Source organism: Myripristis murdjan, chromosome 11 (assembly GCF_902150065.1).
Source record: "Myripristis murdjan chromosome 11, fMyrMur1.1, whole genome shotgun sequence".
In the NCBI taxonomy this organism is placed as follows: domain Eukaryota; kingdom Metazoa; phylum Chordata; class Actinopteri; order Holocentriformes; family Holocentridae; genus Myripristis; species Myripristis murdjan.
In genome coordinates, this window is record NC_043990.1 from 13,206,435 (window position 1) to 13,277,870 (window position 71,436).

Sequence of the window (71,436 nt, forward strand, 5' to 3'; positions counted from 1 at the left end):
TCTACTTTCTAATCAGCCTTAACTAAACCTTGACAGTCTGAGAGGACTCTTTTCAAGTGTTTAACTATGGTTAGAAAACATTGCATATGTACTGTAAATTAACAAAATATTTTAAGCCTCGGAGTCGAAGCAACCAAAACCCAGAGAGACAGTTCATACATTTGACACACAGATTTTGGCATCCACGGTTCAGAGTAAGGTGTGGGAGCAGGCTGGAGGGGTCAGAGGTGTTAGCCTGAGGGTGGGAATGGTGTTGGTTCTACAAGTGCTTGTGAAGGGTGAGTATGCTGAACATGCAGTAAGGCACTAGTCACCCGGCGGAGTGTGAAGGCCTTGTAGGAGTGTCCAGATGTTACAGTGAGAGACTCATGGATGAAGCCAACTCCCATTAGTCTTGACATTTTGTAGAAATGTGCCACCAATGACGCTTCAACTTATTTACAATCAGCAGCCCTTAAAGGCACACACACAGATTTTGAGAGATTGGACTTTTTTGTCAGCTTAGCTTACCGGTAATGAACTGTGTGACAGTAAGTGCAAAGTGATGAAAACGATGCGGTAGGTGGTCAAAAACGTGCTTGGTCATCATTACCTTACTCCCCTGATTGCCATATTCTTTAATTGTCTGTCTAAATTACTGAAAAACTTTTAAAATCATATTAACCATTTACAATTAACACTACTGTGACATGTGCGTAGTTGGAATATAATATGCAAAGTGAAATTTTACATCTTATGGTACATGTTTAATTAAACTGCATTTAGTTTTGAGCCAAAAAATATAAAATGACAGTTGATATAAGAGAAGTAGAAACAAAATTGACCACTATGTACAGATGGTAGAAAAAACCCGAAAAGGGGCTTGTAAAATTACCATCTTCCACAACTGTGGCTAAGCTGTATGAAAGAATTAGTGATTTGCTGTCAAACTTCTGACTCATATAACAAAATGTTGGCAAACTATGTAGCCCTTCAAAAATCCACTTATACTTCCACCATTATACTGGAGTGTTGAGACTATGCCAAAAAAAGACATAACCTGAGAGACACAACTGCTGGCACAATTTGAAAATCGGGTAAATTGAACATAGTTACATGAGTTTACAGCAGCAACTTGGAAAAATGTACTGTAGTTCATTTGGATTAGCATGTGCAAAGTGTATAAAGGATTAGATTTGACAGGCATCAGTGGGCCTTTATTAAAAGAGCTCCACTTGAGGATGCAGGTCACAGAACAAAAGCATCAAAGAGGCCCTTGTCCACCTACAGCCTGCCTGAGACTCCACTGTCACAGACCACAACTCATTTGAATGCAAACAGCCTCTGATTGCACATGTTAAATGTACTGAGAGCCTGCGGACTTTTCCAGGTTACTGTCATGAAGTGGAGGGGGGCGGCGGGGGGGAAGAGAGAGGCAGAGCCATTTGATGAGAGGCTGATGGTCCATTCTCACCGAGGTGCTGCACGCTGAAAACACTCGCTGACCACAAAATGATGTGTGCAAGCGGGGTAAACAACAGGCCTCACATATAATGAGGGAATCATTCAGAGATGGAAAGAATGAGAAAGAAAGAAAGAAAGAAAGAAAGAAGACTCTCTTGGATGTGAGATGAAAAATTACTGCTACGATATTAAATGTCTTGTCCACATCCAGTATACTTGAAATCTGACTGTAAACAAACGTATTTTGCATGTAAAAGTGATTTGTTTTCCTATGAGCCCTTTCCTCAGTCAGCCCAGAAAATGGATTAAAAAACTGACTCAGCAAATCAAAACTCGATAGTTGGCCGCAGTTCAGCTAAGTCCACTCTTATTGTTTTGGACTGGTGCCAGAGCATTTCGAGCATTTTGAAAGATTCACAATGACTCCTCTAATCAAATTTAATCGCCAATGACCCGTTTATTCCCTGGTCCATTCACCAAAACAATAAAATGACTCAAGCCAAAGCACAGTGCTTCCTTTGATGTCCAGGAAAATATTGCTGTGAGGCTTGGGGATTTGGTTGACGCCATTCCCACGCAGGTGCACGGGGGTTGTCATGGTGATAAAGGAATTTCCTGTCCACGGCAGAGTACAGTACGCATCAGCAGCTGATGAGCCCCGAACCTCCACAGGTAGTTCCCGGAAAGTCTCCTCCTACTCGCTCATTTGTATATGCAGAGAGAACCAGCACACAGACAGCCCCGTTAGTTGCCATGGACATGATGTTAACAATTAATTTGTGCATGATTTTTTTTTTTTTTTTTCAACTCACTACCCTCTGTTTTGTGGATCAAATAATTACCTGTAATCATCAATCATTTGTGAAGAAGAATATTTTAGCCACTCACCACTTTTATGCATTTCTGCTTCCTCTTGTGCTTGTAGTCCTGCACAATTATTATACACAAAATAAAAGAAATTTATTCAGCACCACTCCCACCATACTCAAGCCGTGAACCTGTCACATAAATTGTTTCTTACTGCATTTCCATACAGAGAAATCAAAAGTTAGCCGCACAGCAAAATGAGTGGGCCAGAGGGGACCCACCATAAAATATAGCAGAATAAAACAAAAGTTCAGTTAAAACTCTAAATAATTCTTGGTGTTTCTTCTAATGTGCATGGGTGGGGTTCATTGCATCGGGACAATACAGAGTGTTTGTCATCTCAAAAGCTCGACCAAACTGACCTCTGAATGCTTGTAACCCCTTTAACTCAGATTTTCCCTTAAATTTACCCTTAATTAGCTTCCAACTAAAAAGAGCATTTTTCCATTGAATGTCACATATATATTCTGTGTGTATTCATTGCAATGCCTCACTGAAGCTACATCACGTTTACATTGAATGAAATATTCAAATCCAAGATGCCACTCTTTCATGGCTGCAGAATTAAAAAAAATATATATATTTAGATGTCTTGTGATTTTTGTACACATTTCTCTGTAATTGAGCAGGACATATTTGGCATTTTTGGAAACAGGCCTGAAGAGGGTCTAAGTGATTGTCTAAACCTTTGTCACATGGCTATCTCACGCCTAGACTGACAAAACTAAAACACAAAAATTATTTGAAAAAACCTAGTTCCTCTTTCAGAGCCACAATTTTTCCCACTACAAAATCAGAATTTCTTTTCTCAGAAATGTTCATTGACCATTCATTGACCAAACTGCTTCTCCAGACAAGAAAAAAGTGAATTAAGCAGCTGAATGGACCGCTGAACAGCGCTTAAAAGTGCTTCTCTCCTTGTTTGAGTCCAAAATCTTTCCTTAAGGTCATTCTTAATAGTTGCATTGGAAATACAGTGTGATGGTTCACTTCAGGTCCATCTGTTTGCTCCTGTCGCGTCCATAATCACGACTTAGCAATGCCCAGTCCTGACAGTGCACTTCCAGACGTTGTTCCCCTCATTTTGTAACATCCATTAACATTTCACTGCGACGTGAAGGCCTCCTGTGACATTTGGGAGCAATGCATAAGTGTGGCAAAGAGCCTGGGTGATGGTGTTTTGGAGTTCATTAGACAGAGATGTGTGTGTATGCAGCTGACTTTGGGGCTGTCAGGATGTAGGTGGAAGCACAAGACCTTTAGCCAGAAGATCAAAAATACTGGAAAGCAGACTGTGATACTAAGCATTTTTCTTCAGTGGCTCACACAGGCACAGACAATTTATTCTACAAACGGGGGCAACTAATGATCTGGAACAAACAGAGGAGCAGCTAATGATCCGGCATCTGTCTGTTTGTCTGTCTGGTGATCTCTTGAAAGCCTTTCTCTCTCTGCCTCTCCTGATCCGAAACACCTTGATCTCCCCTCCTTTCTCTTTTTTTGTGCTGTCTTTTGTGTTTTGAGTAATGTTATATTCATCTAATTTTCTCAGCAGAACCTTATATAACACATTACAAAGCCATACCCTGGTGTAAATCCAGCAGGCGACATGTTGAGTCAATGCCTGGTTTTTGTCTCTGTGACCACCTCAGTGTGAATCATTCCTTAAGTATAAAGGCACTAAGAAGTCATGAAAACAGCAGAATGGTCTTCATAGTTGTGGACAAAACCACAGATGAAGTGGAGGATAAACTGTTTGTCTCAACTCCCAAACAGTTCAGCCACCTTTAGGCATTTAGACATTAATCTTTCTAACATAAATTCTTAATATATATCATCTATTATCATAGCTAGGGTTAACAGTTTCATCCAAGTTATACAAAAGTAGGGTCTTTGGATGAAAATAATAGTTGGCTGTTTTTAAATTGGTGGTTGTTTTCCATATAATAACCAATGACTGAAGGTTATAGTTTACCCTCCTTTCAATCCGCATCACTGGATGAAAATGCACATTATCACATCCTTGTACAGTAATTACTGCCTCTTCTATGCATACTGATGTTTCTCTGTCATTTTTGCACACTAATGTAAACAGAGTGCTGCAAATGTCAACGTTTTTAGAGTAATGGCACCATTTTAAAAAATTATTTCCATAGATGCAGCATCCATATGACACTCTGTGGTATATGGTGACATGAGTGATTTGACCTTTGAGCAACGCATGAAAAAAAAAAATTGGATGAGCGATTTTACCAACAATATTTTGCCATTCTAGTTTTTTTTTTCTCCCCTTTACAGCAGAGTTAATATGTCTGACCGGAGTCCTAATCACAAATGCCTGATTTATCTCAAGGTAAAATATTCTTAGAGGATTGACTCAGATTTTGTCTGTGTCATGCACTTTAGAGTTGGGCCTGCCCTCTCTGGTCATTTCCACCAGTTATAGCATCCACCTTGTTTTTCTGCATCTGTTTGCGAGCACAATGTAGCAGGAACCATGTGAACCCGTCATACTTTTCAGGACTGAACTTCCTACAGCTGTTCCAGGAAGCTCTCCTGCTGACTAATCTCGTCATCAAGTTTTATTTTTACATTATTTTTTTTCCCCAGAGAGCCTGTTGGCCTAGCAACTGGGTTGTGAATAACATCCTAGCAGTCATTTTTAATGGACTTACCCCGATAACATTATCATGTTGCTTAGCAAGAGGTTTATAAAAAGGCCAGCGAATCATTTTCACTCATCAGATGAGACCTTTCAAGAGATTTTCCCATTGACAAGTCCTTTGTGTCTTCCTCTGCATCCCACCAGCTCTGCGAATTGGAAACTCTTGGTCAAAGCAATTTGATGTGTCTGATATTTCTAGACCAATTATTCTATCTGCGCAAATCCTAAATTTAAATATTATTTTTAATTATGACGGGCAAAAATTTATCCAATGTTGTGACACAAGTGTGCATGGTTCACCAGGAAACGGATGTGATATTTTAGAGCGCCTAGGACTTTCCTTTTTTTTTTTTTTTTTTTTTAGGTTTTTTTTTTAGTTTTTTTTTCCACTGTGAAGAAAAGTAAATGTGTCACTGTGAATCAAAAGAATTCTATTTATTTATTGATTGATTAATTTATTTATTATATTTTCAGCTAATCACCCTCTGAATCCCTCAGCTTAATCCATTTCCACTGCATGACTTGGTTGTTAATATTCAGAGCAAGACTGAGGTATATATTTTGAGATATATATTTTATTTCCTGACCAGATCCAGCATTGTAAAAACAGTGCATTTCTTTACGAGATGATGGACAGTTCAGCTTCTTTATCTTCTTTGGCTTTTTATTTATTTATTTGTTTGTTTATTTATTTATTTATTGAGACAGTAAGGCTAACAGTCTCTCAGGGAGGAGGGAGAGACAGCAGAAATATCACGATTCAGGCCAAAGCAGGCAGGGGTCTGTGTGGCTCCAAAGACGGGTTTCTTAACTACCCTTCCGGCACTGGCAACAACCATGCTGAGCTTTGTTTTGATGAGCATTAGCTATTTGTCCTCAGCATATGTGAAATAACAGTTTACAGCCTTCACTTCCAAAGTGTATTGGAGGTGAAATAATGATAATAAAAAAAAAAAAATGTGAGTGCAAAGAGTTTGAATTCTAAGAAATGTCTTTAGCTCACATTCCAGCAGGCTGGGAATGTCAGTAATAAAGCCGAACGTGGGACGGTACATCCTTGCACCTTTTTAATGAGGCCTTGCCTGATGCAACAGTATTAGTGCTTTTTTTTTTTTTTTTTCTCCAATGCTTTCACTGTGAATGCCAGAAAAGCTACACATTATCACACATTGTCCCCATGTAATAAAAATGGGATTTAAAGACTTCTGCCTCTTGCATGCCTTCTGGCTCTTTAATTCCACCAGCTGCCATACAACAGTCCTATGCATAGCCAGTTGCTCCTTCACCACAGCTCATATTTCTTTCACTGTTCAAAAAAAAAAAAAATGCTGCGATAAATCTGATCTCCCAAAGAATTAGCAGAGCAGAACAGGAATTAAAACTCATTCAAATCAACATTCGTCAGTCCTGATTTGGCTCGCACCTCCAAATGGCCAAGCACATGAACTTGTGATGTTGTCATGGTAATATCAATTCATTCAAAGCCTTAAAAAAAAAAAAAAGAATGCCAAAGTGTCACCATGGCAATTTATTTATTTGATCAAACTGTTCAGATGTTGGAAAATGGTGAAAGTTTTAGAACGCATCGTCATACTTTGAGGACAACAGCGATTCGAGTGCAGCCCCAAAAATCGCGGGGAAGGCCCTTCTCTCTGTTTGTTCTGATTCCTCTCTGAGCTCCTGTGTTTTGCCAGCATGGTGATGTCATTCGAGGAGATTACATCAGAAGGAGATTCCAGAGCAGACTGTGGGAGGTCTTCCTCCCTTCCCACGAGTTTTCTCACCTTTCTCTCTCTTCGTCTCTCTCCCTCTCTCTCCCTCCCTCCCTCCCTACCTCATTATAACTGAACTGAAGGGTTGCTTCACACAGTTTTAACTCCTCCACACCAATTGCTGCATGAGCGTATAATCACTGCACCTCCATGTTACTCTAATTATTACAATATTTTAATTTCTATCACTTCCTCTCTCTCTCATACACACATACATCTCTCTGTACAGAAACATACATACACACTTAAGCCAATACACAACTACACACACACACACACACACACACACACACACACATCCAGGACAGTTTTGTGTCCTAGATACTGCTATCCAGAATGCACCACTATGGTATAGTTAGTACCTGCATGACCCCAACACCTGCCCTCTCTCCACTCCTCTTCCACCTACTTACTCTTCAACCACCAAACAAGCCTTTCCCTTCCCTTCCCTCGCACTACGTTGTGGGCATGGCATGAAGGAAACCCACACAAAGGTGCAGATATAGTTAGCACACATCTATGACAAATCATAAAACAAACCTAAAGGCTCCTCATGACAAAAGCGTTAACGGAGGAGGGTGAGAGAGTGAAAAATAAAAGATGTATCACCCTGAAATTCATAAGATTCATGTGAACCGGATGTCTCTTTGTGTGGCTACCTCTTCTCCTCCACACATTCTGCTTTGGAAAACAGCGTGATTCGTGTGTGTCCGTGTGTGGGGAGGGATTCCTATCAGCCTATTTTGAGATTGTGCATCAGATAAATCACCAGCACTGCTACACGAAGGTTGAAAAATGTAATGGAGATGATTGCTAAGTATCTGGTTCAGTGAGATCCAAGTGACTTTCAGTAAGTGAGAAGACAGACAGTCAAGGTCACGTGGATATGGTAAATGGCTGTTGATGGACACGTTGGCCACATGCGGACAAAATCAGGCACTGTGGCAAAAATGCAAGGAATCTCAGTCGTTCTAAATGGGCGTAGTGTGTTTTGGCTGGGGCAATACATGCCGCAGGGGGTTCCAAAAAAAAAAAAAAAAAAAAAAATCGCAGTGTGTCTGGCAAAAAAGTTGAGCCAGAATCAACTCTTGACACAACGTAACGTCACACTGCAGTGGCCAATCACATAGCCGGTCAAAAGTCCAAGTGGGCAGACAGTGGACAGATGGCCATGTGGTGACGCACCCGCTCCTCTGCACAAACCTGAACCCGGTCTGGTCTGAGTGCGGCCTTTGATCTTGCAGAGCATTGAACCTTGGACTCAGGATCAGTGCATGCCAGACTTTGGGAAACCCAACGATTTACCGCAAGAACATTCAAACAGTCCTCCAGTCTATAGTTCAGCACTGGCTGAGACACTGACTGTGGTCATGACATCAAGTCCATCTCAAACTGTAAAGTGATGTTCTCAGTTGCAATTCTCCACAAGGACAAGTAACAGTGTTTTATTGCTCAATTGAAATTCATCTCAAAACTGGCTTCAGAGGGAGAGCTTTGGCCCGAGTGCCGCCCGAGTCTGACGCCTGACTCTGTCTAATGGATGTTCTGGCTGTGCCCTGACCCTTCACTCAGGGGAGGATCTGCATCCTGCCCCGAGGCCCTTTTCAGCCCGACACCGTCTTCCCACATGAAAGATGGAGTGAAGGTTTGAAAGAAAAAAATATATTTTTTAATTATTATCTTCATTATTATTTATTGATATCATTTTACTACACAATAAATGACCAGGATAATTGAGTTCACCCTGAGAAGTGGTTGAAAAAATTTAATAAGGCAACAGTACTGTATATTAAAACAGCTGTGGCCTGTCAAATCAACGAAAAAACACACGGAAAAATTGGAGGAGATACTGGAGTGGATGGAATATAAATAAGCCACAAACCTGAAAAGTAATAGAGGGCACAGGGAAATGCATCTTCGGTTCCCATGATGAAAATACATAATTTCTCTGCGGTTCACATAATTAAGACAGATCCTGAAAGCTGATTTGAGATCCTATCATCTGAAAAGAAAGATTGCAATCATTACTGAGAGAGGCTCTTAATGATCCTGCATTTTCAGTCTCAAGTCACACCACCAAGTTGAATGCTGCGAATCATTAAAACATGACGAGTGTGAGCAAGGCGGGTGAAATCAGTGACTTACGGCTCGACCAATCTCATCTTTGAAAATAAAACAAAATATAAGTGTCATTTAATTCTAATAATTAATCTCAATGTGTCACACTTAACCTATGATAATGTAAGCGATGAACATGTAAATCACCATAAATTACCATACAAAATAAAATAAACCTTTGCTTGATGAGCTACTGGATTCTTGTATTCTGGCATTAAATTCAGAGTGAGATTTTTATTCAAAACTGAATAAAAATTGAGATTTGTGGTCATCATTCCCACAGCCTTCACTCTAAGACTCCGGTGTGACTCAGCCACTTCACACACGCATTCCAGCTGCTACCTGATGACTATAAAGGCCTGACAGGAAATCAAACATGCACATGTACTTTTACTTTTATTATTTAGTTTCAGCCTCTTTATACAAAAGGAAAGCCACTGCAGGGAGAAAAGCTAATTTGGAAAATGCACATCTATGTATCTATCTATTTTTTTTATTCCTTTTTCTCTCTCTTCTGTGCAGCCCTGGCACTTAACGTTGCTAAGAAATTCTCTGAAAGCAAGATAGGCAGGGAAGCTTTACAGTGATGGCTGCTGTGTTTATGTTTTGGCTTTCTCAGCACATCCGATAAGTGTCGGTTTGTTAGCTGTGGCTGGCAAGTCAGTGTTTACATTAATTACTTACATTTGTTTTTCACGACCGCAGTCATCAACACAATTTATACTCGCATCTTGCCATTTTTGCAGCCTACTTGTGTAATTACTTCATATATCAAACCATAGCATATCAGCTACAGATTCGCTGTATTTCCAGTAGTTTTTAACATCGAGGAAAACAGCATGATAAAAATGACCAAAATCAGGAAGGCAGCCCGGCAATGCTGAGAGAAGCAGTGCAGCACAGCATGAGCTGAGCTGGACTGGACAACATCATTATCATAATACTCATGGGTACAAAAACACCCAATTATTTTGTATTTCATTTCATAAACATCAAACAACGTTTTTCCTCACACAGTGTCCACATACTAGAAGAAGAACCCAGCCTGGCAACCGCAGCTTGATTCTTCCACCCAAATAAATCAGCTTGACTTGAAATCTAACATGGTTTTATTCACTTTATAGATAAATTACATATCAAACCATACATTGCTGATTGTATTTGCCTTAAGCAAATTGAGTTGAATCTGTCTGCCACAGCGCATCAGAACTTAATAGCATGACAGCACGGCAGTAATTGTGATTAACATTAAGCCACATTTCTGTTGATTTTATGGCTTTTTTTTTTTTTTTTTTTAAGGAACAGTTGTCTCTTTGTTCGCTACAATCAGTGCAAAATGCAGCAGCTCGTCTTCTGACTGGAGGAAGAAAGTGTGATCACATAACACCAGTTTTGATCTCCCTCCACTGGCTTCCTGTCAGGTTCAGGATTGATTTTCAGATTTTAGTGTCTTTGTATGGTTTGAAATGGGCTGGAACAAACTTATTTATATGATCTGCTACCAGATTCCTGGCAGAGTAACCAGATTTTTGCTCCATAGCACTAACATTTTGAAGAACTAATGTTGAAGTTATGTTCTGTGTGTTGTTTGGTTTGTTATATAGCGACGTATGCCATGTAATGCGCCTGTGAATCCTGCAAGTAGCGGCGGTACTTGTCAAGATAGAGATTCTTGTGCATTTATTTGATGTATTCTTTGTTTATGTATTCAGACGTGCTCAAACAAAGTTGTCACTTTAAAAAAAAAAAAAAAAAACACAAAAAACAAGATAACATTCATTTCATCTCGGTCTCTATGGAAACCACTTTTCATGTAAATAAAAAAGGGAACCCTCTGCGTATCCACGGCAACCACTGCAGAGACGAAGAGCTGAGCAGAAGTGAAAAAATGTCACCTTTAAGCAGAAGGTCAGGAAATGATGAGCAAAGTTCCACCAGTTGGTCTGAGAGCTGTGGACTCCTCGGCTGCTTGAGGCTTATGCAACGTCTCACTCACGGGGAGGAAACACTTTCCTGCAAGTCACCAGCCGTGTCCATCAACCTCCAGTGGGTGGATGTATCACAAAGCACCCACAAGCCATTGCAGGTGGTTGTGTTAGAAAGTAGAGCGCGGCAAGCAACAGGGAAAGGGAAGACTGAGGGTTTTTGTCACGTTTGAGAGGAATCCGACATCAATCAAACTTCTAAAGAGTCTGTCCATACTTATGATGTGCCTAATATTAAATCACATGACACATCAGGTGTACAAGCTGATATTGACTTGATTTTTGATTTGTAAATATTCATTAATCTAATTAACCATCCATGTTTTTGCTTTAAGAAAAAAAAAAATCCCTGTTGTTAGGGGAGGAGAATGCACCTGATCAGGCCGTAGCTGTTGGTGGAAACTGGATAAATGAGATGTGATGGTTGAAACAGTCTCGTGAAGACTGTGCAGACACCGGCTGGCGAGGGTGTTTAGTCTAAGCCGAGCGACGAGACATGAAAATGAATAAATGCACATTTGGGTCATTTTCCCTCCAGGGGCGCCTTTCCCACTGCCTGTGGCGAAATGTGCCTTTCAGTGAATAATGCTATTCACAGAACATTGTTCAAAAATACGTTCTGTTCATGTTGTATGTCATTTAAACAGTCATTTCCACCCGAAATGTGAGTTTTACCCTACTCTGCTAAGCAATGTTGTTTTGTTGATCTTTTATGGACTTGATTGTACCCCGAGCACCTTAACTGTTCCTGGGTAAACAGTCAACACATCGTTTTATCTAATCTTTCATGAAATTTAACTTCTGCAAAAAGCTCCTCAGTGAAATAGGCTGAATCATCGCGAGAGAATATTCTGTTTATTTGTTTTGCTAATGAAACACGAAAAAATCCTGGTGATATTCTGCACAAAGCCCCAATTCCAGGGGAGTCAGATGAATTCCTCATGAGGGGAATAATACTGACATTTTAAAATTCCCCAACCAGGGCTGATGTCAGATGTTGCTGAGGGTGACTCAGGGTTGTGGCTGATTTGAATGACTCAGGGACAGGCCAGTGGCAAATTAACATGTTGGCTATGAGTGAATTTGGTTCATTCATTAGCTCCTGTTAGGTGTATGAACTTTTTCTTTTTTTTTTACCTCGTTTGGAGATGTCTCATCCTGGTGTGATAGTGTTGTCAGTCCCACGTTTAGCAATTGGTTTGTCAACTGATTTCATGAGGTCTTGTTGTTGGCAAATATAGAAAAATTAGCTGCAGAGACTATAAATACTTGATACCATGTCATAAGGTTGAACTGTACCTCACTATATGCACATTCTTAATTATTTATTGCCTAATGTGGCAGATGACTCAGATAGAGGCGATTTCAAAACTAAAGGTGCTATAACAAATTCTCAGAAAGAGACTAAATCAGTGCCTGAACCATTTCGGAGGCAAATATGAACTCTGGCAGTCAAAGATCGTGGTAAAAAAGTCAACTTCCTATCAAAGATCGGATCGTGATTCCAGTTCAATAATAAACAACTCCATTACAAAATGGGTGTGTGGGCATTACAAAAAGACATAAGTCACGAGTCAGGAAGTGAGTACCAAGGCTTCATGTCATTACAGGTTTTGATATCAGAGCTACGACCGGTAATTCATGCTCACAAAGGCAATATTATTACACATAATCTTGGCATAAAGCTGAGGCAGTCGCCCTCACAGAGTCCTAAATCTACTGACTTTAGAGGTCTCAAAGGCATTGGAAATAAAGGTAATTATCAGCCTTAAGGTTATTTGGTGCATCAATTACTCCATGGAGCTGGGTCTGAAAACACATAGGCCTAATTTCAGGCTCAATTTGGCAGTATGCTGTCACTGAAGAGGTCAGATTTTCAGGCACATTGATTCAGCCCCCTTTATTATTTCATCAGCTGAGAAAAAAAAAAACATTTTTTTTTCAATCTGCCCCTTGTGACTGACAAATGTGATTTGCTCATGTTTAGCAATAACACCTATCCACAAATGAATTAGACAGACAGGCGAGTGCAAGAGAGACACACGAGAGAGAGAAAGACAGCGAGTGAAAACAAACCAGAAACAGAAAGAAGAGCAGCCAGCTGTGGATGAGGCCGAAAGGATTAGAAAGATTATACTGCTAAGCTGTCTCCAACTGGTCCCGCTTCCAGTCAAAACAACTGACTCGAAACTTGCCAGCAAAAGCACTTGAATCTGTGTTTGGTTGTTTGTTTGCATTTAGTTTTGTCGTTGGTGTGTGGATGTGTGGATGTGGGTGGCTCGTCTGTCTTTTTTGCCGCCATAGGCGACTCTGCGGCCGCATCCTGGAAGGATTGTTCATACCCTCACTGTCCAGCCAGGCACAAGTCACTGGCCTCTTCCCAAGCCGAGCAACTTTGTCATGATGCCTGCAGCTGTCAGGGCACCAGCACACCATGGAGTACTACACAGCAGAAACATTCATCGTCACAGAAGAGTGCATATTGCAAGTAGAGGACAGGAGACATTACTATACTGAATTGTTTGTTATCACAATATATCTTATTTTGCATAAAATCAGTTTTTCCTCCAGACAATTACACATCCCCAGTTTTTCCTCCTGCTCATGTCCAGTTATGTCATGTTCGAAGCTCACTGGTTGACCTTTGAAAGGTCAGCAGCAAAGGGGATTCAAATTGTTCAAAATGACTGCACTTTGAGGCTTGAGATGGTGATTTGTCAGCATCTGAGGCTCATACATGCATAATACAATCCAGCTTGTTACGTAGTTGGGCTTTAGCTTTGCATCAAAGCAAGCATACCAAGAAATGATTGATAACAAATAAGACATGTCCAGATATGCTAAAAATTGCAAGCAAAATTTCCTTTGCAGAGGAATTAGACAGGGTGGCTTGCTGCTAATACACAAGTTTGTTTAAGCTCGTGTGGCTAAGCTGACTAGCACAACTGACTAATGAGAATGGACTGCATTTGTATAGCACTTTTCTAGTCTACTGGCCACTCAAAGCGCTTTATAATGTGTGGTTCACATTCACTCATTCACACACACACACACACACACACACACACACACACACATTCATACACTGATGGCGGAGGCTGCCATGCAAGGTGCCGAGGTGCTCAGCAGGAGCAGCTAGGGCTTCAGTGTGTTGCTCAAGGACACTTTGACATGCAACAGGCGGAAGCAGGAATCAAACCAGGACCCCTCCGATTATTGGACGATGGCTATACCTCCCAAGGTGGAGTGAGCCTTCCACAACACAGCGTCACAATCGACCATGGGGGTAAAAAAGACAGCGAAGGGTGTGGATATGGGTGTGTGTCAAGAGATTATTTGCTTAATTTCAGTAGTTATGTAGTTTTGCACAAATTCCCAATATTGCCAAAGGATTTTAAATCCCCTTCAGATCCCTAGAGGACATCAGGTTCACCCCCCATGTTTTTTTAATCTCTCCTCCATGCTTCCATGTGTGATGAACACAAACAGCATCGTGGCACACCAAGGAAAATACAGTAGGTGGCTCCTTGTGACGTCTTATCTGCTCAAATCAGTCCATATTGGAGTCGCACATGGTGACTGTGTGGGTGGGAGACCCAGCCATTGTGTGCCAAGCCCACTGAGGCATACCTATGATTCAATGCTCGAGACACTTTCGAGATGCAGCAGGAGGAAGCTGATGTCTGGTCTCTTGTACTGAGCCCTGCCAGTCATTAACGGCCTGTTCTGGACATTTGGCTGATGATTTGCCAGTCACAAACCACGTGTGCGGAGTGATGGCTTCCATGCCATGCGTCATAGCAGTGGGATGGCAGCTAGGATGGGCAGCAACCATTTGGCCACAGCCCAGGGCAGTGTGGGAAGAGGTGTAAATTAATACATCATTGACTCCCTGCTGTGCTTTTTCATCACCACACACAGTTTCTCCAGGCTCGCTTGTTCGTCACTGGTCGACTGCACAACACCTCCTAGCATGGACATGCTGTTATTTTAGGAACTTGATTGAGGGATATTTCCATGCTGCACAAACAATAACAACAGCAAAGATGAGACATAAATGGGGGACGATGAGTCTAATAGAGTCAGAGAAACTTGGAAAAAAAAAAAAAAGGTCATTCAAATCGTGACTTATTTTATTATTTTCCACACATGGGTAAGTTTTGGTTTGTGGGGTGCACCTTGCAGGGTATGCAAAGTTTCTGGCCTTGTGAATGTTCATCCTACTAATTAGTTGATAAATGCATTATTCGTCTATGCAGTGCTTTGGTCCCAAACTGCCTGCATTTGAATCTGTTTGTCTGTCTACCTTGGTGTTGTCGAGATTTTCCTGTAATATTCAGTGCAATTGCAAACCTTTCCCAGATCTAACCAATCAATAATCAATCACAAAACATAATCAGGCAATGCAGCATGCAACAGCATAAAACAAACCAAGCAGAAGGCACAAAATAGCTTGTTGAAAATATATAAAGGCCCTGGGTATTTGTCTTATGAGCCACACTGGCAGACAGCACCAACCTTAGATCTTCAATGACAACAACAACAGCAAAAAAAATCTCCAAAGAGAAACCTAATAAGAAAAAAAAAAAAAAAAAAACGAAATGGAAGAAACCTTGTATTGATGAATCCCCCACCAGGACAGCTAAATGTGCATTTAGTCTTATTTTTATAATGTACAAAGAAATGTTTCAATAATAGATTTTCTTGTATTTTTGCAACGTGACATGCACCAAGAGAGCAAGTCCCAAAATACTCTGTCCCCCACTGAGCTGCGAGGTATTTCTTGCCTGTCCCACAGAGAGCAGAAAGCAACTTCCACTGATTGGAGATACCAGGGAACCTCTGATTGTGCCAAGGACCTTCAGGAAGTACAATATTAGCTTTTCCATTTGTGAACAATAAAGCGAATAACAAGAAACTCTGACAAAAGGCGAGACCTGGCACATCCAGTGTCTGATGGATACACTCAGTGGTCTAGGTTCACATATGAAAAACATAAACTGGGTGTCACACAGAGGTAATGTGGCCCAGGGGCTTGTAGTGTCTGAATAAGACACAGTGCTAATGTCATTCCATGGTGGAGTATTGATTGCCTGATTGAGTGATTGATTGATTGATTGTCTGTATGACTGCTTGCGTAGTTGATTGATTTCCAATGTGGTGGAAATAAATCTTTTGCTTCTCTTGCCACAATGACTGGCTGATTAATTGTTTGAATAGTTGATAAAATGACATGTTGGTTGATTGATTGATTGATTGATTGATTGATTGATTGATTGATTGATTGAATGATTTCCACTGTAGAGAAAATTTGCCTTGCTTCTCCTGAACAAAAAATAAATATGCCGAATACATGAACTTCTCATGATAAAAGACAATATACAATAGTGCAATCGGGAAGGCACCAGCACAGAGTCAGCAGCTTCCTTCCTTCCTGTCACATTATTCTAAAAATTAATTCGGCTTTAAATAGAGAGCTATTGTTTCTCCCTCTCTCTCCCCTTACTCTCTAAACACCATGAAATTCACATGATGAATGTTTTCAGTGTCCTGTACGCATTTTTGTACGCATCGGTGGTGTTGGGGTCAATTTGACCCCAGGCTGTTTTAGCTGTAAAAACACCATTTACACACATTGTTTTGGTTTTTTTTTGATGATACTGAGGCACTATAACATGCAATTTGATATTCTTCATAAAAGTTCCCCTCTAGCTTTAGGGCCCTAACCTAACATAACATACCTGAAGTAGTACGGGAACCACTGACATGGGTGGATATGGGGGGAGATATTGGGGAGGGGAAAACATAATACCTACAAGAACTTCGATATTTTCCCATGCTGTGAGGGTGGGAAATATGGTTCCCATGAGGACATGAGGATATTCCACACATGGGGCAGGAGCAAACATATAAATGCTTGCCCACAGCGCCTTCTAAATCCTTCTCTTGGTGCTCTGTGTACTCTCACTTTATGCTCTCTCTCAGTTGAATATGAGCACTAAGCAAAGGTTTTCTGCCAGTGAGGTTTTGTCACAGCTCTTTGACAGTGAAGTGGCACAGAGGAGAATGTGTCTGAGACAGAGGATCATGTGAGGAGGACCCTGGTTATGAGGCATCCTCCTCTGATGAGAATGAAACCCTCAGTTCTGCCCTCCTGTTGTCTTCAAACCACCAGCAGACACGTTACCTTCCAAAAATGGAGAGGTATCATGGTCCCTCTCCCCACATGAACAACAGGGTAGACTCAGTGCTGCTAATGTCATCAAAATGGTTCCAGGGCCCAGCAGATACGCTGTCAGCCATGTCCAAGACATAAAATCAGCATTTGAGCCCTTTGTAACACCATAAGTTGGAAAGGAAATACTTGTGATGACAAACTTAGAGGGGAGGTTTGTGTATGGGGACAGCTGGACAGACTTGGATGTGACCCATTTGCAGGCCTACATTGGGTTACTCACTCAGAAGTTGTGTTTCTTTTTCCTGGGGTCAAATTGACCCCGAACATAAGGCATGTTACTATCCTTGATAATAGAAATTGATTTTCTTTCCAAATGTTACAAATAACAGAAATCTGTTCTTAGAAATATTATTAAGCCATTAAAACACCAAAAATATATTTCTTTCCAATTTTAGGTCAATCAGTGAGATTTTATGGTGATTTGCATATTTTTCCATAGTCGCGTAATAGGAATACATAACAGGAGGGTTAAGCTATGCCATACTTGCCAGTTTCATAGTTTCTTTTGGTCCAAGCAGTAATTCTCAAACTCAGTTTCTCACAAACAAAGATCCGTGGGCAAGTAGACTGGTGGGCTAAAAATGAGAGGCAGTGGGTGGAGAAATTAATAAAATTGGCCGTTTCACAGTTCATTTTAACACTGATATATTCACAGGAATGCCTTCATACCAGGTTTAAGAAATCTTGCCGGATTTCAGCAACTGATTGTGTTGAGACTCATGACCTCCTTCAACTCTCAACATGTTTTTGCTCCGTGTTTGATCTGTGCTTTCATAACCTTGCTGACCTTTTGAGATTCTGTTCACTGTAAGGGTAAATTCATGTGGGAGTATCATTTAGTGTCTAGCCATGACTAGAAATACAGTTTGATAACCAGTTCAGATTTCTCAGTATAAACAACATGCAGGTCACCCCCAGAGTTATATTCAGACGTTCTACAGATGATATTTAAGTGGTATATGGGGCTAATATTGACCCACATCTAGCCAGGCTGCTGATCAATCCTGTGCCCTTTCAAGTCCCCCCGCCCCCAACTCTCCACAGCAAGGATAAATTTCTTTCTTTCATTTTGGTTGGACTTTTGTGACCTTTCATGTCTCTGTGTTTATGTATTTGTCTCTGTTGTGTGTGTGTGTGTGTGAGTGCACGTACATGAGTGTGCTTGCGTGAGTGTGTATGTATATGAATGCAGGGATGTTTGGGTAGATCGTGTCAAAGAGCACAGATGTATAAAATGTGGACAGTCTTTCATTCTCTGAAGCCAGCATCAGAGATTTGCAACAATCTTGTATCTCCATCACCGCCAGTAAAAATGTATTCCTCACTAAACACCTTTCAGACACCAATACATTCTATACTTGTTCAAAGTTTCCTCCAAGGATTCAAGGGCTTGCTCTCAGTTGTTTCAAAATACTGGCTTTTACAGGAGTGTTTCATGAACCCTGACATCCTCAATTACCAAGAAGAGCACTTGTCCTGGCCTCTAAATTACAGGCAAAGAAATCTGTCTCTGAGGGGATTGCTGCTGTCGCTCGCACAGGTCATCGAAAGCGAGCGCTTGCCTCTGTGGTGCATTAAAAGGTGCTTTCTGACTCCTTGTTTTTACTGCTTCAGTCTGATTGCATTAACTCTTCTGTGCATGAATGCATGAGCAAGCAAGTAGCTGAGCACGTGAAGGAGTGAGTCCAGTGAGCGAGTAAAGTTTGCTGTGATTGACCGAACAAATGACTGAAAGAATCCAAAAGTAATACATCTTGTTCAGAAATGCTGACATCATTGCCATCATGTATTGGTTACATGCTATGTGATTTGTCAATCATGTAGCTACGGTACTAAAGCCTTGGTTAATTTTTTTTTTTTTTTTTTTTATATCAAGGTGTTTAGTTTTTAAAGACTGGACTTTATGAGATTGCATTGCTGTATGTCCATGCATGGCATCAAAATAGCAGTAACAAAATAGCAGCATCTCCTGTGGCTATAGTTAATAAATCAATGTCTGCATGAATTTTTCTTGGATCTTTCTTGAATTCTTCTTGGATTCTGTCTAGTCTATATTGAATTCTCATTGCAACACAAGCGACATGCCTAGGTTTGAAAATCCACAGCCAGCGTGAGAAGAATTTGGTTTTCTGCATCAAAACCTACACTTATATGGACAAAAGTAATTGGACACACCTGTTAATCCAACTCAGGTGTTTCATTCAGTCCCTTTGCCACAGGTGTATAAAATCAAGCACCTAATCATGCAGTCTGCCTTTACAAACATTTGTGAAAGAATGGGTCGTTCTAAAGAGCTCAGTGAATTCCAGCTTAGTACTGTAATAGCAATGTAATAGGATGGCACCGCTGCAACAAGTCAGTTGGTGAAATTTCTTCCCTCCTTGGTATTTCATGATCAACAGTAATTGGTATTATTGCAAAGGAACCACAGCAACTCAGCCACATAAAGGTACAGAGTGGGGGCACCAAGTGCTAAGCCGCATAGTGCACATTTTGGACAATTCTCTGCTTCCAACTTTGTGCTAACACTTTGGGCAAGGCCCTTTTCTGTTCCAGCATGACTGTGCCCTAGTGCACAAAGCAGCTCCATAAAGACATGGCTGGCTGAGTTTGGTGATGAAGAATTTGACCGTCCATGACCTTTGGGATGAACGAGAACAGAGATTGCGAGCCAGGCCCTCTGGTCCAGCATCAGTGTCTGACTTCACAAACACTCTTCTGGATGAATGGCTCAAAATTCCCACAGACACACTCCAAAATCTTGTAGAAAGCCTTCCCAGAAGACTGGAAGCTGTTCCAGCTGCAAAGGGGGACCAACTCCATATTAATGCCTATGGATTTAGAATGGGATGTCATGAAAACTCCTGTGGGTGTAATGTGTGGGTGGCCCAATACTTTTGTCCATACAGTTTATCATTTAATGTGTCATGGCAGATCAGATCAAACGTGCCACATTGAAATTAAGTAGCCTAATATATGCTGTATATTATCTAAACTGACTTTCAGTAAACTAACATTTTATGGCACTGGACATTTCATAATGATTCTGTATACTGTATATGTTTCAGTTCTTGACAAAAATGCTCCAAAACTTTAAACCAATTCTTTACTGTGAACACTTCTAAACAAAAAGAAGTCTTTTGTAAAAAGTGGATTGACAAACTGTCCAGGAGCATTTTCATCTCTGCCTAGATGAGTCAAAGCTGGCACTGCCTTGTTATCCCACAAGGAGCCCTGGGGGAGCCATGTCATTGTGTCGGTTCCACATTATGATGGTAGAAATCATATGAAAGTTTGTAAGACAGGGAAAATTTCCAAGCAAATAAAAAAAAATGCATATTCATTCAAACTCATTAGTGGTTCAGAGCACATATGAGCCTTAGATTCCTGTTTGGAAGGCATGCTTTGCTCGAAGTGATTAAGAGGATTCCCCAGATTTACAGTGCTTTCCAGAAGACACTGTTAAAAATGAAATGGCATTTTCAAATCGGAAAACTTGAAAGCCCGAGGTCTGTGTTGATCCTTTCACAAGATCTTGAGATATCTTAAAGCCACTTGAATTGGTTAAAATACAATTTTTATTCCCCTCCGGATAGACTTTCTCTCGGATAAACTCTCTCTTGTAATCCATTACAGCTCATAGATTCAGGAGCTGTGGGACAATTTAAGTTATTGCTGAGTGGCAGCAAATCATCAAGCAGTTTGTTTGGAATAATAAGCCCCTGCTGTTTGTTTTCCAGGCTTTTTTTTTCCACTTAAACACCATGCTGATGTTCTGACTGCCATTTGGGTGTTGTTTTGTTGCCTTTGTATAATCTAAAGCACATTGTCTGGAGTAGCTGTTTTCAGCAATATGTCAGGCTCCGAGAAATGTGTGTACAGATTAATTTGATGGCCGCCACTTTGTGCCATTAGAAGTAAGATTTGTTTTGCTTCTGAAAATAACCAGTGTAAATGACAAGGGAACATGAAGGAGAGTTAGTGGTACCAGAGAGCATGGATAAGATGATTTTGACCTCTTTGACCTTGCTCAGCCATTTAGTGGCAAGCAAGTCAAACGAATACAGCCTTACTTGAATCTGGCTCATGGAAAACAATATTTTGTTCCATGCAGGGGCGGACTTACCATTAAGTTCCCCAAGTTCCTGAGGGCCCCATAAAACTCCTCATACACTTATCGTTAATACTGTTATTACTTATTTGCGCACATTAATTATGTTTTCGATTAAAATCCTTTCGCTAAAATGCCAGCAGAATGCTTATCGTGTGTCTCGGGGTCCCCCCTTCCTGTTGTTTTGTGTGTTGTCTTCTCATTTCAGAGGGCCCCATGCCTGTCTTTGCCTTGGGCCCCAAATTTCTTAAATCCGCCACTGGTTCCATGAGTGTTTATTTTTTCACATTCAATACTGTCTGTAATACCGCAAAGCAACAAAATGTATCAAAAATGCCCTACTTCAAAAGTGATTTAAAAAAAAGAGAGAGAGAATGTACGAACATGACGAAAAGGATTCTTTGTTTTGGACGTTGTTTCAGCGCAAATTTTGTGATGTGTAATTTTTTGTTGTCTTTGATGAAGCAATTCATTCATCTTACTTAAAGAAGAAGGAACTTATGAAAATATCTTACTTTAAACCAAACAAAGGAACAAACAGGACAATCAAGATGACGTGGACAGGAAAAAAGGAAAAAAAAAAGCTCTTGAAATCCTAGAAATTGTTGAAATCCTCGAAATAGGACACACTTCAGGCACTCATTCACACAGAGAAGGGTTAGTTTAATATGTTTATTGAATGATTACATGGCTGTATAAAGATTAAAAAAAATCAGGGCAGACAGAATACCACAAAATGCCGCTTTTCAATCAACACTGGTTCTTCCTCGGGGAAAGAGATGTCAAACAGAGTCATGATCCTCTACATAGTGTTGTTATATGATTAAATTTCACCAGCATATGACATAATTCACAAAACAACCATATGAAAAAACAACAACAAAGTGTTCACAGTGTTGATCCTTTGAAAATAATAATAAGTATTTATAAGAATGGTCTGAAAACTATTTCAAAGTGGCCATGCTTTAAAATCCTGTACATTTCTCTTTGTAATAGCTTATAGAGACGATCACCGCCTCTAGTGGACCGGTCAATAAGTTCAATGCCCTCCACTCTCATCTTGATCGAAGGACACTCACGGGCACATTTTTCTATTGACCAAGATGGTTTCTAATTTCAGCAAAACTCAATAAAATGAGGAGGCAATGAGAGGTGCAAAAGAACAAATGGATGGAAAACTTGAAAGTAAAATAATTTGTTTATGCAATACAAATTTTTCATCCTCAGTCCCTTCACAGCAACTAAGAATTTCCCCCACCACCCATAAGAAAAGATATGAACTGACGACACACTCGTCATCATATACTGAGATCATCACTGAGGGATGAACCTGCACCAAAGGGGTTCACTTCATCGATCACACACTCATGTTCAGGAGAATCCCACCAGCAGTCACACACTCACCCTACAATACTAAGTAGTAGTCTTTTACTTATTATTGTGCAGTCAGTAAGGAAAATGGAGACAATATTGAGGCAAATATTGGACTTTTGCAGACGCAGGATGATCACTGGGCTAAAAAAAAAAAAAAAAAAAATAGATATTTTCATCATATTGGAGCCTATTCCCAGGCTTCTTTTCTCTCAGCTACAAAACAATTGAATGATGCTTCATGACTTCTGGGGGAAACTTCGTGGACAATTTAATGTTTTTTGGAGCTGTAAAAAAAATGGCTCTATTAACTTTAATGGAACTATGGCAGGAAGCTTGTTAGATATTAATGGAGTTTCAAGGTAATGGCTAAATTTTAATTTTAGGGTGAATTATTCCTTTAAGAATGTATTGATTTAGGTATAAGATGAATTGTTTCCATCAGTGCCCACAGCTGTCCATTGCTAGCCTCACCTTTCCTGCCCTTTGCCTTATTAGATTGCATTAATTTCACCTAAAATAATGAAATAATGATGAATAATGATTGATTAAATACAAAATTTATTGTAAAAGACAATCCTGAATAAAACTTATGTCTGACAACATAACTGACAGTCCAGAGTAATAAGTCAATGTAGGTCAGTGTCTGAGTGAATGTAATTGATGTAATTATGCACAGAGCCTGTGGCAAATTATAAAATAAAAAAAAAAAGCAAAAATACAGTTCCACCACTGATAGCTACCGGCGGAATAAAAACAGCAACAAATATAACCAGATACTTTTGAGGCAGCAGAAAATATTTCACTAATTTCCTACCCACCGGAGTTGGTTTATACTTCCAAACCGTTAATTTGGGCAGGAACCGGAAAATAAAATAAATGGAAGGTGGATGGAAATGAGTAAATGGAAGTGAAATAGGACCTTGACAACCAGGAGAAACAGTGAGAGAGAAGAGAGCCATCAGGTGGTTGGCTTTCAAAAATCATGACGAAATACATGAAACATAAACAAACTGCACAGAGGAACAGAGGCTGCGAGGATGGTTCCTACACACCCCCAAATTTACAGCCTAAAAAATTAAGTTAGAGAGGAAGCAGCTCCTCTGTAATGTCGTTCCTACAAAAGCTGCATGTTGTGAAGCTCAACTTCAAGTTTATTTACAGCCCAAGATCACTGCTTACAGCCTCAAAGGGTTCATGAAGAGTTTATGAAGAATTCATGAAGCTGGTATTTATGGCAGAGCGTCTGTTTCCATGGCCAGCACACAAATACACTACTTACTACTACCTTTCTCCCACATACATTTTTCCTACGTCCAGACAGATTTATGTTTGGAGAAAGCGAAAAAAAAAGACACCTTCAACCTACAATTTCTGTTGTTAAACCTTGTAGTGGATCTCTGATAGCGAGGGCAGCGTCCCTGTGGGAGTCAGATGGTCAAGCAGTGCCAACAAACCTTCCTCATGATGCTCCAACAAGATAAATCCTACATAAAAACTGCTGAAGAAAGTCAAAGGTGGTTTCACAAACAGCATGTCACCATCCATGGTTTCAACTGTCATCTGAAATTTGGTGACACTTTGCAATAACCATCACTAATAAATGGCAAACTGATAGTTAAACTTTAGTTAACAGTTACCTGATATTTTATAACACTTTGTTAATGGGTGATAATTGATTTATAGACAGTATTTGGTTGGCTATTACAAAGTTACATGTGATGATTCTAATGCTGTATTCAATGGCTAATAAATACTTAGTAAACCGTCTGTCAACATTATTTGGATGGCTGTTATAAAGTTTCAACTACTGCCTATAATAATTAGCCAGTAAGGTTTAAAGCTTCAACAGCTTAGTTAAAAATATCCAAAAAATATCCAACAGCCATCCAAAAATTGTTACACTACATAGTATTTGTTAGCTATTTACCACATCAGTTGCAACATTATAGACAGCCTATAAACCAATTATTACCCATTAACAAAGTGTTCTAAAATATCTGGTCCATCTATGTAATATTTGCAGATGTTTTACATTTCTAGGTTTACAAATCAATGGGTGATCATTTACACATACATTATATAGTATATAAAATGTTATAATATGTACAACAATAAACTGTTAAACAGTTTACTAGCTACTAAATAAACATTATTACTTATCACCTCATTGTTTGTTAACTGAGAATAGCTATTGACTATAGTTATCAATTATAAGCATCAATGATGCTTATAACGTGTTACGAGAAATTTTTTATACTGTTAGATGTTTTTGATTACATCATGTTCTGTAAAGGTCCCTTATTAAGCGGGTTCTGTCAATGTCCGATAGTAAATTTGTCATGTGATTGGGCGTTTAAAGAGGATAAAGAAATTGCTGCTGTCCTGAAAGATGGACAAGGACCTGACGTGTTATCTGAAAGGCTTCAGTGAAGAGGCGCCACTCTCGCTCACATTATAAATGCACTTCTTTGGACTACGCTATTACAGTAAAAACATTTCATTGACATCCCAGCCCACAAAAGCCTTCATCAGAGTGTCGATAAGAGAGGTGCCTTTTCACCAGATCTATTAAATGTTTTTTTTTTTTTTTTTTTCCTGTTGGCTGCAGCTTGGCTCATTGACGTCCAACTGTCTTCTCTGAATCGCAACGGTGTAAAATACATAGACTGCAACCTTGCCATGAAGCACTTCCACAAGTTGTCATCACCTGTATGGTCAAAAAGCCATTAAGCGTGTAGTGTGTGTGTGTGTGTGTGTGTGTGTGTGTGTGTGTGTGTGAAGCAGACACAGCTCCCAAGGCTATATAACAGGTTGCCCTCATTGCAATCAAACAAAGAGCTTAGGTTTGTGCAGTCTTGGTGCAAAGATAGTTTTTGTCATATTATGAGCCAAGAGACAATTTTTTTAGTCCTGATAAGCCTCTCAGGACTTAATGTGAAAACTGATGGCAATTACTTTATTTCACGTTTTGTAGATGAATGAAACACAGTAGAGTGGCCTAGAATCTGTAATGTAGGTCAGTGTCTTTAATTTCTTTGTTTCTTTGCTTCTTTGTTTCTTTCTTTAACCATGTACTGTTCCAACACAGATACACACAAGCATGCACTTTTCTTGCATTTTTATTTCCTCTAAGAAACAGAAAAAAAAGCCTGCCTTGTCCACCTCTGCATTAACGGGACTTCCTAAATAGTGATTAGTTCGGCACGTTTTAAATTGATTCATCAACTGTGATGAAAAGAGAACATTGATGATACTGACATCCTGTTGTTTCTCCTGGTTATCTGCCTAATGAATAGAGTGATTCTGATTTGGCATTGGGAGAGCGCTTGTGTGTGTGTGTGTGTGTGTGTGTGTGTGTGTGGCTTGTGTGTGTGGCTCGTGTGTCACAAAGCAAGCAAGAAAGAGAGAGTGGGAGAAAGCACCTACACTGGTATGTGGTTTGTGTGCATGTGTGTGTCAAAGAGAGCAGGACAGTGCGTGTGAATATGCGTGCTGTTGTGTGCACATGTGAGGCAGTGCTGAGAAAATCTGAGAATGTTCCTTAAAAAAGAGGGGTGGGGGTGGGGTCCCCAAAAAACAGAAGTACCCAAAATGGCATGATCATCATCCTTGTGATAATCAAGAAAATGCAAAGACCTCATTTCTGATAAATGAGAACAGAACCCTTGAATTAAACCCTTGTTTTGGTTCGCAGGAGGAGGGAAAGTCAGTAAGAGTTTGCCTGCGCATTCTCTACACTCCACTACTACAGAAAAGCACAGGGAAAAAAAATGGATTTCCGGGCAGCCCAAATATGGCCAGCCTCTGATGAGGTGTGCAACAGATGAGTCATCCCTTAGACTCCCACACTCTCCAGGCTCACATGTCTGAGGCAGAGAGGGAGGGAATAAAAGAGCGAGACAGCCAGAGAATAAAAAGACAAAGGCCCTGCAAAAAAAAAAAAAAAAAAAAAAGGTGTAGTGCTAACCTGCAAAACCAATATATTGTGTACACATGGCATCCACAAGATCCACTGAGAGAATGGAATAATACAAAGCGCTGTATGGGCATACTCGCTGGATGTAAGCATTCTTGCTCCTAAGCTCTTTCAAGATCCCTGCACCCTTGTAACAAAGCCATGAAATGCACTGACAATATCTTGTTATGAAATGAAAGCCACCCAGACTGATTACTGTTTGTTTTGGCATTTTTTGTCTCAAGCATTTTTTTTTTAATTTGCATTCATAAAGAGAGCTAGGGAATAACATGTTTTTTGGCTGAGTGTGCACATTTTCTCTCCAAAACGTGAACAGAAACACCATCCAAAAATGCAATTATCATGACCAACCTGTTGCAAGAGGACTGAGGGTAAAACAACACCATGAATCTGCATTTTACTGTCGTTTTAGCAATTTACTGAGGTGATCTTTTTTTTTTGTTTTCAGGGCGAACCGGCCAAAACAGCAGCAGCACAACTAATTGGTCTCCTGTGTCTGTCCAAATACAGATATCTTCTCAGATCTTATGGCCACAGGTTTTAACGCAGATCTCTTAGGAAAAGAAGCTGTTGGCTGATGTCCATTGCTCTACTTTATCTAAAATCTGTCTGTTATGTAAATGCAAATGAAAATGTCTTGAGATTCCAGGAAGCCTCAGTGCTAATCCACGGTGAATTTGCGGGAGTTGAGGATATCACTTTGGTGGATGAATTTCTCATTATGGAAAAGGGGAAATATAAGACCCTTCGAGCCAGAACAGCCTGAATTCTGTCTCTGAAGCAGACGACAGGATGATACTGTTGCAGCCTCTGGACATTCATCTGTTGCAGAGCTTTACCCACAAAAAACAGACAGAATTCGCCGAATATTTAATGTTCAAAAGCAAAAAATGTGACCTGCAGTGGCCTTCTTTTTTATTCATGCACCTTAGACAATTGGCAAGGTTGTGGCAGATGTTTTTTCCCACTTCTAGCCTCTTTCCTTTGTGCAGAGTGACAAGCAGGGAAGGATTGAATACCGGTTTTGAGTAGATTTGTGCAGATATGTAAAGAGTTACCGGATGTGCAGAAAAACATAATAAGGTGTACTCTCATACCAAATTTCTCTGTAAAATAACCTATAACCTCTATCTTACATTTGGAGTCATGTTATCCATGCCAGTTTTCTATATTCTTTGTTTTGTTTCTTACCCAGATATCTACAGTAAGTGTCAGTTTTTTTTTTTTTTTTGTTTTTTTTTGTTTTGTTTTGTTTTTTTTGTAAAAACACATTGTTCTTTTAGTTTAACAGTTATAATTGTCTTGCCTCTCTTGTCCCAGTTCTCTTGTGTGTTTGTGTGCTCAATCTATTAAAAATAAATTGATGGCTTTAATCCACAAAACGGAGAGAAAAACACATCCTGTTTGCCGACTCTGTGACTCTGGTTGTGAAAAAATTATGTAAGTCCTATTAAAACTTATGCAAGAAAATTTGCTTTGTCAAGGCTTTGTGTCGCTTGCCTGACACTCACTCCAGCTAAGTGAATTTACAATGCCATCTCTCCACAGGTAGCAGCACCATGTAAGCGTTTCCTCCAGCTGGATTAGCTTCCTCCACAGGAACCAGTTGTAGAAAGGTCTTCCTCTGGCACTCGCAGCATGATAAAAACCCCTGTGACTCAGTCTAATACATATCTCAAACTCTCTTTGGTGTATATTACATCCACACCATCTGCCCTATCCATTTGTAATGAAACCTGTCTCTTTCATAGCCATGCAGATGACTAAGGACAATGTGGTATGTACTGCTAGCTTGCTGTTGTTGTTGTTGTTGTTGTTGTTGTTGATGGTGATGAACAGCAGGGAAGCCTTGCCTGGATTAAAATGGGCTTTGTGTTCTTGGCAACAGCCTCATCTTCCTGTTATGATCCATATCAACGCAAGGACAATCCACCACTGAAGCAGTTCTCAACAGCCCATCGCATTCAATGCATGTATTTGTGCAGTCAAGAAACTTTCTGGCTTGTGAGCTACACCTGAAATTGAGTTTGTTGTTGTTTCGACTTGACCACAGGATGGGCAAGGAGGCTCATTTCACTTCTTAAGAAACAGTCAGGGGTTTCAGCCGAGCACTGCTGGATATTGCATTAGAGAATGTCAATTTGCTCCCTCAGCTCAAATGGCAGCATCTCAAGCCTTGTCTCCTCCATTTCAGTATTGATCACCAAAATGATTGCACAACCACCCAGGATGTTCAGTAGACTGAGTAATAAATGGGAATCTGAAACAATGACAGTGTTTTATGACCAGCTGATGAGCCCCTCTGAAGCATCAATCAGAGGAGTGAGACCTCGTTTCAATATCTGCCCCGCTGAGTCTGAACTAAAATGTATGAATCTGGAGACCTTTAAAACCTTCTTAAAGCTTAATGCACTGCTATAGTGAGATGAACGCATTATGATGAAACTGGCATTGTTACAGCTTCACTAATGCCTGCAGATGTCAACTTTACTAAAAACAAATAAAAGCAACCTTACATTCTGTGTTTGAGAAACTGGATAAAATAAACTGAACAGCATTTTTGTTTTGGGGACTGATGTATGGCTGACTGAGAGACTGGCCCTGCACAGCAGATGAGTTTTGAAACTCATCCAAAAGGTGTCAGTGGCAGCTCTTCCACACTGAACCCTCAGTGACCATTACATTAGGGATGAGGAGAGGAGCACAGAGGAACACAGAGGAAAGGAGAGGAAAACACAACAAGGCTGTGACTGCCTTCGCTGTGATAAGAGGTGGTAGGTGTCAAAATATAATCCAGGGGGACATTTGAGGGTTCTCTTTCCTCTGTGCCTCTCAACTTCAGTTATTAAGTTGTCTCTTTTTAGCCCCAGAAAGTATATTCCCATACAAAAGCTTCTTTACCTTGTAGGCTACATAAAAATTTGTATCTCCAAAAATGGCGCAAAATGTGCCCTTCTTTTCAGTAAAAGAGTTTCTATTAAAAAATATAATACAAATGCTCTAAGTGGGTGACTTCTCTTCATGTTCTGCTCCTTCTCTCTGTTTCAGGAGGGCTCTTATCTTGGGGTGAAAAGACAGGGCAGTCTGTACTTACTCTGGTTCCCCAGAATACACACACGCCTATTAAGGTGACAGAGAAAGACGGTTATGTGTTATACCAGAACATGTAATGATAAAAAAGAGTTGTTGTGTGTGAACAGATGAATAAGTGGAGGTCAGGCAGGTTGATATGAGGTCATTCGAAGTGACGACCCTGAAATGAAACTAAACAATGATTCACTGGTTCAGAGGATCCTGCAGCAAAAGAGCTGAGCAAAAAAGGCCCCATCCTATTTCCTGTAACTGGTCTCCACCATTAAAAGTCAACAATTAGCTCAAATTTCTCATCAAAATTAAATGACACATCCCAAAACCCAGACTTGCATTTAAAAGTAGATGAAAGCATTAAAAGATTTTCAGCCACATTTTAAATGCAGCTGAAACAAAGCAATCAGACAGCTACAACCTTCTCCATGCCTGTAAATACACCAAGCATTCTGTTTTTTCGTTTATTTTTCTCTGTTAAATGATTGCTGAGATATGTTGGCCAACAACAGACGGAACAACAAATGCCATATATTTGTGCATATGCCATATTGTGGACAGCATCTTCCATGTGTCTCCAGTGAAAAAAAAAAAAAAAAAAAAAAAAAAAACATTTTTTTTTCTCCCAGCTGCTGCACCATTCATCTTTCACCTTTTCCATTTAGATGTTCACATCTATTTGAGAAACCGTACAATGCTGCAGGGAGTGCATACAGCATTACCAACAGGATGGAGGCACCTTTATCTGAGGAGAGCACTGATGGGGTGTGAGTGGTGATTTGCAGGCACAGACACAGGTCATGGTAATTGCTGGTCTGGGGTGGCAATCAACCTGGTCCTGCTTCCTACTGCTGTGGCTGTCCTACTTCAGCCGCTACATTTGAATCCCATGCAGAGAGCCAAACAGCTGAAGCTCCAAACATAAACACCAGAGAAAAAAGAAAGAAAAACAAAGTTCCAGCATGGTCTCAATCCGTCTGATTGTCTGTCTCCTTCCCAGTCTCATTGCTCCACCTGCCACTCCCTCTCCCCATCCCTCTTTTCTTTCTCTCCAACAAACTACTAAAAAAGCCAGTTATAATAAAGCTGCAGCAGGTGTTAAATATGAAACATGAAACAATCTAGATAATTTGCAGAATGCCATCTCAGCCAGATAGATTTCTGCAACCCTACCATGCATCAGCCGCACCACGTTTTGGCATACCTGAAGTGTGCACAGGTTGCTGCACCAGATTGCTCCATCATGAAGCAGGCAAATCATAGGGGTACACAAATATTTATTTTGTTGGCACACCAGATGGGTGGAGTGTGCCAAACAGGTGCCAAACCAAACAAAGCTAACAATATGATGTGTGCCTGGATAGAAAAGGGATCAGACAATCACAGGAAGGTATTAAATCTCAGTTTAGCTAGCTGGAAAGAGCACCCCTACTGTGGAAAACATCCTGCTTTGTCCCAGTGCCTAAGAAGGGACGCCCCAGTTTTCACGGTGACTCCAGGTCACCATCCAAGGGTGAGGAGGAGGGAGAGATCGTGCAGTCCTACAAGTACCTGAGGATACTGAAAAACAAGAAACTGGAGTGGATACAGACTTACCAAAGTTCAATATGGACCACTTTCATTGTTTTGATTCATTTTTCATTTTGTTTTGACTCTTTTTTATGCTTCATATCCTATCTCCACTCTTTTTGTTCCTTTTTCTGTTTCATGGGAATAATTAGTTTCAACTTGTTTGGTCTTGTTTTTTTTTTTCTTTTATACGAATAGTATGTCATAATAAAGACAATTGGGTCAGATACTCTCCTGGATTCAGCATGAACAAGTGCACAGCCTCCCTCAGCCTCACATCACAGGAAACTGAAAGCATTGGAAAAACAGCACCCTCTGCAGCACTGACACCCTAATAACTGCAAAAAATAGTCCATGAGGGTTGATAGTGAAAGCAGTCAGAGAAATAATAATAAAGCATCTGATCACATAAGTGTAATTGAAGTGCAACATGTTCTGAGGGAGTCAGAGACTGTACAAAACTAACAGCAACTCAAAGGACAGAAACGATGGTGTCACAAACTATGACACAGATAATCTTCACAGTCGTATGATGTGTGCTTGGTGAAATAAGAATAGCAAATGTATTCTGTCACAGCTGTTCAACATACAGCAAATACATCAGTTCCGCACACTCAGACTTCACCCTGAAATGCTAAATGCAAATCTCTCTGCCACATCAGTCAGGGAATTGTGCAGTGTGATTCAGCAGTGCAGGGAGATGCCTCTATCTGAGCATGACATTCACACCTTTCCCCATCCCCGATTATTTCTGAAACACCAGAGTAGTGAGAGGGCTGTCCTGGCCTCTGTGGGATGGAGTGCGGAGGCAACGGGTGCAAAGGTGCTGTGGTGATTCCTTAAAACTTTTTCTCACACTCACTTATATGGGCATTTGTTTATATAACAGTGCCAGCAGCGGCCCACGCCTCACTGTTCGATGCTGCTCTGGGAGCTGAGAAGGCATTCAAGTTCAGATGAGAAGTTGAAACCGATGGGTTGTCAAAAGCTTGGAATTATTATTTATTAATCCACAATATACTGTATAGCTGTGAATTCCTCCCACACTGCCCCCCCCCATACACAATCTCATTCACACTTGAGAGCTGCTCAGTGTAGCCGTAGAGTTGCACTTTTGGCCACTGAGCAAATCCTTTTCAGCAGCTGCAGGTGAGCACGTTGCGTAAGGGTGGCTCAACAGTGATCTGCGAGCGAGGGGTGACTTCACTGTCTTCACTTCCTCCAGCAGACTTTGCCAGACTGTCTAGGAAGTTGTAACAACAATCTCCCAGCCACGAGCATGCTTCTCTAACCATTAGCTTATCACAGTTTTGCCAGCTTATTCCCATCAACACCTGGAATCCAGCTTTTCACAGTTTTCCCTGGTCTCGTGTGTCTGCCATTCCCATTGCACATGCAGGAGAGGGTGATTTTTATTTTATTTTTTTTTCAATAATGGCTCAAACTTTTCCTCAGGCCCTCACATGCTGGGTGCCTAATAGCTCATCTGATTACGCAGTTAGGCTTAGATTTGAAATACCCATATAGGAGAAACCTGTGTCATCAGCGGAAGGCATGTGAAGCAAAATGTGAGTGTAGATGAGCCTGCCAGATCTGTTTTTGGACGGCGGAGAATTATTTGCATGCATTCCAGCTAGTTTGGAGGAGGTTCTCTTTAGTTCATGAATAGCCAAAGAAAAAAGAAAAAAAAAGAAAAAGAAAAAGAAAATCATGACCATACCATATAGGGTATATTCCTGTCCTTTGCATTATTTTGAATCAAAACTTCTAATGCACAAAACCTTTTATTTAGAGGTTGATCCTCTGAGAACAAGTGTAAGTATAGTGCTGACCACCTTTGCTTTTCAGGTCAGTGTGAATGTGATAGTCTGTAACTTTAGAGAAGCATTCCTCTCTAATATACAGTAACATAGGTCCAGATTTTTAACCTGTACCAGGCAATCTGCTTCAGGCAAGCATACAGGCAAGAATCTGGAATAAGAGGGGTTTTTTATCAGGCTGAAATCAAGTGGCTCAATTAAAAGTAATTGTTTTGTTTTGTTTTTAATCCACTTATGTATAATGTGCCACAAACTTCAATAATAGGCCTTTCTGGGTATGTATCGGTATGTGTGTGTGGGCACAAGTCATGATGTTGCAAGCAACAAGCACAGCCCTATGTGTCACATGATTTATTTTGTTGCATTGCGCAGGAAGTTTGTAGTAGTGACACATTTTACTCTGAGGGTGTACCCAAGTGTGAAACACTAATGTTGTTTGTCCTCTTCCTGAGGGAGAGGGCTATAAGCGTCATACAGTGGCAAGTTTGTCATATCAACGTGGGAGCTGCTCTGGACCCTACAACAAATATAATTTTGCTGGAACCTTCTCAGAACTGCTGAAAATGTTATGAGCTGCACTGACAGGGAAGATTTGCGGCAGCTTTGTGGAAAGTAAAACACTCTTACTGCAGAAAGGCACAATGAGATGTTCAACAAGCCACTAGGATGCAGTTCTGCATGACTTTAAACAAATGAAGTTTTTTCCCTAAGTAACAGATTTTTAAAAGTGACAGTTGCTATTACAAAATATTTGGTAAAAATTACTTTCAATTACACTTTCAATGTACCTTGGCCTTCCAGCATGAAAGAAGTAGAAAGTCTGGGACACATTTTGGTACTCAGAGAACACAAAGTATCCAAAAGTCTCCCTGAAATTTTGTTGTGCTTGTTACGTATGAAAACAGGGCATTAAAAAAATATTAGTGTTTTCCAACTCAGGATTTATTGGGAAACGTCACCGTCCCAGAGGTCACTTTAACCGTGAAGTTATTATATTCTTATATTGTCAAATTAACCACTGAGCAAATAAAGCCACCATAGTACTTATTTCCTGACTGTATGATGACTCATCCTGCTACATGTACCAGGCAAACTGACTGATGAAAGAGGGACGTAATGTGTTTTCTTACATATGTGTGGTGACTTCTATTTCCCAGGTAGCACATGGCAACTAAAAAGTCTCTAAAGACAGTGTCACTTAGTCACATCACTCTGGTTTCTTGGAGGCCATTTTCTGACCCTTGTGGAATAATATTGAGGTTGCATAATGAGTCATGGTCACGCTTAAAAACTCCTCTGTTTTATATATTTTGAGTCAGGATGATTTAGTCAGGATGTTGTAGTCTGTGATCTCTCTCTCTCTCTCTCTCTCTCTCTCTCTCTCTCTCTCTCTCTCTCTCTCTTTCTCTCTCTCAATTTCTCTCTCTCTGTTTGACAGTCTGGCTTGAGGAACCAAGCCATCCACCAACAAGCAAACGCCCACATAGGTTATCCCTTCACGCATAGAGAGCTACCCAGAGCCGCCCACATCCCTGGAGAGAAAGAGGAGAGAGGCGGGAGGGAGGGAGAGAGGGAGGAAAGGAAGGGTGGGGATGGCCATTTGTGTATATGTGTGTGTGTGTGTGCGTGTGTGTGTGTGTGTGTGTGTGTGTGTGTGTGTGTGTGTGTGTGTGCGTGCGTGCGTGCGTGCGTGCGTGCGTGCGTGCGTGCGTGTGCGTGAGAGAGAGAGAGAGAGAGAGAGAGAGAGAGAGAGAGAGAGCATGTGCGCACCCCTTGGTTTTCTGTCCTGCATTACAGCACTGTCTGCTCCTCTTTACTTTGACTTGGAGTTGAAAGCCTATTGGACATATAGTTGCTATGACAGCCACCACACGGCTGATCCTGCGCACGTTGTGTGTATTTTACCGAATTCATTTTACATAACGCCAATAGTTACAATTTAATAAGTTAAATTAAGCAGAAATAACTTAAAAGCACCATGATTCTATGTCCCCAATTAGCTACATTGCACATAAATGGAAGTCATCACAATCATGAGCCAATCAATAAGCTGTATCAAATCAAATGTTTTGCACGTACAATACTAAGACTGTTGCGATTTTATAACAAAAGGGGAATTATTATGATCATGCACCAATCTAATCAATATCTTACCCACGCTGTCTGTAGCCTAGAGACAATATCTTACGGTTGGACAAAAATGTGCACATGCAGTCCCCTACGTCGCAATGACTTAGTGTTTTTTGTTCTTTGCCTGAAGACAATTAGACCATTTCATCCCTCTAACCAATGATTCTGCGGATCTTCTTTCCGGTAGCTTTGCCTCTGCATTGATATCTGCGTAGTTTGGCTCTTAATCGTCTTTCTCTTTTTCCCTGCACATCTCCCTCCCTTCTCTCAGATTCAAACTCCCTCCCTCCTCCATGCACGGATACAGTCACTCTCTCACTTACACGCACACACACATGCACACAAACACTTCTCCCCCGCACACTCCCCCCGTCTTGGTGCTGTCTCATTCACTTTGGTACGCCATCCACGCACTGACTCCAACTTCGAGCAGGGGGGGCGGGGTTGGATATATACCTCTGAGAGGAGGCCACAAGCTACACTGAGACTGGACTCGCTTGCAGTGCAAAGACCACAAGCAAGAAGACTCCGAAGCCGGGAGTAGAAGTACCAACATTATTTATCCTGGAGCTTAGAGAGAAAAGACAAGACTACAGCCTTTTGATTTCACGGACTGTCTGCTGGAGCTCCGATAAAACCAATTCGTTCAACCGCTATACACCAGTTTCTCTGGATATAGCAACCAAGAAAAGTTGGTAGTAAACTCTTTGGAGTTTGGTCAGAGTCACTTTATTTTTCATTTGCTTGTGAGAGTGGACTGCACTGAAGCTTGGGATCGACCCGGCTGGGTCGGACTTGGACTTGGCGCGTAGTTTCTGCAGTTTCCACACTGCGAAAGTTTTGGCCGAGGCAACCGTGCGGCGCAGAGCTGAAGACTTCGAGGCAAGTCAAACTTCGCTCGAAGAGAAAGTCAAGTGTTCCCACTGAGTCCAGCTCGAAGGCATTTGGTCGACTGGACTTTTAAGAAGCTTTTTCAAGGTGAGATACTTATTTGTGTTGCTTTGCTCTCACTGTCAACTGCGTGCTTGTTATAATATGGGCTTCAGAAACGCTTGCAACACATGTTCCCTATGCATCATATGTGCATCATGATTTAACAGCAAAACATGTTCACCAGTCTGAAACAAGGGACCATGGACAGTTTGGCAGACTGTGCCTGGGCTAAGTGGACGAGTGTTGTTGTGATGCCTGTCTGTGTTTGGTTCATTCAGCTGCAGATTGTCTGGGGTTTCTGTGCTGTAAAACTACCTGTCTCTGTCCATGGTGCTGAAACGCTCTCCGAGTGTTTCAGCACCATGGACAGCACCATTCTCCCGTTTTGCTTGCCGAAGTGCCGGAGAAACGTGCATCTGTCTTTTGCAAAGTCTTTTGCACCAGCTTTCACTTCAGTGAGCTCCGGAGAAGAAAGACTGGTGATACTGATCAAATAAGTGCACACAAACTCATCAATTCAACGCATCTCGCACTCCACTGTCAAATCTGGGACATATTCTCAAAACTGACTGATACGCTTCCTCAGTGCAGATCTTTAGACCTGCACTGAAGTCATAATAGCATGAGAAAGAACGCAGCCTATCGTACATGCTTCTTAAAATGTTGTGATTGCTGCACTTTTTCCATTACGTGGCTCGCTCAGCAGCAGCAAGTTGGGCTCACTGTGGCAACAGGTTGCTCGCTAAACTTTCTGCTGTGCCCATAAAAGGGAGCAGCTTGCACTGTTACACGGCAGATTAGGGTGTGGTTGTGAAACAGTTTGCAATGTTACAGCTTAACTCAGTGTTAGACGATGAGTTCAGCACAGAACTAGAGACAGATGACTGTTGTTATATGTGTTACTGTCTGGGCATCAGCTGTTAAGTTGCAGTCCTGAGTCTTTCTACTATCATGTCTAAAACATCATCAGTACTCACAACATTGAACCCATACAAGGATGTTCGAGACTTCATCCCTGCTTTCTCTCTTTCATAGGCTGGCAAAGTTTTTGCCTGTGTGCTGTTTCACTGCAGCCAGCTCTAAGAAAGAAAGCAACAGACTGGGTCTTTTTTACTCGCTGTGCTTGTTTAACTCTTCACTGATTTTTGTTTTTATCAAGTGAGAATTAAAGAGGAGTAAAGACTCCTTGCATCATACCACAGAGATGCCTAAAACATATTTATTTAAATGCCTAACCTGTAATAAGGTGTTGTCGATTATCAACTGATGCCCCAACCATGAATAATATTTTCCGAGTGCAGTTTCATAAGAGTTCTGCCTGTTATATAGGAAACTCATGTCAGGAACCTTCTGTTTTTTGTGTGCTCCTTCTATTTGCTGTTTTTGCTGTTACGTGGATGTCTAAACCAGTGGTTTAGTTTCTTGCACACGTGCATGTGCTTGCACATGGCACAAGAAAAGAAATAGCGTGAGCAATTTGGGGATGAAGGATGACCCGTAGTGGTAACAAAAAGGTGGCTTTTTATAAGTTTGTGTTAGCTGTTCAAGTCAGCAAAAGAGAGCAGCTTGCAAAAGGAAGAATGAAGTCAGGAAACAGTAGTCATCTCCTTTTTTTCTCTCTCGCTCTGTCTTTCTCTCTGTCTCTCTCTCTCTCACACACACACGCACACACGCACACACACACACACACACACACACACACACACACACACACACACACACACACACCAAAAGCAAACATTGTGCTAAGTACATACAAATTATTATAAGGGAAAGGGAACTCAGCTCATCTTAAAAATGTTCATAAAACATTAAGACAAAACTCAAATATCAGTTTAACTAATCTAAGTCTTGACTGAAAATCGCAAGACTAACTTTCCAGCACTGCACACAATGTGTTTTCATGCACCACACCACTACTGGTGTCAGATGAATATAAATCATATTGATTATCTCATGTTTTAGCTTTCACACAATCTTTGTGGGCAGTATTTTCACTGCCATGTGGTCCGGTTAGTCATGCAAACCACTGACTCAACCTGCTCTCGATGTGTAGCCACTGAAAAATGTGACTGGAATCCTCACCAGATGTCTGCACATGTCTTAGTGCATACAAGTGCAATCTAGTTTTCCCCTTGGTATTGCATTCCACAGTAGTTATGAAAAGCCCATCATATCTATGATGAGCAGAGCACTTCAGAAGTGTGTACGCCAGCATAAACAGAGAGCATGTGGCTGATGATAATTTTGCCCTTCTGTACTGATTTTTACACTGATTTGCAAAAAATACCCGTCTCCATAACTACCAACTGCCTGCCTGCCTGCTTTGCAGAAATATTGTTGATCCTAAAAAATGAGCAAGGAAGAGAAAAAAACAGAGACATATGGAGCAAAAACAGAGAAACGATTTAGAAAAGGGGTAAAACAGAGGTAGGCTTTTTTTTTCTTTTTCTTTTTCTTTCTTTTTTTTTTTTTTGACACCTGGACCTTTTTCCTTTCACTGTGTGCTCAACCAGATGCCCATTCATGGAGCTTCCGGTTGCTGAGAGGCGGGAGGGAGACATCCACCAACACAAAGCAGAGGTCTTTGCTCTGTTGCTCAGTGAGAGGAAAGAGGAAGGGAGGGAGGAGTGGGAAAAGAGATGATGTGAGGAACGTAATTACGAGTTGTCTGCCTGAAAAGTGCAGGTGCCTTTCAAAGTGAGCGTCGCTATAAGTACAAATTCATGCCCATATTCTTTTGCTGTATCTCTGCATCCATCATTTTTTATGATTAGCCACATTGTTGCATACAGCAATTACATTCACTAATTGTAAAGCCTCACAGAATATTTCAACCCTCCTTCATGCAGATATTCAGCCTCTGACTGCTAATGATGCTTTGTGCATTTCACTTAAGTAGTGGACAATTATATTGATTTACTCTTCTGACATTAATCATTAGCAAAAAAGACTGCCTTTGAATATCTGAGAAGAGGGAATAATAATCCTGTAAACATGTGAAACTTGTTGCTGAGCAACAGGAACAGGTCTAGTAACCTCAGTTGGTTCAGTCAGTCACACGGACCTTGATACTGATTCTGTATGCTCTTCCTCCTGGCTTAGTTAGTTAAGACACAACAGACCAATGGCAGGTCACTGTCTCCACAGGATGCAAGAGCATGTTCTATAGAGTAGCATAATGAGGGAACAAATTGAAAAATAACTGACATATTTTGTGTGCTGCATTCAAATGCATGCATCTGCCTTAACATGAATGCATTTGCATTAACAGTTGCAGAACAGTCAGTCATTTGTATGACATCTTTCTCTACTTTATGCACTGGTATGTAACAGGTACACAAGAAATCAGTGGGATGCAAAGGCAAGGTAGTTAATTGTGTTTTTGCCATGGTCACCATGAATCTTGTTTACTGCACAAAAGCACTGCACTGTATAAATAACAGAACTGATAAGCGTCTGTGGTTGCCAATGGCAATGCTTCTGTGGACGTCAGTCTGACGCACTTGGATCGCGGCTGTTCAGTGTGTGGGAGGAAAGAGCAAGAGCTTGGAGATACCGGCCTGCTGTGAAGGACTGTAATTGCCGTACAAGAGCAATTATGTCCCAAAGTCTGGGAATTTTAGATCACTGAATCTGCTGTGAAACATACCATGTAACTGATCAGTCAAACCTCTACAGTGGGGGAGCTGCACAAAAATCAAGTGATCAGGGGAATATTGTCCTGTTCTACTAACTTCTAGTGAGCATCATGAGAAAACTATTTTCCCACATGCTGTGAATGCTGTGATATCTGATGATCTGTTCTCATTATTGAAATGTTGCATCACATTGACTAATGGATTTTTGTTCTCTTCTTGCCCCACAGCACCCTCTCTGAAACAGACATGATATACTGTCTGATTCACTGAAGTCTACAAACCCAATCCAGTTCTAAAGCGGCTCACCGTGATCAGTCAAAACATCTGAAGCAACTGAAGTAACACTGCAGCAAAGAAGATAAAGAAAAAAGAAGGTTAAGCCAACAATCAAGAACAACATCGTCTAGCTAAGCCGACCCAATGGCGTGGTCAGCTCTTTCCGGCCCGTGCGTGGCCCTTGTCTTGCTCTTCTTCGGTTTGACCTCCTGCACTCCCTCTGGCCCAGCCTCTGCCACCTGCGCCACCCTGGAGCAGAGCCGCTTCTTCGGTGTGTTCACCTCGACTGTCGCCCTGCCCTCCGCACCATGCTCCTGGACCCTCCAGAACCCTGACCCACGCCGCTACACTGTCTACATGAAGATCACCAAGCCCACTGACTCCTGTGTCCCCCGCGTCATCAAGACCTTCCAGTTTGACTCCTTTATTGAAACCTCCCGCACCTACCTGGGCATGGAGAGCTTCGATGAGGTGGTCCGGTTGTGCGACGCTTCCACCAACATAACCTACCTGGAGTCGAGCAAGCAGTTCCTGCAGGTTCGCAAGGTGGCCCCAAGACACAGCCTGGAGATGCTGGAGGGAGAGCATGATGTGAGCGAGTTCAAGGCTGAGTTTCTGGTTGTAGGAAAGAGGAACCCAAGTATGCCCGCTTGCAACATGCTGTGTCAGTGGCAGGAGAAGTGTTTGTCCAGCAGCACCCCTGATAACGCCTGCGGTATCATGAACACCCCCTGCCAATGCTGGGAGACCCCACAGAGGAAGCCAGGCAGCTGCTACAGGGGCGGTGTCTACGTTGAGAAATGCCTTCCCATCCCCAGAGACAATGGACGTGATGCTGAGATCATCAGTAAGTTTGACACATATGCACAGATGCAGTTTTTTCACAGAGAGCATATTTTTCTTAGTGCAAGCAAGATGATAAAAAAAACCCCAAGAGGTCCATCACAACAGCTCACCTCAAAAGAAACAAACAAGAACTTTCTGATCCCCCAAGTTTGTTGTTTTGTAATGATATCCACCAGACCTGAATGTTGTGTGGTTGCATGGGGGGGGTTGTTCTCAAGAGCACCACAGCGACATGGGCTGTCTTCAGTCCCGCTCTTTTCCATTAGCCCCTGTTTGTGTCTGAGGGGCTGTTGAGGGTAATGATCCATTAATGCAGAACAGGGGCACAGGCAGCGAATGTGCCCTCCACTGCCCCAAAGTAATTGAAAGTAAATCAAAGGTGTTAGAGAAATATATCGGTGCTTCTTCAAGCTTAAGTGGCGAGGCTGCCTGGACCGCACACAGCACCAGGCAGGCATGTTAGCTTTGCAAAATCTTTAAGGAGTAGGTGTTTTAGTGGGAGACAGAGTGTGTATGTGGTAGGTGAGGGGAGGTGGGGGGCAGAGAAGAGTACAAAGCCCTCACAGTCAGCTGGCAGTGGAAATCGAAGCGCAGCACTTGTGGTAGCCATGGCAACACATCAGCCAGCCTTACACACCACTCCGCTGCCGTTCACACCCAGTGGTTGAAAGCAAACAATCACCATTTCAAATGGAACCTCTATCGACTTGAGTGCTTGGTTCTGCTCACTATCAGTCAGCCTTGTCCATTTTCTCCAATATTCACCCTGAACATAACACAAGTATTACTCACTTCCTGTGCTTATAGATATATCAGTTCACCTGAAGTTCAATAGCGCTTTGGAATTCTCTTGCAGTGAGACTGACATTTTAATTATGGCGAGATAAAAAGGTGCAAAGGACAACCACCACTAAACAGTGCCACCTAAAACAGTTGTTGTCGTTGCAGTCTGGACATGTCTGGCAGCATACAGCATGTCCTCAGCACAGGGAAGTTTACTTTATACACTACTGTCAGATTGCTTAACTCTTCTTTAAGATTGCTTTTATTATTGCAATGTGATGGACTTCACAGAATCAGAAACGCTACACATCTGAGCTGTTCATTTACTTTTGGAATGCTTTTGAAATGTAGTTATTGCTCTTTGTTTTCAGTAACAGTTAAAAACTACCATGACCAGTATAACCAGATAATAATCCCATGCAATTCATCACCTGCTAACCTTCATTTCTTCACTCCTTTGCTCTCCTCATCTCTTCCTGCAGAGGGCTGGAGTGGCTGGAGCCGTTGGTCAGAGTGCAGCCAGGAGTGCGGCGGTGGAGTCCAGGTGCGCAACCGAGCCTGTCAGCCAGACGAGAGTGCATGTGAGGGTGTGGCTGAAGAAGGACGGGCCTGCAACAATCAGCCCTGCATTGGTGAGCCCACCTGTCAGCTATATATTTTGCAACACTTAGCCAGCAGCAGTCTTAGGTCAATACAGAAGTCACTCATTCTTTATATTCTCACAGGCAAAGTGCGCACCAGGAGCCAAGCTCTGCGATCCATCATTGGCTTGAAGAGAGACAACACTGAAGAGCCAAACCAAGGTGTTACTGGAACCCTAACAGGTAAGATGAGCCTGATTCAGAAAGTCTTGTTCCAAAGTTTTTTTAAGGTGAGTTTTACAGCAAGTAGTGTAGTTACGTGTGTAGAAATAGAAGAAGTGGAAACAATTACATATCATGTCAGTGAGATTTTCAAAACTACAAGGGGCTCATAGGAGCATTCTTCCTCAAAATAAACAATCAAAAAAATGAATTTAATAATAGAAACTAAATGTGACAAAACAATGCAGCGTGACAAAGTTCAGTCAGAGTTTCTTAACAACTGTACAGTGGTTTGGATTTAGCTCTCCAGATCTGTACTGACATGGCAATCCATGCTGTTTTTTTCAGAAGCTGCCGTGCCAGACGGGTGGTCTCCCTGGAGCGTGTGCTCAGTTACTTGTGGGGAGGGCTGGCAGAGTCGCACCCGTTTCTGTGTCACTTCCTCCTATGCCACCCAGTGCACCGGACCCCTTCGTGAGAACCGGCCCTGCAACAACACAGCTGTCTGCCCTGGTTAGTGCCTGAATTCTGGCTCAAAGAGTGTGTGTGTGTGACAGTGAGAGAGAGAGACAGAGTCAGAGACAGAGAGAGTGAAGGCAGAGTTTGATACACACTTAATATACAAAGTATTAGGGACACTTACTCCTTTCATGAATTACACTGAATGCAGGAATTCAGGTAAAAAAAAAAAAAAAAAAAAAAAAAAAAAAAAGTTAATCGTTAAATCATTACCAATCACAGAGCTGGAGATAGAATTAAAGAGAAAAGAGACGAGTTCAAGAAGGATTTTTAAATTTCAAAATCTGTGATGTAGATTGTACAGAAAGTGGTTGCAAATCAATATCAGAAAGAAGTCCCTAATATTTTTTACTTGCAGACTTGCAGACTAAGCGTGTGGAGCACTGCTCCACCTAGTGGACAGTTTACAAAACATGCACCCTCTGAATATCCCTTAACGTCCTCAGAAAGTGGAGACAGTACTCGTCATAATACCAGCTGCAAACAAACAAAGTTTAATGTTCTGATTCATGCACAGTTCACGGTGCTTGGGATGAGTGGGCCCCCTGGAGCCTCTGCTCCTCCACCTGTGGTCGTGGTTACCGTGACCGTTCCCGCGTGTGCAGGCAGCCCCAGCATGGAGGAGAGCATTGCGGCGGCCCAAACAAACAAACCAAGTTCTGCAACATCGCTGTCTGCCCAGGTGAGTCAGATATCTTTGTTAAATCACTGAAAACATCTGATATCTTTGATTTATTCAAGTGCTGAAAATAAAAGTATGATATGATATGATATGATATATGATACAAAACACAGTAGAAACAATTTTTCCCCTTTGAAATCAAAATTGTCATGCAATAATGAACATTATTTCCCTTGCCCTATGTGTTTGCCTGCCACACCAAATTTGCAAATTCATGAAAATTGACTCTGACTATGATACTTGACCCCTCATTCATCCTACTAACTGATTCATACCAGAGTGCCAATTAAGCCGCTTAATAGCATCACCACCATTACCAACAGCTGCAGTGATAGCAGGCTGACATTACATCTGACGCACCTACAGAGAAAATGTGTCTGAGCATTAGTCAGTGGCTTTATAATAACCGGTGGTGACTCACACCCCCCACCCCCATGACCACACAATATATTAGACCCTTAGTTCACCTAGTTGTGCACTGAGAGGACTTTACTAGTTTTAAACTCACAACTACAATTTGAGCATTGCATTTTCCCCACTGATGGTTGGGTCATTATCATAATTATTTGTGTGCTCCTATCAAGAAAATAATTTGTTTTTACTTACTGTAACCATCCCACTATATTGCCTTGTTGCAATTTCATATTGCCACCAGCAGATGGGTCTATGCGCCACACTAAACACCTACTGTATATCTGGGGATGAGCTGTTGGCCAAAGTCATTACTGAGAAATGATTACACTTTTCATTTGAAATTGAGGGGCTTTGAAAATTGATTCATCTTTAATAGTCTATTTAACATGACAGAAATATGTATTTTGACCAATTTTGAATGTTTAAAAAAGACCTTGCACTTCGCCCTATCAATTTTCCCATCTTTCAGGGCAGCATTTCTTCTCAGGCTACTCACTTTAATCTTTTCAAGACTGCTTTCCCCCCAAATTAAATCTTTAAATATAATATGTATTTGAATGTTTTTCTTGTCAACTACTTTTCTATGCTCAGTCATATTCTGACTCATGAATGCATGCAAAATAGTGTTTGAAATGCTATTAAGTTTCACATGGTGCATTGAATTAATCCTGTGCTTTATTCCACTATGGTACAAAATTGGGTAAATACACTATAGCACTCTTAATCCGCATAGTGACTGTGATTTGATTTTAGTCCTGAGGACAATGGGCCTTCAAGACTGAGAGGCACCTGTGGTACAACGTGAAGGACAAACAACTGAGCTTCAACTTTCTGTTGCACTCAAACTCAGTCAAACTAGGTCATGTGAAATGTTAATAGCATCAGTGAGTGTGATGTGATGCCTGTGGCCTGAGGCTCTGTCTTGTCCTTGTATTCGCTCACTCTCTGCATACCCACCACTCTGCTTCCCTCTAGTGGATGGATACTGGAACGACTGGTCTGCCTGGAGCGCATGCTCTGCATCTTGCTCCAATGGTACCAGGCAGAGAACCCGGGAATGCAACGGGCCGTCCTATGGAGGCTCTGAGTGCCATGGCAACTCGAGGGAGACAGCAAACTGCTTCTTGAAAGAGTGTCCCGGTAAATAAACATCGTCCTAGTTTTAGTATGCACTCTGATAACAGTAACTTCTGTCCAAAAAGTAAAGAAACTAATTTTGATATTGATGATAGATATATCAGATGTCAGAGTTCATGGTGTGCATTATTCTCTCTCTGTAGTTGATGGGCGTTGGCAGCCATGGAGTTCTTGGGCCAGCTGCAGTAAGTCTTGTGGTGGGGGCATCCAGCAGAGGCACAGGGTCTGTGATGGGCCTTTCCATGGTGGCGAACCTTGCCCTGGTGAGAAGGGAGAGCAGAGGCGCTGCAATGAGAGAAGATGCCCAGGTCAGTGCCTCTAACACACTGCTATGAATGAGATTAACCAATACTGTGACACAAAATCACATATGATTTTTGCAACCTTTTAGAGCCCCATGAGATCTGTCTCGAGGAGAACACAGGAGATGTTGTATGGAAGAGAACCCCTGCTGGAGACATGGCTGCAGTTGTGTGTCCTGCTGATGCCTCAGGTACTGCAACAATAATATTTAATTTGAGGACTGCATAAGCTCAAACAACCAATACACTTGCAATCATGCATTCAGTATAAATCATTTATAATGTGAATGCAACACATGAATTACTTGGCTTAACACAAACTCTGCTGATGAATGTGTACAACACTGCAAGTTCTTCATCTTGACCTTTTGACTACTTATATTTGGACATATTTGTTTATAATCCTGCATCATCCCAACCATATGTACCTTCTCTCATTACCAGGTTTGGTCCTGCGCCGGTGCACCCTCGACGCTGTAGGTCTTGCCTTCTGGGAGAACCCAACTCACGTCAAGTGTGTCTCAAAGAACTATGAGACCATTCAGATGCTGGTAAGTCTGTTGACCCAGGATGGAAAATCATTATCACAAGTATCCTAATTAAAATGCTAAATGCCTCATCTGTTGTGTTCTCACATATCACTAATTTCCCAGAGGTGTACTTAAGCCAGAGAATGTCATCTTTCCTCCTGCAGACTCAGGACTACATCTCCAAGGCTCAGACAGGGCAGGCAGTGGACGGAGTCTCTGAGGTGATTTCACGCCTGAGATTCTCCTCAGATGAGGGGGCCAGGTACAGTGGAGACCTGCTGGCCATCATCGAAATCCTTAAGAACACCACTGAGCTGTACCAGGGCACCAGCATGAGATTTAGCAACGCTGATGTGGAGGTAAGCTGACGTGTTGTCTGGTCAGTTAACAAGCTAGGTTTTTTTTTTTTTTTTTTTTTTTGATGATGCAGTCTACACTTAAATATTAGAGTTTTTTTTTTATATATAGCTTTAAAAATAATAATAACAAAAACCCTCCTGCTCCTGTGATCAAAAGTAGACTTTAATTAGGCTGCATTGGGTATCCTCTCACACCTCTGCCTCCATTAATGATCTACAGAACTATGTCCAGACCATCAGCAACTTACTGAAGGAGGAGCATCGTGACAAATGGGAGGAGGCACAGCTGGTAAGTGATAAGAGGGTGTGTGTGTGTGCATATAAGCACACCAGTGCCAACGCGAGTGGTGAAGAAAATAAGTCTGTTATGCTAACATTCCTGTGATGGGATGAGTGTGTGTTTGACAAATTAGGACACAAAGTTTTCTATGTGTATTTGGCGAGTTGACGGGAGCAGTGTGTGACTGTGAAAATGAAGAGGGAAGAGTGACAGAGACTGGTGTGCTTCCTCTGATTAATACTCCCAAACCCAAATGCCCTTCTTACTCACCCGGGTACTATATAAGATAGACTGCAATGGGAATACAACACTGAGGGCTGAAATGAGCTCAGATGAGACAAGAATGAGAGGAAAATGCAGCAGATGTCCAGAAACCATCCAATTATCTAGCACTATCCCTGGCTAGTGGTGTTACAGACTTGTTTAGATCCATAAAACCACATCACAGCTCTACTACGCCACTTGTACAACAGACACTAAACATCCATTAGTCTTATTTTCTCACATTTTTTTCTCATAGTTTGTCTATCATGACAATAAGACCACCTGTTGGCATTGTTTTCTCTGATTTAATAATGATTTGTATACTATCAGTATTCCTATATATCAAAGTGAAGAATGTTCCTAGTCATCTAGTTTCCTGTACAAACTATAAGGAGGTAAATAAATAAATACAGTCTGTGGTTCACAAACCAAATGAATATCTGTACACTAACTGAAACTGGATGGTGAATTACCAAGGCCAGAGTGGCAAAAGGTGTTAACGCTTGGAGGCGAAAAAGAGAAAGAGTGAGATAAAATCAGGGAGAATCACTACGCCCACCCTCCAATCTGTGTCTCTATGCAAGCCTACATGCCAATGTCAGTTGTAAAGGGAACACAGACAGTGCATCACATACATGCGCGCTCCTTGCGCCCACATAGCTGCAGTTCTGCGTCAGACACACGCAAGTGAGTTAGCCCTTCCTTCCACTGAATGAGAGAGGGAAAGGACAAAAAAACCTGAGTATGAATCAACAGCCTGCCCATTTATGGCTCTAAGGAAGTTCCGAGGTTGCATAGCAGCTGTATCTGTAGTTTATTTGTTTTATTCCTTCAGTGCTTGGTGCTGTGGAGGAATAAGAGCAAGTCGCATTGCTGACATAAAAACAAGAGATGCAGTTACAGACACATTGCTCTTTCTCTCAATAAATGGTAGTCTTGCCTAATTGCTTAATAAAACCTGCTGTGAAAATTGTACATTACAACCCCCCTTTAACTTCTAACCCTTCCTTCCTCCCCTTCCCATCTGCTTTTCATCCAGATGGGCGTTAGCGTCAAGGAGTTCCTGCGCCTTGTTGAGGACTTTGTTAACATGATTGGGATGCAAATGAGTGGCTTTCAGGACATTTATGAAGTCACAGAGAATTTAGGTGAGCCCTAATTTCCTCTGCCAGCTGTTCTCTGCTTATGTCTAGTCAGAGTGATTTGTCCTTTCTGCAGCCAGAGAGTGCATCAATCTTAATCATGACAGTGAATGGGAGTCCATATATGCAGCAAAATGCATAAGTTATCACTTTGACTCAGCGGCAACTCCATCAGCTATACAATATTACTGATGCCATCATCAACATATTATTCAGCCTGGGCATCTGATCATAATGACAGTATGACATGTATATGACTTCTCAGCTCTCAGCGAGGCATATCTCCCCTTTTGTTGGGCTGTAGGCTACACTATGTGCTGAGAAAAAACTTGGGAGAGACTCAGTAGCCAATTACATGATAAATAATAAATTACTGTATGATTCCAATATAATACACCATGAGCAGTTCTTCATCATACAGTCACTGCTGTGCACAAAAAGACATTTATGCTGGTAGTTCTAGTAGTTAGCGAGATTATCTGTGGACACGAACACAAACACAAACCCAAATGCATGATCTGCGGCACACAGATAAAAAACTGTAAACTTCTGTAAAGCCTGAACCGCTCTTTCTGTCTTGTGCAAGGAAGTTTGCTCACTGTTTTGGCTTAGTAAAGGTGACATTCTCACAGGATTTAGTAGCAAATAGCTCCTCCAGTGAGACACACATGGCACATGGCACCAAAGTGTCCTTGGCGCCATTCGCTACAGTTCATTCATTCATTCAGACGACTCCTCAGCCAACAGAGCCTGGGCATTAAATGAGACTGTGTAGAATTAGAGACTCAGAGATCACCAGTGCTTCTTACTGACAAGGCCTTGCTCTCTTTGTCCTTCCCAGTGCTGAGCATCCATAAGCGCCCCACCACCACAAACTCCAACTTCACCTTCCCTGTGAAGGGCTGGAGGGGAATGATGGACTGGGTCAGAACCTCTGAGGAAAAGATTACAGTGTCTCGTGATGCTCTGTCCATTGATCAGTCTGGTAAGATCCTTACACATCAATCCTGAAACTCAAGTACTGAAATTAGGTAGAAATACTGAAGTGCCAGATGTGTACTCTCACCTTCCTCCCTTTAAAATGATTCATCATTGCATAAATGTAACAACAGTCAAACAAATTATTGTTTAAAAGAGAATATTATGATCAGCTGTTTGGCAGTCTTATGAAATTGAGTCTGAGCATGCATATTTGTTTTTTTTTTCCAGACGGCACCTCTGCTTTTGTGACTGGCATCGTCCTCTACAGGAACCTTGCCTCCCTCCTGTCCTTCCAGAGGTAATGCAGCTGTTACTCTTTCATAAGATTTAAGGGGTCTATTAAAGGCCTACTCTGTAATTGCAGCATGGCACCCCCTGCTGAAAAACAGTCTCACTACTAATGAGTTTACTTTTACATAGTGATTTTTTTCACTCTTGACATTTATTGTCTAAGCTTTGGATGCAAGGACTGACAGCAAGCCACAACTAAATGAGTTTTAGATGTACTTTCAAGTCGTAAAATGTTGGCTCACATATAAAAGCAACTAATCTCTTGATTGTTGATGTTAAAAGTTATCGTCATGCATCAAACCTTGACTGCATTGCCTCATTTTGACCACACTGATTATATTCTCTCCTCTCTCTCTGCAGTAACACCACTCTGCTCAACTCCAAGGTGGTGACAGTGATTGTCAAGCCCACACCAACTCTCCTGTCATCCCCTGTTGAGATTAACTTCCCCCACCTCCACAATGTAAGTGCTCAGTAGTTACTCATCTAATCGAGTCTTACAAAAACTACCACCACCCCTCTGGTTGTTTGCTCACCGTGATACAGAGAGTTTGACATTTTGTTGACATTTGCAGTGTTACTGCGACTTTTACTTTTACTTGTGTCAGTTGAAACCTGCAAAGATCACAGCAGAACCAACCAGTGAATGGGTAATTATGAATAATCATGCGCAGTTAGGACTTTTGGTGGCTGAGAAGAAGCTGTTTTTAGTTTAGGGCATCTATGGCGGAGGATGGTGGCGAGAAATGTGGGCAGGTGGTTGCTAGCAAGCTGTTGCATCTCACACATTTATAGTGCGCTGCTCCAACTGTGCACTGGTCGCACGTCAAACCTACACATTTCCCTCTTTTTTCTAGTGATGCCTCACTCCGCCTTCTCTCTTGCCTCTCTTACAGGGCACTATCAATGAGACCTGCCTTTCCTGGGACGAGAGTGAAACGTAAGCAGTGATTAAGATTGTTTTCCTCTTTGATGTGTGCATACCCATCAATCATATCTATTTTCTGTCCCGGGTGGCCTTGTCAGCTCATCTGGCGATTACGTTTGTTGGCGTTGTTTATCTCCTTGCTCGCCGACGAGGTCCTTTCAGTCCTGCATCTGTCACTGCATATGAGCATTCAGGCCCCCTAGCCACTCACCAGAGAGTGAGAGAGTAATAATGTTGCATCTATTTTTTATGTCAATCATTCGCGACAAGGAGGACAGAGTGACACCGCAGCACGTTGACCCATCTCTCCAAGCCAGAAGCGCCATGCTTGCTCAGCTGTCTCTCATTCTCGCGGCATGACAGATTTAAGAAATGACAACCTCAATGATGCTCAGAGCAGCGTTGCTCCCCTAGTTTAGAGACTCCTCGCTCTGCTCCTCCCAGTCACTTTAAATCATCCGCATCCAGGGCATTCAAACACACAGGCATCACTCTGAACCTCATTACATACATCAGTGAGTAAATTCATCGCAGGGTCCCTATAGGTCAGACCACAGATTATCAATCTAAAGACAATCACCTCTCTCTTCCCTCTCTTCCCTCTCTTGCTTGTTTCCCATGTTCATTTGTCATTGCCGAGGTTAATGGCTCCGGAGTATGGGAGTTCCTAAACATGCTTAGATGCATTTGAATGAATTATGAAAATGGGGCTGCCAGTGGCCTGGCTTGGATCAATCAGCCGCAGGCCCACTTTGCCCTCCTGAAGCATACACAGGTGGACCATTTGCATTTAGATAGATTTGTACACTTGTGGAGAACAGATAAGCAAAGAAAATGCATTCAGCCCTGCATGCCCCCCAAACCCAAACACCTTCCTACATACACTATAGCATCAATAACCACCACTATCAACACAGAAAAGCAATAAAAAGGAACTGAAGATTGGAAAAAAAAGAGTAAGAAGAAGAGAAAGATGAGATTTATTGTAACTAATAGGCTATACTTGTAGAAGGGAGGATGATGTTCCTCTGGTAAAATTAGATTCATTTTGCATGGATGTGATTAATGGCAGGATATATGGACAGTAGAAATGGCAGATGGAGGAAGCCCTGGCCAATGTCTGTGTTCGGGTCAATGTTTATTTCCAGAGACAGATCAGTTTGGTTTAAAGCAAAACAGGAAACAGTCAACGAGCCCGTCCTCTACCAATAAGCATGAACCAGTGTTCAGATGTATCCTATACAGATAAAAGGTTATGCAGCTTTTTAAGGTTGCACATATGCATATCCAAATGTACAAGCTGCCCTTTTGGAGCCGCAGCTTCTCTTTACCTCCTGGGAATGAACAGGGTGTACTTTTCATCACACCTCATCACACAGCGTTTAACTCATCTGCATGATGTGAAAAGTCAAACAAGATAACAAAACACACATTAAACTGAGTAACTAAACCGTCCTAGATGCCATTCCTGTTAACCGCCATGATATATCTGCCCCGCGACCCTCCATGCATGACAGCCTGCACCAGGCTCATGTTGGGCTGGAGCTGCTGGCTGTGATCGCATCGTATTTTCACCAGTCGGAGCCCCAGGACGCTGCTCCACACCTCACTTTCTCTGTGCTTTCTACTTGGTGGCATCCGCTGCTGCTGTTTACACACAGTAGTACATTCTTGTTACTTCACCTAATGTGTTAACATCTGAGCAAATATACGTTTTATAATAGATTCAAACATTTTAACCAATTTATCTCGTTAAACAACGGTGAGCACTGCACTTGAACGATGCCCAAATTCAAGCACACCCTGTTGTTTTGGGGTTGTTTAGAGTGCAAAAAAAAAATATTGTGTGCTAAAATCTTTTGTAAAATGGGATTATTGAAGTGCTCTCTTCTGCAAAATGTACCCAACTTTCATCTGGTCAGGCCTTGGCACAGACCCAGTGTAACAACAAGTATTTTTAAGAATAACATCGCTGGTAACATTTTTGTTAGGAATAGTGTAATGTAGACATACAATGCACCGCTCATTATGAAGAAGTGATCATTGTTCAGACTGTCTTCATATTCCCATCCAAATCACCTTCTGTTGCAAAAGAAGGAACACATTGTCCTTTATCCCCTCAGCACACTGAGCAAGAGTTGCCAATCCTCTCATGTCTGGTGCTACTGAGGAAAGATTGCCCATTGGGAGAAATGATGAAGATTATGCTAATAATACAATTTATGAGAGCCTATCAGCATGAATCATGGCACAGATGGCTATTAATCTCATAAATGTCATAGCCATCAAGGCTTGTCTTTCCTGAGTTGCATGTCACTGATCACCTTAGTTTATTTGAAAAATATTAGTTTTTCTGACACAGCATCACAGAACCAGTTATAGGATTTGATATAAAATAACAAGATGGGAAACTGATAATCAACATGCATTCCTCTGCATTGGACTACTTATTATTTGCACTCTTGATGGGCCCATGGATATCACATCATAATATTCCAAATGTGATCTTTTTTTCTTTATTATTATAATTTTTTTTAATCTATATGAAATAAAATCAGTTTTCCCTTAAGAGGGGTTCAGATGAGAGCTTTGTCAGGTCTCAGGGCAGTCTCTCCTAACCTCCTTGCCTTTCCCTCTCTTCCCTGTGCAGTTCCTCACTGCTCGGGTCTTGGTCTGCTCGGAGCTGCAGAGCGGTCCCCGTTGATTCATTCAGAACCAAATGCGTGTGTGACAGCCTCTCCACCTTCGCCATTTTAGCGCGGATAAACCTCGACTCGGTAAGTGTTCCGCCCGTTCATCGAGTTTTTCCTCCTATATCTTTATGTTGTGCTGTGTGAATGGGGTGCAGTGTTAACCTAGTCGTTGTTTTCGAGCCATTCGTTGTAGCGCTCCCTGCCCCTCTTTGTCTCTGGCGCCATCCACCAAAGAATTATCGCCTGGTATTTTACTGAGGCGCATAACTGAGCAACATGTTGAGATGCAGAAATGACTCATAGGTTTCAAAATAACGAAAAGAAATGTGAATTGCATATTGCCGTGTCGATTTTGCAGGGGCTTGTTAAGTTAGAATTGCCATTTGCGTGCAGAAAAAAAATGCATTAGGCTATTGGCAAAAAAGAGACAACAGAGAAAATGATATTATTGATAGGGATATCAGTAAAAATGATAATAATAAAATCTAAAAGAAACATCTCAAAATATTCGTTTATACAATCGGCAGTGATTTCTGCACTTGAACATTTCTGATTCACCAGTCTGTTTTCTGGACTGTTTGAAATGCATTTATGGAATATGCATGATCTTGCACAACGAAGGATATGCATACAGAGTTTGAGCAGCAGAACTTGGCAGTGCGGGCTGGATGCTTTGAATACTGAATTCTGTCATTACGCATAGCTGTATTTTTTTTGCGCAAAGACAATGTGGAATTTTCCCCCGTAGACCGTGCGCCTCTGAGGCAGGTCACTCTCTAGTTGCCCTGGTAACGGCTTCTGCAGCGCAAACTCGTTCTGTGTGATTTTTGGTAACTGAGATGCTGAGGGGGGAAAAAAATCACACACACACACACACACACACACACACACAGTGCCCCCCCTCCTTTGAATAGCCCCCCAGGTCAGAGAAATGATGTGCAACTGGGTTTGCTGCTACACATAAAATGACAATCACAATCAACAGATGCCAGCCTTATCAATGCGGGAATTGTATATATTTTCTATACTGTGTGGTTTAAATGTGCATTAATTTTTCCTCATATGATACAAATGGATACACAAACACATTATTATGCATATCAGCGGCTAATATTCAGTGTAAGTGAATTTGGGCGTCAGATTTTTCCTCTGCACAGGACGCTGACGAACAGCTCCAGCTTTTGCTGTTCCCAACCTGTTGTTTACATCCTAGATTTGACTTGTGTAGCTGTTGCTACTGTGAACAGTACCTCCTGTATTTATTAGACTCCCTCCTTTCAACCTCCCGCAACAGTAAAAAGGCAGCTGCGCCAATCATTCTGTCTGCCAATATCTCTGAATCCCCGATTACCTCCAACCCTTCTTCCTCCTCCCACTTCTTTGGCCACAGCAGCAAGTCTCACTCTGAAAATGCCAGAGATGCTGACCAATGAGAGACAGACGTCTGGTCATGCATTGATGGTTCCTCCTCTCCCCCACCCGCCTCTCCATCCATCCTTTGATGTGTGCTGTGGACATTTTCAATAATGTCCGCCTGCGAGCTGTATGAGGAACACCAGCAAGAAGCAGGAGAGAGAGAGAGACAGAGAGAGAGAGAGAGAGAGAGAGAGAGAGAGAGAGGGAGAGGAGGAGTGAAGAGATGGGAAAAACACCCAGATACTGCAGTGTTTTAGCTCCCATTCTCTATGCTCTGATTTCTGGACTCCTGCATGATAATGTGTGTTGGACACATGATGGCCCGGTGGGAGCAGCCCACCTAGTTAGTCCAGCAGATGCCCTTGACCAATAGAACTTGATTAGTGTGGTGTGCTTTGGGTAATCAGTTTTAAACACAAATGAAAATGCGCACTGGGTAAGGGCTCCTTGGTGGGATTTTTTTTCCCTCCCTTCATTTTTTTTGCTTCCCCTCCCTGGTTCAGATTTATTGAAAATGAGAACATGGGATTTGGTCAAGGACAGACAGAAGACATTCCTCATATTTAGGTCACACTGGCTGTCTGGGTTTCACTCAGTGGCCCATGGTGCAAGCATCAACCCAGATAAAGAGACTGGGAAGAGAGTGCACAGAGCATACTGTATTGCCTGTGTTATTTTTTCCCCACATTCAATAAAGGTAGACGCAAAAGACAGCTCACTGCTCTGCTATCTGCCATCTGTTTTTGGGGGCGTCTGATGTAGTTGGATAGATTTCGAAACAAATTTGCCACACTAAATTAGTCTTTGGCTGCCGTAGGCCGGACTTCACCAGCTGTGCTTTGATATCAGTAAGGTCTATGTGGAGCACACTGATTGAGACAGAGAGGAACAATCCTTCAAGGCTCTGTATTCTTCTACCATTTTGGTGTTTGAGACGCCATCAACGATGCCAAACACATTTGATGGCATTTGTTGCGTACACTAGCATTATAACAATTTATGGCCTTTATAAATCAAATGAAGGCCAAAGCCGTTTCTATTTTTCTCCGCTCTATCAGTGCCAGTTTAACGCTTAGAAATTTATTACATTTGAGGACATTTTCTCTTTCACCTTTAGCAAGCCACTTACCCCTTTCTCGCCTTTTTTTCCTCTTCGGCACATTACAAGCCGTTATCAGAAAATAAAATCACACCATTTGACAGCAAGTGCTTCTCTATTCGTATCCCTAACCTCTTATGATTTCATCCAGCTCACATGCTCCGTGGTGACGGAGATTAATCAGAGGTGTTAGATTAACTCAAATCCTCTCCAAAGCTACTAGAGTAGGTGTGAGACAGACAAAGGCTATGCAGGCAGTCAGCACAGCCAATTAGCTTTTTGGAGTTTGTAGGTGTGACAGTCAAGGAAGGCCTTGCGGTTTCTAGGGGAGTTGAGACTCGTGTTTGCAGTTTTGCCATCGGCCCTCCAGGTGAATCAACAGCAGGGAAGACAGAGTAGATACATCCCCTTCTCCGTGGCTGCCACCAGGGGTTCAGCGCCCCGGCTGTCTGAGACATGGGACGGTCGCCGCTGCTGGCAGTGACAGGCGCTAAGCTGCTGTCAGAGATCAGCAGGGCAGGGGGTGGCAGATTAATGCACAGGTGATAATGGTCCACCTGTCCACTCCTGCAGAGACGGGCGAGAAGCTGCTGGCTGACACAACTGCACGCTTACACAAGCATACCAAGAAAATACAGTTTTAAAAGGGAAGGGAAAAGAGAGGCTCAAAATGGCTGTCGATAATTAGAAGGTTGCTGTGGCTGCTCAAACTAATGACAGAATACAGCAATCCCACAAGGGAATTAAGCAGCCCCCCTCCTTGCTTAGTGGAGAGAGATATATGTGCTGTATCCTCCTCGCCTCATTTGCTGACTCAAAAGCTCAGTGGAGAAGCGCAGTGACCTCGACCATGTGTTTAGCTGGCCGCTCCATCTTTCTGACATGTTCACCTTGGGGTCACCTTGCCTCAGCTATGGCCTAATTGTGCCATTCAACTGTTTCCCTACAGGGAGCTGTCTGCTATTCCAGATAGCACATACACTCAGAAGCCTTGTTAGTGTGTGTGCCCCGCACGGGTTTCCTCTGCCTTTTTGTAGGAGTTTGGTGTGTGTGTGTGTGTGTGTGCATTTGTAAGTAGAGTGCATCTTTTTCTAAGAGGCATGTATGTTCTTGTCTCCTCTCTGCAGATCATGGACAAGGCACTACTCCCATCCGTGACTCTCATCGTTGGCTGTGGGGTCTCCTCTCTCACCCTGCTGCTCCTCATCACATCTACGTCTCCGTCTGGAAGTAAGTGCCCTACGAGCAAAGTGCAGCCATGTCAGCTCTTAACTTTGGGTGGCTTATCTTTCCTGTCCTCACTTCAATCCCCTGCCTCACTCCACTCAGTCACTTATTCATGATTTTCTCCTCCTTCTGCAAAACTCCAGGTACATTCGCTCCGAGCGCTCCGTTATCCTCATCAACTTCTGCCTCTCCATTATCTGCTCCAATGCCCTCATTCTCGTTGGACAAACTCAGGCTCGCAACAAGGTAAGGCTCAGTCCCAGCCAATCATAACCCCTCTTTTCGAGCTTTCTGAAGCTCGCGGCTTTGGGAGTCGTTTGCTTTGAAACAGCACCCCTGACATAGTTTCTCCTATTTTCCCCTTCTCTCTCTCTCTTTCTCTCTCTCTCTCTCGTTTCCTCCCTCTGGATTCCCTCAGGTGGTGTGCACTCTCGTAGCCGCTTTCCTCCACTTCTTTTTCCTCTCCTCTTTCTGCTGGGTGCTGACAGAAGCTTGGCAGTCCTACATGGCTGTCACTGGTCGTCTGCGCAACCGCATTATCCGCAAGCGCTTTCTGTGCTTAGGCTGGGGTAAGAGCACCTGCTTTTGTGCTCCTTTCTATCTTTTTATTGTATTTCTGTTGCATCTCTTTCCGCAAGTGCTTCTTTGTCTCACCAGATTGTGACTCTTCTCTTCCTTTTTATTGTCTGTCTTGTAGGGCTTCCTGCATTGGTGGTGGCTGTCTCTGTGGGTTTCACCAAGGCTAAGGGATACGGCACTGTCAACTAGTAAGTTTCAGCCTTCTTTTCTCTCCACTTTTTTTTTTTTTTTGGAAAAGTTCTCATAGCTCACATATTAAAATTTTTCCTGTCCTCTCCAGCTGCTGGCTGTCTCTCGAGGGCGGGCTCCTCTACTCCTTCGTTGGTCCTGCTGCAGCTGTTGTGCTGGTTTGTATTCCTTAATATCTCCATCTATCACAGTACTTTGTATTAAAAATAATGCACTTTGAGATAGTCTGCATTGGAATGCATCTCTCACCATTACATTGTCCCATCCCTGTTCCCTCTTGCTTACAGGTGAATATGGTCATTGGTATTCTGGTCTTCAACAAGCTTGTGTCCAAGGACGGCATCACTGATGTGAAGCTGAAGGAGAGAGCCGGGTAGGTCTTATTGATCTACTCTGTAGACCAGAGCACAGAGCTTATCACCCTCATCAGTGCCATTACTGGTGTATTGATGATGTGCTTTGATATCAAGTCTAAGAATCAAACAACAAGCGAGAATAATGCTTTGTCAGTGAATAAGAGGGAAAGAGGGAAATGTTGTGAGTCTCGTTTTGTGCTGTATTGCTTAAGTCTAATCCAAAATGCTGTTGTATTTTCACCCTAAAGGGCGTCACTGTGGAGTTCCTGTGTCGTTTTGCCTCTCTTGGCCCTCACCTGGATGTCTGCTGTCCTGGCCATCACCGACCGCCGCTCTGCCCTGTTCCAGATTCTCTTTGCTGTCTTTGACTCTCTGGAGGGCTTTATCATCGTCATGGTCCACTGCATCCTGCGTAGAGAGGTAGGGGAAAACTGAAAATTAAGATGAACTGAGGGGAATTAAGATAAAATGAAAGAGGTTAAGATTATATGAGGTGTGGTTAGGATGTAGCTGGCAATCTCCTGACTTCTCCCCCTGTCCATTAGGTTCAAGAGGCTGTAAAGTGCAGAGTAGTCGACCGTAAGGACGACGGCAATGGAGATTCTGGCAGTTCTCTTCAGAATGGCCACACCCAGCTTGTGGTAAATTTCCTGGCTTATTGCCTTTTTAATGTCTTGAGTGCTTCTTGTGTTTTATCCCTAAATGAATATGTGCATGCATTATGCACTGATAAAACCTTTTTTTTTTCTTTTATCAGTCTGATTTCGAAAAGGATGGTGATTCCAACAGACAAGGTAAGCCCCTTTTACAGTTCCTGTTTTCATTTTCCCTTAACCATTTTTCCATTTCAGATTCAATTTCTGTGAGATATGCACTTAAACTATCTGATCGTGCATGGCAAAAAGCGTGTTTATTAAACCAGCCTTTCAGACAAAGTGCTTCAGAACTGGGCCTGAATGATTTACACTCTGTTGTACATGAGTAACACTTTTACTTACTGTCTTGCTTCTTTATCTTAAAAGGCATGAAGAGTTCCTCCGAAGAGAAGATGCCCCCTCCTCAGCTACCCCTTCCCATGGGCTCCAACTTCCATACCCTGCCATCCAACCCCAACAAGAGCCACATGCAGGCCGTTCCCGAGTATTCTAGCCACACCCTCACCCTGAAGAGAGAGAAGAGTCGGCTGGCTGGAGGTGTCGACCCATCCTGTGGGAAACCTGTGTATGTCTGCGACAGCGAGCTCTTCAAGCAGCTGGACGCTGATCTTGCTCGTGGTCAGGCTGAGGGCACCTTGCCTGATGGTAGTGGTTATGTCCTTATGCCCAACACTACCTCCACCTTGAGGACCAAGCCCAAAGATGACCCTGCAAAGTACAACATCAATGTGGAGCAGATGCCTCCTGGCAGGTTGATGCACCTCAGCGGACCCTTCGCCGAACCCCAGGCAGCCTTCGGGATCAAGTCAATCCCTGCTGACCAGGTCAGCGTGTCGTATTCAGAGAGAGACTCACCTGTGCAGAATATCCACAACATGTCCAGCGAGTCTCACATTACCCACAGTAGCCTGGAGAACACCTTCGAGTCCATGAACTCCATGATGTCCAAGAGTGAGACAATCTCCACGCTGTCCATGAGCTCCCTAGAGGTACAGCACTGGTTTCAGGATGTGATGATTTACCTCATGCAGAATAATTTTTATGCATTCCCAAAATTTGTTTCCAATATGTATTTTAAACTAAAAATATTCTTTTTGTGTCCTCCTCTCCTTACAGAGACAGAAGTCCCGTTATGCTGAGCTAGATTTTGAGGTAAGTTCTTTAAATTTTGTCTATTTAAGAGATTACAAATGGTCTATCTTATACATTCAGTGTGTTATGGTGAGCATATACTTTAATAACAGATTTTTTCTTTTTTTCTTTGTCTCCTGTAGAAGATCATGCACACAAAGAAGCGCCACCAGAACATGTTCCAGGACCTAAACCGAAAGTTACATCATGCTGACAAAGACAGAGAGTCCCCTGCCTCTGACAGCAAGGTAACATATCATGCCAACATCATCAACATTCATCTCCAGAAAGAAATTAATTTATGATGAATGCAGAAAAAGACGGTCACATTACAAAAAGCTAAGTAAAATAACTTAAAACGTCTTTTGAGCATGACTTCTTGCTCTTAATTTGGATAGAACCTTTGCTGGTGGTGTAATAATGACCTTAAGAGCAACCACTGTTTTTTATTGAGAAGATGGTTGTCATTGCCCTGAGGCCATTTGAATGAGAATGCATTTCCCTCCTTCCTTCTTACAGTCTGTGAGATGGAGTGTGTCCTCAGGAGGAAGTGACAAAACAAACCACAGCGTGAGTGTTTTTATGCAACCTCACAATCTCAAATTTATATAAACAAGACACACCATCCAATATTACACTTGCCTCAGGAGGGAATAACTCACTCATATGATAATATGACTGCTACTATCATTGTCAAGTCACAATATGAAGTACCCTCTGAAGCCTACTTTACATAAATTAAATCAAGAGTGCCTTTGGGTTGATGAGTGACACCAATACTGAGCTGCCTTATTGTCCCTCTACAGGACAAACAACAAGCCCCTATGGACAGGCCATGGGAGGGAGTCCGGGGAATACCACAGTCACCCCCTGCATGGGTGCGCAAAGACTTGGAGCCCCTGGCCGCCTCACCCCTGGAGCTGCACTCAGTGGAGTGGGAAAAGAGCAGCACCACCATCCCTCTGGTGGGGCAGGACATCATTGACCTGCAGACAGAGGTCTGAGGGGGAGGAGGGGGGCTAGCAAGCCGCCTGATTTCACCTTGGTCACCTTTTTGGTTTGGGAGGAAAGCAGGGATCCTGTTTGGATAGAGTAGAGGAAACCAAGGAGGGAGGAAGTGAGGAAGTAGGTCCCAGAATCCATGTCTTCAAATGCTCAGCCAGAGCAGAAGGAAGGGAGAGATGAAGGAGGGGTAGAGGAGTCAAATTGCACTTTGATGCAGCTTCTCAGAGTGGACTTAAATCACTTGTTGGAGTTCTCTCAAGGTGAAAGGGTTAGTTGAGGTTTCCATGGACCACAACTGGCTGTGGTTCCATTAATCCTTCACTGGGAGTTCCCTGTACCCTTCTGCCTGGGTTCAGAAGATGTGGCCGACATGTCTGTGCTTCTTTTATCCCTCAGCTCACCTTGGAAAAAAAAAAAATAAACGGTGTGTCCTCCCCTCTTGGGAGGACCAACCGGAACACTTGGCTGCTCCTGCTTTTAGCCAAGTTACCTTCCAAAACAAGGACAAGGCAAAAGAGCAGAATGGACCAGCTTCATGCTTGGAGTCTGACTCTGCATTTTGACAGATGGGCACACTCATTTTGTTTTTGTGTTGTGGCTTTTTTTTTTTTCATTCATTAATTTGTTTTTTCTGCTTCGCTTGGAACTCTTCATATGAGTTTAATATGAGCCTCTCCATGAGACTCTGTACTGAGAATATAACTCTCTGTAACATCTACACTGGAGACCAGGCTTATCATGCTGATACAGCTGAACATTGTACCTCTTATTGTTGTTATCACCATTGTTATTGTTATTACTGCAATTATTATTGTTAGCATTAAGGTTAGCATTATTTTTACTTGATTAATTGTTCTTTTGAATATATAGATTTTGATTTTTCATTCCCATCATGACGGTTAGGCATTGATTTAAGAGGGGGTTTTTTTGTTTGTTTGTTTTTTTTGGTTTTTGTTTTCTTTGTACTGTGATCAACAACATTAGGCTCCAAACAATGACCTTTCTCTAATGTGTTGTGAGCCCATATGGACTGCATCGGGACAAACATACTGAGTGGTGATGGAGGTAGTGGTGGATAGTTTCTCAGCTCACCCTGGTTTCTCCAGCATTCTGCTTCCATACCAAAACACCAGCACCAGGATGAACACAGACTCTCACACAGGAAGAGCAGTGCACTCTGGGAAATGCTGGGTGGAAACACAAGGTGTGGCACAGAGATCCCACTGCCCCTCTCAGCTGGCACAAGAATGCAGGCTCTTCCAAGTCATATATGTGGATCAAGGGTCAGTGAGACGTTTCATCATCGCCCTTTTGTTTCTCAGCCTTGCAGGACTCTTGGACTTAACGGAGGCTCGTGTCACTGATAGGACTTCTACAGTGCCACGTCCTCAAAACTTCAACACATATTTGTGTTTTCAGCCATCAGTGTGAATTAGTGCAATATGATGGGCGCTTGATGCTCAAGCAAGATGATATTAGGATTTAGGCAGAGTTTTTTCTTACCAATGTTTCAAAGTTTTTATAACATGTTCCTCATATTTACAGAGCGAATAGATGCTTTATGAGAATATTGTATAAGAAATCTGTATTAGTAATTCAAAGAATTTATTCACTAGAGGTTTGTTAGCACAAGACTCCATATTTGGAGCTCTCTGTGACAGGTAGCCTAGCTAATTGTACTTCTATAAGGCAAACATTATATAGAATGAATGATAGCCTATGAATATCTCTAAACTGTGCTTCAGGATATTTGTTTTTACTCAGCGCTGTATAGCGTAGAGTAATTGAACCTCATGTCTTCTGCAACTGTGTGTTTTTGATAACCTTGTCAGTAACTCAACAAGTATGTACTACAAGCCAATTCCCCTTTCCCTTCCATTCCTCCTTGCTGCCCATGTCCCAGTTCATACCTTGAGTTACTTGTATTGAATAACCATTTGTACTTCTTGTCACAGCTGTTTTCTGTTTTTCCTCTTGTAAATGTACAGTTTTCACAGCACAAAATGAATGTGACTTATTTCTAATAAAACACATCTATATTACATGAAGAAAGTGGTCCTCAGTTCCTGCACAGTAAATGAGTTGCAATGATGAAATGGCAGTTTCTCTCCTCCAAAACATTTAGCATAACATAGTATATCTTCCCAGAAACAGAAAACAAATAACTTTTCATTCCAGAGACAAATTAGCATGTTCTTTGAGCAATCTCTAAAACCAGTACAAAACAAGTCAGCACCTAAAAATAAATCTGTTCAGCACCACAGTAAAATGATTGGCAAACAAAATGGAAAATGCTGCAATGTGTAGTTAAGTGCAACAGAACGAAGAAAATGGGTTGTGTGTTAGTTATGTATTTTTTCATAATGCTTGTCACATTAAAGCCTCTGGCAATATTTTGCTCACTAAATATAGAGATGATTCGCAGGTACAGGAAAAAAAACAATCTTTTACAATGACAAAAGTGCAACCCTGCTCTGTTCTATTTTCATGTTTTGCAGCAAGGCAGCCAAACCATTACAGAAAAAGCAGTCAATGTGGCCCTTTTCAGATATATAAAATTGAATAATGAGAACGCAAACAAATGTGACAGAGGTTAGAATATGACTGTAACCTCTTTAAAATAGGAAATATTCTCCAGAGCTTAAATTTAGTTTTGCCTGCTTTTTCTGCAGTATTGCCACTCTGCTTTGTCTCCTCTCTCCTTGTTCTCAGTTTTAATTGAGCCCATGTACTGTGATGCTGCTCCAAGGCACGAGAAAGAAAAGATTTGCATTATCCTTCTGTTGAGCACTACTCATTTTGTAAGGTCAATCGGAGAGCAAACTGGCAATGCATGCATACTGAGCTGCAGGGCCTTGTTTCACTGATCAAACTGAGGGGAGAAATGTGGCAGGGTCCTGATATAATCATGTGATTTGGAATGATAAACTTCATGTGTCTGATCACGTGTCAGCACACTGTATTCATTTTCACTGTGGCTTTCTTGTGACAGCTGTGGAACAATTTGTGCTAATATCATTAATGAATCATTCAGTTCTGGTATTGTTCCCACTGCTTTTAAAAGACCTCAACCTCGACCCAACCTTGACCCTCAAACTCTAAACAATTATAGACTGAACTCATCTTCCCTTCATGTTCAAACTGTTAGAAAAGGTGGTTGCTAGCCAGTTCACTCCCCATCTATCCAGTAATAACCTTCTTGACGAGTTTCAGTCCTATTGATTACAATGGTCTCTGATCTTTCATCTGTCTTACTATTACTACATTCAAGCGCTGCCTTTGGCACTGTGGATCACAACATCCTCCTACAATGTGCTGAGAACCTTATTGGTCTCAAGGGACTGGAACTTTCTTGGTTCTGTTCATACTTGAGTGATAAAACAAAGCATTGCGTACAACAATACCGTGTCTACCTGCTCTAAGGTCAAATGTGGTGTTCCACAGGGATTTGAAGTCGGTCCACTTTTGTTTTGTGTTTACTTAATGCCCTTGGGTCACATTTTCAAAGAACACAGCCTAATGTATCACCGCTGTGCTCATGGAACACAAATCTATCTCCCTTTAACCTTAAATTATTCATCTCAGCTCCATCACTGGATATGCAATATTTTCTTGCATTTGAATACACACAATACCAAAATGTTGCTTGTTGGTTCAGTTAGATTCACATCGCTTTTTTCATGACAGATTTTTTCACGAATTTTGATGGGTGCACAATTTCTCAGACTCAGACGGTTAAGAATCTGACAATAGCACTCAATCCCTCTCTTATATTGGAGCCACACATATCCATATATACCACAAACTCTCTTCTTCCACCTTTATAATAGAGCCCAAATATGCTCCATTTTATCCAATTCAGATACTGAAATTCTCATATATGCCTTCATAGTATTTAGAATATTCTATTGTAATGCACTTTTCTCTGGGGTGCCTAAGACAGTATCAAAAGATCTCCAGTTGGTCCAGGATGGAGCTTCCCACAGACACTGCAAAATCTAAGAAGTTGGTTCATATAACACCGGTATTGATGACTCTGCACTGGCCACCGGTTCACACAATAGCTGATTTCAAAATCCTCCTTCTTACCTATGAGGCTTGTTCAGACTGGCTCCCTCATACACTGCTCACCTTATTGCTCCCATCACATCTGTTACATTCCCTTGATCCCGGTTACTGAACTATTCCTTGATTTAATAACAACTCTTTCTCAGGTCAATCCTCCACTTCTCTGGAATAATCTACCACTGAACATTTGGGAGGAAGGCTCTGTTGGTTCTTTCAAATCCATGCTGAAACATATCTTTTTTTCTGTTCACTATGATCTGTCCTAATTTCACTGGCTGGGAACCCAAATCACTGAATGACTAACCATCTTGACAGTAGCTACCCCAACCTATATAATCTCTGTTTCTAAAAACGCTAACTTCCATCTTGCTGTCATACTAACATCAATACCTGTGTATATGTGTGCGGATGCATTTGTACTTGTGTATACTTGTGCATGTCATATCATGTTTTTGGTTTTTGGTTTTTGTTTTTGCAAAGTGTACACAACTTTAAATAAATTGTAGTTGAAAATAATAATCTATTTCAACCCCAAAAGTAGTTGAGTAAAACAAAAATCAATGTATGTGTTCATAGTAATTTGTAATATTAGTGCTCTAACCAGTTTTACAGCATTTGAAAACGGGACACTGAAAAAAGTTTATGAGTCACCATACCTTCTTTTTCCACTGTGTCCTTTTCAGCCCATAATCTTCAAATAACTCAATACCCTAGGTACACAGACAGACAAATTGATGAACAAACAGACAGACAAAGTATCCTGTAATTTGTTAAGAAAGGTCCACAGACCAAAGTGTCAGCCTAATACAGATACAATCACAATATGCAAGTTTCCCGTCTCTTCTTTTTGCCCTTTTTGTGAACAGACATAGACAGACAGGTATGAATCAAGTAAACATTAGCGTTGCCAAAGCACATTACAATGTCACACTAAAATCAAGAACAATACAAATGAATATGATATAGTAAAAAATAGGCAAACTCATCAACTATGGGAACTATGTTTTGTTTTTATAATATATAGGATTCCATCATTATGATTACATCCAGTGGTCTGGACAATACATTAATTCACACACAATGCATCCCTGACAATATAACAGCTAATTACCATCCCTGAGATTAACACATAATCAAACACATCTGGCAACACTGTTTCCTCGTGGGAGATTTAATGGATTTGGGAGTGGAAAAAAGTTAAGACCTGCACTCCTCGAATTCTGCAAAGTATATTGTTCTTATGCTTTTTGTACTTTGGACAGTATAACAGAAAATTAAATTCTATTTCCTGCAGTGTGGACTGCTGACACAGCCTTTTGTCTTTGGACACCCATACATTTTTATTTCTCTCTCTATCAATATTTAGTTTATGTTCACAAAGATTTTCTTCTTTAACATTAGAACAATTCCACACATTTAGACATTTATTAGACAATGCAGTCATTCCATTTTTTTGGTTGAAGAGGTGGGTAACACTGCAGTTTATTTAATAATTTAGTTTCAGATTAATTTGAGAGTAATTTTCCTTTAATTTGGTATAATGTCGTTATTATTTTGTTTGCGAGTTGTTGTTGTGTTGCCTGAGGTCAGCAGTGTTTTGGAGAGGAAGTTGAGTCAGTGTTTTAGCGAGACGTGATGTTGTTTAATGAATAAAGATTCATACAATTATCACCATTTGTTGTGATGCTGCCAGAAATTCATAACTTTTTTTAATTTACTTCTAAGTGCATGTGAAGGACTCATATCTCTCCTCAGCAAACACCGCTTCAGGCATTTCGATTTACACCATGGACTGATTTATTGAACTCCAGCTGAGGCGCATATATGCATGAAGACACATGTGCACGTGCATACAAACATACACCCACAGACATTATCTGTTTATGGATGCTGCATTTGGTGCTTTAGTTCTAATTAAACCAAGGCCAAGAGGTGCGTGTCATTAGATATTTCTCACTGGTATATATTCTGATTGACTTTGTTGATTGATAACAATAATGTTCTATGATGTCTGAATGCATAGATGCACTCTCTTTTAGATCTCAGCAGATATCAGACAGTTGTAACAATACCAAATCCAATCAAAATCACAATAATATGTGTGTGTATGTGTGTGTGTGTATGTGTGTGTGTGTGTGTGTGTGTGTGTGTGTGTGTGTGTGTGTGTGTGTGTGTGTGTGTGTGTGCAATACAGTGCAGATGAAACACAGACCCTAATGCTAATACCATCCTAAAGCTGTCGATGATTGCCCCCCTCAACTCTCAGGTCTCCTCCTCTCATCTCCCCGACCCCCCATGTGAAATCCAGTATCAATTAGCACCTTGCAGGCGAGAACAACAGGGCCCTGGCTGTCGCTTAATTGAAGGCTGTTGCTATAGAAACAGCAGATGCTAATCCTCAAGGCAAAGAAGAGAAGGTCTTTAAACTCCCAGAGCGACTGGCTCTGGCGGTGGTGGAGGGGAGACTCTGGCTCTTCCTTCAGGCAATTATGTTCTTGCTAATGATAGTCAGCAGTAATAATGTCATGCAATTGTCAAGTGTGAGGCAGCAGCGAGGTCAGCTCTGAATTGTGTTCACTCCTTCTGGGTACACACATATTGTCGTTCATCTCTTTAGGAGGCCATAAAAAAAGTACAAGAGGGGAGATCGATGTTGAGTAACATTGTGTTAATCCTGCATAATTGTCAGGGATGTAACAGAGTGTAGAATCCACTTTATTCACATTTCTATCTGACAGTTTTTGATGTAGATTGATATAAATCTTTAAAATTCCCTAAAAATTATAATAACTTCGGTTTGATGGATACATTTTACTTAAATATTTGTATTTTCAATAAAAACAAGAAAAACTAATGTATCATGATGACCTGGTGCATTTTCCACCAAAGTGCCAGGTTAAAGTCATTTGTTTCCAGGCCTATATCCTGCTGGTGTTGTTGAACGGTGTATTGAGTCTCTACCAAGCACTGCTCTGTAGCTAGCCCTGACCTCTGACCTCCCTGTCAAAGGCAAGCAGGAAAAGAATTTCCCTTGTTGGGATCAGTGAAGTACCATATTAAAATCAACAAAATGCTCAAAATGAAATTGGTTTCATTTAGAATAGTAATTATATACACAGACTCCGCAGTTTTTTTTTTCTTCTTTTTTCACCTTGCTGTCACTGGTTACAGCCTTGCATCTCATTACTCAAATCATCAGTAATCATCAGCACTGGTGTAACAGTGTGACTCACGTGATTCAACACAAATCTATTTCCAGAAACCACTATATTAAACCACAAGGAAAGGAGGAAAAGCCTGAGCAGAGCAGTGAAAGTGAAGACAACGCTTTTGGCATGCCGTGTCTCTGGAGGCATGATATACAGTAGTTAGATGATTTAGTGTGTGAAGCACCTGCGTGGCCTCACGGTCACACAGACCATTCCACAACTGAAAGGCCAGGGTTAGATCGAATCGTGAAACCAGCCGACGTCCAGACGAGTCCAGTCAAGTTAATTTATATGGCCTTTCATCACAAGAATGTCTCAAAGGATTTCTCAGAGAACAAGCCCACCTAGATCTACCGAACCAACAATAACTCTACTTTCATTTAAAGAGCTAAAGAATAAGTACAAATTAAAAGACGCAGAATTTTTAAAAAAATATATGCAAGTGAAAAAGTGGATAGCTGAAAACTTTGACCTTGGAAACAGAGTTTCGACTGAGATAGGGCAAATTCTAAACAAAGGACAAAAAGAGAGACAATCAGTAGGTGATGTTTACAACATTCTCATTAAAGCTGAAAACAACAAAGAATTACAAAACATATATAACAAATGGGTTAAAGATATTGGTATAGTGGATGCAAAAGAAAAATGGAGGGATTTTTTACAGCTTAGATGTATGATTACCACCAATGGAAATTTACATCAATTGAGTATAAATTAATGACAACATTATAGGCCTACTACAGTAGAGACAAAATTCATAAATTTGACACCAGCTCCTCAGATAGATGTTCAAAATGTGGCAGGGTGACCCTCTTAGTCATGACTTTTGGCATTGTGAGAAAATTCGGAAGATTTGGGAGGACATTGAAAGATGGATTACAAGAACTTGTAATTGTAAAGTTGGATTTTCACCAATGATTTGTGTCTTTGAAAATGTTGGGAACTGGATGCCCAGTTAGTTTACAAGTTTATATTGCAATACTGAGAAAATAAGGAAGCAAGTGCACTTCAGAAATAGAAAACATTAATAAAATCCTTCTTAAACACTGGCAGGACAATGTCTTTTTAGTAGAGCTGTGAAATCACCCAGTATCGATAAAATGTAAGGAACCCTGTGTTTTATCCTCATCTTGCTTTGTTTGTTGTGTTGGTGAACATGTGTATGTATGTGTATTGGTGTGTGTTTGTGTGTATGTGTGTGTGTGTTGGATTCTTTGTGTGAGTGTGTGTGATCAGCATGTATAAGTTGTGTGGGTGGGGACACAATATTACCTGTGATAACAACCCTATGTGACTGTACGATACTGAGGGGCAAATTAAACAGAGTCAGTTAATGAAATTTGATTTCTTGATGAGAGGGTGATTATGTAACATGTTGAAATATTGAATGCATTGTTTTCGGACCCTTGCCCATGCATTAAAAAAAAGTTATATGTATAAAAAATTTACCTAACCAGCAAAATAACAAAATGATGCAATACAGTGTGCAGCAAAATTAAGGAAAAACACAACATTTAGAAGATAAATGAGTATAAGACCTAAAAGATCTGCTTATCCTAGCCTCAGTGACCCAGCAGCACCACCTTAGACCTTCAGTGAAGACAAAAAAAAAAAAAGAAAAAGAAAAAGAAAAAAAAATGGCAAGATAACTTTATAAGGAAGAAAAATGGAGGAAACCTTGGGCAGGCCACTTCAAAAAGGAGACATCTGAATCTGCAACTAGTGCCAGACAAAGATAATAAAATATACAATGACACGGATGCTGACAATTAGATGAGGTAGGTGTGACAACAGCAATGTGTGATTATCAATACCCATCTGGTCAAATCATCCTTGGGCATGATAATGACATCCCTGCACACTCATTGTACGTCACTCAATGCCTACACTGTTATGCAGTGTAAATATAGTAGAGTATTATGCTATCTAATGTAAGAATAGCACAATTATATGTATGATTAAGCATTAGTACCTGTGAAGACTTTGCTGATGATCACTTTTAATTATTACTCTGCTGCAGAGGGTATGTATTGCTGTGCTTGGGGACATGTAACCGCTGAGGAGGAAATACTTCCCCCTCAAGTTTCGATTATTAGTACAGTTCATTGTTTCTGGCAGTGGAATACAAAGTCCTTCAGCTGAAATTACACCCTCGTCTTACAGAGAGCGACACCAAGAGCTCGGCTCAAATTCTTGGGTTGTTTCTGGTGGCAGAATTTCTGTTGAATATCAATGCATATTTAAAGCAATCACAGGGCACTTATTGAATCAGCACATCGGGGAGGCAGGAACAAGGAGGAGGGGGCACGGGGGGGTTGATGTGGGACAAATGATGGGCTCTCGCTAGCCTGTTAGCAGCACTTAACCACGTCTACACCACCATTCTTGCTCTCTCCACCCTTTCTCTTTCTCCCAGTGTCTTTCTATTTTCTCCAACCTCTTTCTGCAGCTTTCTCCATGTCTCCTTTTTTCCCCTCTGATTGCTGTTGAAAAAAAAGACATTAGTGCCATTGAAAACTGCCTCCCTTGTGACTCTTTACCTATGAATTACAAAATGCCAACAGCACCGGCTTACAGCTGTGTTTGTGCGTCACAGCCAAATGCCAGCAGTCTCCTGAGAGTGGTTCCCTGGAGGGCATGACCACTCACCTTCACTTTCAGATCGTGTGTCACCCCTGAGGGTTGTGTGGACTGAGGGAAGCTAATGGCCACCTTTTGTACTTAAGGAATGCTGAGGGCCTTAATATTAAAGTGAATAAGACATTATGTGCAATACGGAGTGAGCGAGTCAACAGTTGTGGCGACAGCAGTGGTCACTAATGGCAGGAAATTAGCACTGAAACTGGTAAAACTGATATTTTTTTTTTTTCATATGTGAAAGCAGTTATCTCTCACTGTTCATCAATAGATGGTTTCCAGGCCAGCATCATTAAAAAGATGTACACACATATTGGGAACAGGGAAGTTTGGTTGTATTATTGTGGTATGGCAGGCAGATAGTTAGTATGTTCACATTTTATTTTATGAAACTTTTAGATCATAACATGTCACGTTGTTGTGTGCACAGCTTACAGAGTTGAGATTCAATCCAAAAAGAGGAAATCTGAAATTCAACTGGATTCCAGTAGGATTCTGTCCTTTTCAAAGCAACAGGAGAAACTGGGGCTGCAAGCAATAAAGACTTGATTGCATGGTGGGAAAAAAAATGCACATCTGTGGTGCAATCCTGGAAGCTCAGTTGTTTAGCTTAGGCAGTGTGATTAATATGTGCACAGCAGAACATTGTGTTTCCAAAATGCATATGCAGCTTTCCTACATCATCACTACATTGTTTACAAACTCTGAAGGGATCCATATAACAAATATTCCAACCTTGTGTTTCATACTATAACAGCTAATGAACGATGAAACCATTTAGTCCAATTAGGACTTCATAGTATCTCAGTTTGGTGGGAATGAGATATCTGGACTTACGCTACCAGCTGCATTCAAGTTTGCATTTGCACACAGTTCAGCATAGCTCGCTAAATGAGTTAGTTTGCCTT

General features: G+C 41.6%; 1 protein-coding gene across 1 annotated transcript; it reads left to right on the plus strand.

The window, feature by feature from the left end:
* Nucleotides 1-40,146: 40,146 nt before the first annotated feature.
* On the plus strand, nucleotides 40,147-60,735 carry LOC115367825 (adhesion G protein-coupled receptor B1-like). The gene is given in 32 exon segments (XM_030063757.1): nucleotides 40,147-40,849; nucleotides 42,114-42,263; nucleotides 42,357-42,455; nucleotides 42,786-42,947; nucleotides 43,471-43,635; nucleotides 45,025-45,189; nucleotides 45,330-45,494; nucleotides 45,578-45,679; nucleotides 45,933-46,039; nucleotides 46,183-46,377; nucleotides 46,598-46,666; nucleotides 47,961-48,069; nucleotides 48,905-49,048; nucleotides 49,273-49,342; nucleotides 49,696-49,798; nucleotides 50,232-50,275; nucleotides 52,914-53,040; nucleotides 56,599-56,677; nucleotides 56,680-56,701; nucleotides 56,842-56,944; nucleotides 57,117-57,267; nucleotides 57,396-57,465; nucleotides 57,558-57,624; nucleotides 57,754-57,839; nucleotides 58,071-58,242; nucleotides 58,368-58,463; nucleotides 58,580-58,616; nucleotides 58,845-59,467; nucleotides 59,595-59,630; nucleotides 59,753-59,857; nucleotides 60,129-60,179; nucleotides 60,416-60,735. Coding segments are annotated over 32 exon segments (4,575 nt in total). The 3' UTR covers nucleotides 60,614-60,735.
* Nucleotides 60,736-71,436: the final 10,701 nt, after the last annotated feature.